This window comes from Megascapheus bottae, chromosome 34, assembly GCF_031878675.1.
Source record: "Megascapheus bottae isolate mThoBot1 chromosome 34, mThoBot2.hap1, whole genome shotgun sequence".
Lineage (NCBI taxonomy): Eukaryota > Metazoa > Chordata > Mammalia > Rodentia > Geomyidae > Megascapheus > Megascapheus bottae.
Genome location: NC_143542.1, coordinates 3919289 through 3970557, shown reverse-complemented (window position 1 = coordinate 3970557; position 51269 = coordinate 3919289). Strand labels below are relative to the sequence as shown.

Here is a 51269-nt window from a genome sequence, read left to right as displayed (position 1 = left end):
GGGAAGCCTTTGCTGGGCTTGGACACCCCGGTGTAGAGAAAGGTCAGAGCGTGCTGGGCACCTAGGAGAGAGAAGAGCCAGGCTCAGCACCAGGCTGGCGGCCACCCCTGGGCTTCTGCACTCTGTGGACGTTTCCAGGCCATTCTAGGTCTTTACTATTCCGGGTCCTCTGCGTGGCAAGGTAGGATAACATTTCCCAGGCCAGGGAGGCTCAGAGCTGGCAGAAGGGGCTGGGAGTGGAGCCATGTCTTCCGTTAGGTCAAGGCTCTATGAGCTCATCGGCCCTGTCTGTCTGTCTGTCTGTCTGTCTATCTGTCTTCCTTTAAGGCTATATGCATTGTCCCAAAGCCTTGGTCTTCATTCTTTTCTTTTCTTTTCTTTTTTTTTTTGCCAGTTCTGGGCTTGAGCTCAGGGCCTGAGCACTGTCCTTGGAGTTTCTCAAGGCTAGAGCTCTACCACTTGAGTATCAGCACCACTTCCAGCTTTTTTTCTATGTATGTGGTACCGAGGAAGTGAACCTGGGTCTTTATGCATGCTAGGCAAGCACTTTAACCACTAGGCCAAACTCCCAGGCCCGCTTGGTCTTCATTCTGTACTGGGATCTTGGCCTGTGTGTGTGTGTGTGTGTGTGTGTGTGTGTGTGTGTGTTCTACCACTTGAGCCATGACCATACTTTTGACTTCTTGGTGGTTACATGGAGATAAGAATCTCTTGGATTTGTCCGCCTGAGCTGGGCTTCCAATAAGATCCTCACACCTCAGTCTTCAGGCTAGTTGGGATTACAGAGTGAGTGACAACCCTGGCCTCTCTCTGTCTGCCTCTGTTTTCTGGCTGCCATGAAGGGAGCACTCTCTCTGCCACGTGCTTCCAGCTGTGGTATACTGCCTGACCCCAGGGCACACAACAGCAAACAATCATGGACCAAAACCATGAGCCCCACAAATCAACCTTTACTCCGTATAAGTTGATTCCTGCTGGAATTTTGGCACAGTGTTGAAAAGCTAAGCCTCAGGTACACTGAGCGTGAAATCTACATTTTCATCAGGTTAAGTCACTGAAAGCTTTCTTGGTTATGGCAGCATTGCCTAAACTCAACCCCCAAATACATATAGGTAGAAAGTATGGGGAAAATATTTCAGTAGAGAGTTCAAGAAATGGTGGCTTGGAAGGTGACTTAGTGGTAGAGTGTTTGCCTGGCATGCATGAAACTCTAAGTTTGATTCCTCAGTACCACTTAAAAAATGCCAGAGTGGTGCTGTGGCTCAAATGGTAGAGTCTTGAGCAAAAGGAAGCTCAGGAACAGTGCCCAGTCCTGAGTTCAAGTCCCAGCACTGGCAAAAAATAAATTCAAGAAATGATCCAGAATTTATCAAAATACGGTAAGACTAGGTTGTAGGTCAGAATTCCTAGGGCTGTACCTTGTTTTTTTTCTTGTTGTTGGTTATGGGGCTTGAACTCAGAGTCTGGGCTCTGTTCTTTATCTTTTTTGCTCAAGGCTAGTGCTCTACCACTTGAGTTACAAATCCACTTCCAGCTTTTTGATGATTAGGGATAAGAATGCCAGACGTTCCTGTCTAGGCTGGCTTTGAACCATGATTCTCAGATCTCAGCCTCCTGGATAGCTGGGGTTGTAGGCAAGAGCCATCAGTGCTTGATTCTTTAAGGTCTTATTTAGCTTGGATCCCAAGGCTGCCTGAATGTTTCTTTTCTTTTCTTTCTTTTTCTTTGCCAGTCCTGGACTTGAACTCAGGGCCTGAGAACTGTCCTTGGGCTTTCTCCAGGCTAGAGCTCTACCACTTGAGCCTCAGCACCACTTGTGGCTTTTTCTATGTATGTGGTCCTGAGGAATCGAACCTGGATCTTCCTGCATGGTAGGCAAGCACTCTATCACTAGGCCAAATCCCGGCCCCCTGACTGTTTTTTAGAAGTATGAAGCTGACAAGAATGTACTGCCATTACTCCATTCCAGCCACTCCACGGGCCTCTTCCAGCCCATCCTTCCTTTGCCTTCCTTCCAGATTTCTCAGAGCCTCCCCGTGCTTTGCTCACTTACCGCCTGGGGTTTCTGGGGGGGCTGCAGTGCCCAAAAGGAGAGGCAGGGACAGGAGGACAGGAACCATGATGATGGTTGTTTCTCTCTCTGAAGGGCTGGGCAGGAACAAGGTGACGCCTCCTGGGGCCTGGCGCTCTGCCCAGGGGAGGAGAATACCTAGCCAATGAAAATGCCAGGAGGCCTCCTCCCCAGACAGGAGAAAAAAAAAAAGCCCCATGGCCGTAGCTGAGCCAAGGTGTGGCCACAGGGTTTCTGAGCTGAGAGCTGGGACATCTGTCTTCTCTGTGCCCCTTAGATACAAGAAGGGTAGTGGGTCTAAGGGGTCGTGTTGAGCAGCAGACAGCTGCCATGTGTGACATTGTATGACACAAATGACTGGGCATCGTCAAAAACCACAGTCTACCCCTCCCCTCCCCTTCTGGGAAAATTCCTTTTTTTCTTTTTTGGCAATATCAGGGATCAAACTCAGGGCTTCACGCTGGTTTGCAGGTTCACCTCCAGCTCACCTTTCCCCCACATACTGGTTATTTTTGAGGACAGGACATATTCCATGCCCGGGTTGCTGTTCTCTCACTTTTGCTTCCTGCTGTCCCCAGGGCTGACAAGTCCACGGCACTGCAACCAGGCATTGAGTTTCTCCTGTAGCTGGGTTAGCAGGTGTGAACCAGCAAGTCCAGCCTTTGGTTGAGAGGCAGTCATGTGGATTTCTGGCCTTAAGCTGTGATTCTTTCAGTGTCTGCTTTCTAAGTAAGTAGGAATACAGTAAGTCAACATTCTCTGCCTAAAAAAAAGAGATTAGCTGCGTGCCAGTGGCGCATGCCTGTAATCCTAGCTAATCTGGAGGCTGAGATCTAAGGATCACGGTTCAAAGCCAGGCTGAGCACTAAAGTCGGTGAGACTCTTACCTCCAGTTAACCACCAGAAAACTGGAAGTGGCTCTCTCTGTGGCTCAAGTGGTAGAGGGCTAGCCTTGAGCTGAAGAGCTCAGGCACAGGGCTCAGGCCCAGAGTTCAAGCCCCACAACCACCAAAAAAAAAAGAGAGAGAGAGAGATTATTAGATTTAATTTCTGAGAAATATGAATGCCTGTATATTAAAAAACACGATTAACAAAATGAAAATGTAAATGAACAAATTAGATTTTTTTTTTTTTGCCAGTTCTGGGGTTGGAACTCAGGGCTTGGGCACTGTCTTCAGGCTTTCTCAAGGCTAGCATTCTATCACTTGAACTACTCCCAGCTTCTTTTGAGTATGTGGTACTGAAGACTTGAACCTGGGGCTTTGTGCATTCTAGGCAAGTATTCTACCACTAGGCCATGCTCCTGGCCCTGACAAGTTAGATTTTTTTTTTTTTTTTTACCAGTACTGGGAATTGAACTCAGGATCCTAGAACTGTCACTGAGTTTTTTTGCTCAAGGTTAGCTCTCTACCACAGTCCACCTCTGGCTTTTTGCTAGTTAACTGGAGATAAGAATCTCATAAACTTTCTTACCCAATCTGGCTTTGAACTGTGATCTTCAGATCTCAGCCTCCTGAATAGTTAGGATGACAGGCGTGAGCCACCAACATCTGACCAGAATTTTATTTTTAAAAATTACTGGGGCAATCGGGCCGGGAGTTTGGCCTAGTGGTAGAGTGCCTGCCTAGCATGCATGAAGACCTGGGTTCAATTCCTTGGTACCACATACATAGAAAAAAGCCAGAAGCGGTGCTGAGGTTCAAGTGGTAGAGCTCTAACCTTGAGAAAGTCCAAGGACAGTGCTCAGGCCCTGAGCTCTGGCAAAAAAAAAAAAAAAAAATTACTGGGGCAAGGCGCCATGGCTCATGCCTGAGTCTGATTGCCTCTGACCCAGTGTTCCACGTCCATGAAGGTGACCAAAGATCTGGCACAATCCAATTCCAACCAATAGAAATAGGTTTTTATCCCGTCCTCACCCTTTAGACAACTGGTCAACCCAGCAGAGACATAGGCAGAGATAATGGCCGTGGGCCCCCTTAATCTTTCCTGTACATCCTTCCTGGGATATGTCAAGAATGCAAAGCACTGTCTGATCTCTACTCAGGCCATTTCTCCAGGTAGAGTTTGCTGTGGGTATTATCAGGGGTAAGGTACTGACCCTCTTGGGAAAAACCAGGGCATGCTTGTATTTCTCTATAAATACCTGACTTGCCCAAGCTGCATATTTCTTTGGTTAGTCATGGGGCTTGAACTCAGGGCCTGGGCTCTGTCCTTGAGCTCTTTTGCTCAAGGCTAGCACTCCACCATTTTGAGCCACAGTGCCACTTCCAAGTCCGGGGACGGCCTTGCCGGCTCGGGGAGCATGCGGTCCCAGGACACACCAGGCGTCCTCAGAGGCTTCTCCTGGGTAGGCTTGGAGCTGACTACCTAGTTTCACTCTTCTGGCCAAGAGCCAGCAGAGGCAGATGGCACATGGCAGAGCCTTTCCAAGCCCAGCATCCGGGGGAGCTCTGCTTCTTCAGACCTGGGACCCACCCTTCACCCCCCACTTCCCCTACCCCTCCCACTGCTGTGTTACACCCCATCTGTCCACACAGAGGCCCCGCTTCTCTGAAGGTGGCTTCTGAAATCCCCAGGCCCTCAGTGTTCATTCAGAGAGGGGCTGGGCCCCCACATTTCAGTTAAGGGGGGCCTTCTTCACCTGCGGGTCCCTGAAGGGTCTCCCCAATTTCTTTAAACTTAACCTTTAACTTACCAGGAATTGCGTTTCAGTAGGGGAGTAAGGTGTGTGTGTGTGTGTGTGTGTGTGTGTGTGTGTGTGTGCATGTGTGTTTTAGTGGGTGCAGACATGAATTTGTATGGATGTTGCTTTGGGTGCATATTTGTGTGCCCATATGTATTTGTGTGTAAATATGGATTTTGGTGTGCATGTATGTGCAGAGTGCTAATAAGAGTCTCCTAAGATGGTGAATCACTCCTGGCTTGAGGGACCTCCCATCCTCTCCTAGGTGTGATTCCACACTCACCTTTCTGAGAGTTCAGGGAGGAGGCGCTCCATCTCCCAATCCTTTCAGGTCTCACAGCCTAGCTTTTGGGGATTCTCACATGCATACATATATGTGTGTTTGTGTGTGTTTATGTGTATGGGCATGTATGCATGTATATGTATGTGTGTCTGAACGTGTGTTTATGGGTATGCATGTGTATGTGTGTATGGATGCACATGTTTATGTGTTTGTATGTGTTTGTGTATATTAGTGTGTATGTTTGTGTATGTGCGCATGTTTATGTATGGGTCTATGTATATACATGTGTGTGTAGGTACTATATAGATATACACAAATGCATGTGTTTTGCATATGTATTATGCATATTTCTGTGTATGCTTGTATGCACATGTGTATATCTCTGTGTATGTGTGTATACATGTGAATGTATGTATCTGTGCATGCATGTGTTTGTGTGTGCATGCATGTGCATGTACATGTGTGTACTATGTGTTTTTATGTGTGTTGGGGGGGGTGTCATGGGGCTTGAACTTGGCTTGGGTGCTGTCCCTGAGCTCTTCAGCTCAAGGCTACTGCCCTAACCTTGATCCAAGCCCCATTTCCTGTTTTCTAGAAGTTAATTGGAGATAAGAGTCTCCATCCTTTTGTGCAGGGGCTGACTTTGAACCTTGATCCTCAGATCTCTGCCTCCTGAGTAGCTAGGATGACAGGTGAGAGCCTCCACGCCCGGCTTTGCACTATGTATTTGTGTGTATTAGTGTGTGTGTGTGTGTGTGTGTGTGTGTGTGTGCAGAAACCTCCCCTACCTTTCTCCATTTCTTTCCATCATTAACTTGAGCTCAGCATCTTGAGCTTTTTCTGTTTGCTCAGCTGGCTCTACATGGCCTGTATACCATGTATCCAGCAGCTCTTTTGTTGCTTATATTTTAGAGATGGAGTTGAGGACTTTTCTGGCCAGGCTGGCTTCAAACCATGGTCCTCACTGGACCTCAGCCTCCTGAATAGCTGAGATTACAGGAGCCACCAGCGCCAGGTTTCATTGCCAGTTATTCTTATGGCAGTGTAATTTGCAATCCAGAGCAAAGAAAGATTTGTGCTCACAAAAATCCTTTGCGTCTGGTTGGGCATTAGTGACTCACACCTATAATCCTAGCTACTCAAGGGACTGAGTTCAAAGCCAGCCTAGGCAGTAAAGTCCATGAGATGCTTCTCTCCAGTAAACCACCAAAAAGCCAGAAGTGGAGCTGTGGCTTAATGTGGTAGAGCGCCAGCCTTTAGCAAAAGAACTCAGTGCCCAGGCTCTGAGTTCAAGCCCCATGACTGACTGACAAAAGGAAAGAAAGAAAGAAAGAAAGAAAGACAGCAAGATCCTTGCTCCCATTTTTCCTGGGCACAGAGTGCCAGGCCATCCTCCTGCCTCCCTTCCTGCCGGGCGGGGTGATGACTGCCCTTTGGCTGCTGCTCTGGGTCCTGGCCCCTGACATCAGCTGGTGGCCGTGGGAGGAGGCTGGCCTCCCTGCGAGGTGCCCTCTCCAGAGCAGAGACAAGGAGTGCGCTGTGGGTGGAATGTAGGAATGGAATGAGCGCCCCTTGTCCTGGGGGCTTTGTTCCTGGCACTGATCTCTCACCGAGAGATTGTGAAAGAGAAGTCTTGTCTTAGAGTTTTACACTCCTGACAACAACTTCGAAATCATTGGGCAGAACTCCCCTCCTTCTAGCCTCTTGGCACAGACCGGAGCCACCCACCCAGACACCCACCCTGCCCCAGGCCATGGACGGGTTATAAATAGAACCATTGCGGAATCAGGAGAAATTCATGCCATTGTGGGGAAAAAAATAATGTCCCTATTGCCTCGGTCTGGGTATCACCCCACTTTCCACCCCCACAGCAGATACTTAGACAAGGCCTCTGGTGGCTCACAGGGGCTTGGAATGGTGAGGACAAAGCTCTTGGTTTCCAAGAATGTAGTCACATGCCATGAGTAAAGATGTACAGAGCAGACCTGACTCAGTTTCTCCTCCATGAGCAGCAGTTTAGGGAGAGGAGGAAAATGTGACTGGATCTGTCCTTGGCTCCCTAGTTCACCTGGCTGTGGAATTTCCTCTCTGTGGGCTTTAGTTTCTTTCCTTCCTTTTTCTTTCCTTCCCTTCTCCCCCCTCCCCACTCCAGAACTAAGGGTTGAATTCAGAGCCCCTCACTTGCATTTTAAAAATCCTATTTTGGGGGGCCAGGAGTTTGGCCTAGTGGTTAAAGTGCTTGCCTAGCATGCATGAAGACCCGGGTTCGATTCCTCGGTACCCCACATACATAGAAAAAAGCCGGAAGTGGTGCTGAGGCTCAAGTGGTAGAGCTCTAGCCTTGAGAAAGTCCAAGGACAGTGCTCAGGCCCTGAGCTCAAGCCCAGGATTGGCAAAATAAATACTATTTTATTTTATTGTAGAGATGACATGCTGAGCAGTGCCAGTTACATAAATAAGGTACTGAGTCTGTTTCTTTTCCAACAGTGTTCCCTCCCTCCCTCATTTTCTCTTTTCCTCCTCACCTCGACTCCCTTTCCCTCCCCCCTTTTTCTTTTTTGAGATAGAGACTGAGCTGGATTTAGAGGAAGATCTGCCTACCCCGCCTCCCGAGCGGCTGGCATTCTGGGCACGTGCCCTCGCGGGCAGCATCCTTACCACTCTGCAGCATGAAGATGCCATCAGTATCTACTCACTGCACTGTGATGACGGTGAGCGGGGAAAGGAGTTCCTGGCCGACAAGCTGGTTAGCAAGTACCATTCTGCTCCTCTTTAGTAGTCCTCCCTGGAGGAGGGGGTTTGCTCTAGAAGACAGCAGCCTGCCCTGGAGTGGGCAGTGCTTGGCCCTCGGGGGCCTGAGGGGCCTGTGTGGGGAGTCAGGCCTTGGGCTGCCCCTGACTGTGCCCTTGCACCACTCTCCAGGAGAGTGACAGCCATCCTGGACTAGCCTAGAACATGGCAGCATGTGCAGCCCTGAGTCATCTGACGAGAGGAGGAAACACCCCAAAGGCAGGGTAGGATCACGATTCCTCTGGCTTTTATTTTTCTACCTCCTTCTCTCCCTTTCCCCCTTCCTGTCTCCTTCCCTCCCTCCACCTCTCTCTCCTACCAGTACTGCGGCTTGAACTCAGGGCTTGGGTGCTGCACCTTAGCTGTGTGTGTGTGTGTGGGGGGGGGTCCTAGGGCTTGAACTCAGCCTGGGTGCTGCCCCTGAAATTCTTTTTCTTAAAGACTAATGCCTTACCACTTGAGCCACAGTGCCACTTCCAGCTTTTTCCAGTTTATTGGGCATAGGAGTTTCACTTTTCTGCCTGGGCTGGCTTTGAACTGCAATCCTCGGTCTCCCCTTAGTCTCCTGAGTAGCTAGGATTATAAATGTGAGCCATCAGTGCCCAGCTCTTAACCTTTTCCCTGAAGGTTGGTACTCTACCACTGGAGCCACAAGTCTAGTTGTGGCTTTTATTTATTTTTATTATAATTAATTAATTACTTTATTTATTACTTTATTTATTGCCAGTCCTGGGGCTTGAACTTTGGGACTGAGCACTGTCCCTGGACTTTCTCAAGGCTAGCACCCTACCACTTGAGCCACAGCACCACTTCCAGCTTTTTCTGTGTTTGTGGTATGGAGGAATCAAACTTGGATCTTTGTGCATGCTAGGCAAGCACTCTACCACTAGGCCAAACTCCCAGCCCCTGTGGCTTTTATTTTTGCTAGTTAATTAAAGGTAAGAATCTCACAATTGGGCCAGGAGTTTAGCCTAGTGGTAGAGTGCACGCCTAGCTTACTGGATTCTGGCATATCTAGATCAGGGTTCGATTCCTTGGTACCTCATACATTAAAAAAAAAGCCAGAAATGGTGCTGTGTTTCAAGTGGTAGAGCTCTAGCCTTGAGAAAGCCCAAGGACAGTGCCCAGGCCCTGAGTTCAAGGCCCAGGACTGGCAAAAAAAAAAAAAAAAGAATCTCACAATCCTTTCTGCCTAGGCTGGTTTTGAACCCTGATTTTCAGATCTCAGCCTCCTGACTAGCTAGGATTACAGATGTGAGTGTCTAGTGCCCAGTGTCCCCCCCCCCTTATTTTGTAGAGTGAAAAACAACCCCCCCCCCCCAAGCTGCTGTAGAAACTATGATGTAACTACGAAAAGCTGTTGGTGGAGGAGTGGAGTTATTCTCTAAAGAGAAGTTGTTCTCTAGAGCGCCTCCAGCCCCACTTATTTTCCTTTCTATTTCTCTGCTGTCCTGAGGCTGTCAAGAATGAACTGGGCTGGGAGGGAGTGGGTGGCAGCGGGAGGCAGGGCCAGGACCCAGGCCATGCTGGAACCCTGCCTGCTCCTGCCCCAGGACTCCCCTCTGCCTCTTTCCCTGCGGTGGGCGCTTCCGTGCAGAGCTACAGGTGGGGCTGGGCTGCAGGTAAGGCGCAGGGCTGGCTCTGGCTCAGGGCCTGCTGCTGGCCAGCATTCTAGGGAAAGACAGCTTCTCCAAGGAGGCATTGAAGTCACTCGAGGATGTTATTAAATGTCAGATACAATCTAGGAATTTGTGGCCTGTGGTTCTACATTCCTCATGGACTGCCTGATAGTTCCACTGGGGATAGAAGCATGGGGAATGTTTTCTAGGCCAGGAGGGCTGAGTTGGGACTGGGCCTTCACTGTTTTTCCTTTTACCATTGAATTCTCTTTTCTCCTCCTCCTCCTCCTCCTCCTCTTTTCCTTTCTTTTGTGCTGGTACTAGGGCTTGAACTCAGGGCTTTGCACTCTCACTTGGCTTTTTTTTGTTGTTCAAGGCTGGCACTCTACCACTTGAGCTACAGATTGACTCCTGGTTTTTTCTTTTTTCTTGCTGGTTAATCAGACATAGGAGTCTTGTGGTCTTTCCTACCTGGGCTGTCTTGGAACCGTGATCATCGGATCTCAGTTTACTGAGTAGCTTGGAGTACAGGTGTGAGCCACCAGTACCTCGAAATGCTTAATTTTTTAGAATGGATTCTGTTACTAATAAAATCCTGATTTTTTAAAAAAAAGAACATGAAATTATTTGACTTTTTTTTTTTTTACCAAATTCATTATGGGATTTAAAAAAAATCTGCTCAGCTTCTAGGATTTCCTTCCTCTCTCAGCTCTTAAAGTTCCTTGGTGTTGCTTTACTGACTAAGATCTCAGATGCTAAGTCACAGGCCAATTTACCTGCAAACTATTCCACCAATAGGCATCTCCTTAATGTCAGTTAATGTCAGTAATTAGAAGCCAGAGGCTTGGGCAGCAGTTTCCTTCCTCCTTCCCTTTCCCCCTCTCCTTCCCTTCCCCCTCTTTCACTTTGCCCTTCCCTTCCCTTCTTCCTTCCTTCCTTCCTTCCTTCCTTCTTTCCTTCCTTCCTTCCTTCCTTCCTTCCGGTGCTATTCCCAGGGCTTGATCTCAAAGCCTCCACCTCTAGTCAGCTTTATTTACTTAAGGCTGGAGCTCTGCTACTTGAGCCCACAACTGCATTGATGGCTTTTTAATGACTAATTGGAGATAAGAGTCTCACAGACTTTTCTGCCTTGGCTGGCTTTCAATCCTCAGATCTCAGCCTTGGGAGTAGCTAGGGGTACAGGTGTGAGCCACCGATGCCCAGTTTACCTGTTGGTTTTTCTTTCCCCTGTCAGTTGTGGGGCTTGAACTCAGGGCCTGGGGTCTGCCCTTGAGCTTTTCTACTCAAGGTTTGAGGCACAGCTCCACTTCTGATTTTCTGGTGGTTAATTGGAGATCATAGTCTCAGGAACTTTCCTGCCTGAGCTGGATTCAAATCACGATCCTCAGATCTCAGCCTCTTGAGCAGCTAGGATGACAGACCTGGTAGCTGGCCACCAGACCTGGCTCACCCTTGCACTTTACTGTTAGTTAACCTTTGGGAAAGGAGGAGAGGAAGGGAGGGAAAGAAAGACAAAGGGTTCCTATTGGAAGAATTCTCCATTCCATCTGGACTAAATTGTGGTGACGGAAACAAGGAGCTGAGCACTGGTGGCTCACGCTGAGATCCGAGCTACTCAGGGGGCTGAGGACTGAGGATCAGGGTTTGAAGCCAGCCAGGGAAGAAAAATCAGTGAGAGTCTTTTTTTTTTTTTTTTTTTGCCAGTCCTGGGGCTTGAGCTCAGGGCCTGGGCACTGTCCTTGAACACTTTTGTTCCAGGCTGTGCCACTTGAGCCGTACATAGTACCACTTCCTGGTTTTTCTGTGGATGTGGTACAGAGGAATCAAACCTGGGGCTTCGTGTGTGGCAGGCAAGCACTCTACCACTAGGCTACACCCCTGGCCTCAGTGAGTCTTATTTCCAATTAACCACCAAAAAGCCAAAAGTGGAGCTGAGGCTTGTGTGGTAGAGCACTGGGCTTAAGCAAAAGTGTGGAGGGGAGCTGGGAGTTTGGCCTAGTGGTGGAGTGGTTGCCTAGCATGCATGAAGACCCTGGCTCAATTCCTCAATCGTGCATATGAAGAAAAAGCCAGAAATTGTGCTGTGGCTCAAGTGGTAGAGCTCTAGCCTTGAGGAAAAAGCTGAAGGACAGTGCTCTGGCCCTGAGTTCAAGGCCTAGGAAGAGTGGAGGGACAGCGCTCAGACTCTGAGTTTTAGCCTCAAGGACCAGCACAAAGAGTGAGAGGGTGAGGGTGTGGGGTGGGGAGTAGAGAGGAAGAGGAGAGAGACAGAGAGAGAGAGAGAGAGAGAGAACAGGCCACCCCTGGACATAGTCACCACAGTATTATCTTTTTTTTTTTTTTTTTTTTTTGCCAGTCCTGGGCTTGAGCTCAGGGCCTGAGCACTGTCCTTGGACTTTCTCAAGGCTAGAGCTCTACCACGTGAGCCTCAGCACCACTTCCGGCTTTTTTCTATGTATGTGGTACCGAGGAATCGAACCCGGGTCTTCATGCATGCTAGGCAAGCACTTTAACCACTAGGCCAAACTCCCAGCCCCCACAGTATTACCTTATACAGATGATTCCATTAACTAATAACACAATGAGTGGCTTGATATTTACTATGCCTTGCATAACTGAATAATCACCCCAGGGATTTCCTAAGTCTGTAGGTAAAAATTTGGCCCACAAGGTGGCCGTGTGGCAGGGTTCTAGAGACCTGTAAGAGGCGGGCCCTCAGGAGAGGACTTTAGGTCATTGGAGACGGGCTCTTGAAAGGGATTGTGGGACTCTTCTCATCCTTGCACCCTTGGGAGAGGTGATGCATTTCCGTGGGTGACCTACACAGAGCCCGTGGGGACTCAGTGCCCATGGCACCTGGAGCTCCTCCATGAGCCAGTGAGCACCACGCCTGTACTGACCGAGGCCTTCTGCCCCTCGCAGGATGTGTGGCAAGCTCCTGTGGCAGCTGTTGGCTGAGGATGGGTGGCATGCCAGCCCTGTGGGACGCCTCGTGCTTCCCGTTCTGCTGGGATTCCGCCTGGTGCTTCTGGCTGTGAGTGGGCCTGGAGTCTACGGCGATGACCAGGGTGGATTTGTGTGCCACACCCAGGAGCCAGGCTGCAAGGAGGCCTGCTATGATGCCTTCCACCCGCTCTCCCCACTGCGCTTTTGGGCCTTCCAGGTCATCCTGGTGGCTGTCCCCAGTGCCCTGTATGCGGCCTTCGCCCTGTATCATGTGCTGGAGCACTGGGAAGAAGCAGGGAAGGCGAAGGAGAAAGTGAGCTGCGAAGGAGAAGGGAGGGAGGCTGGGAGACACAGGCTGCTCTGGGCCTATGTGGCGCAGCTGGGGGCTCGCCTGGTCCTCGAGGGGGCAGCGCTGGGCGGCCAGTACCATCTATATGGGTTCAAGATGCCCAGCTCCTTCTCGTGTCGCCGAGAGCCTTGCCTGGGCATCATCACCTGTCACTCTTCTCGCCCCTCGGAGAAGTCCATCTTCCTCAAGATGACGTTTGGGGTCAGCGGGCTGTGTCTCTTGTTCACGCTTTTGGAGCTTGTCTTTCTGGGCTTGGGGAGATGGTGGAGGACCTGGAAAGACAGATCCGTCTCTACTAGCTGCTTCTCCTCTCCAGAGAGCACCGCAAGACCCAAGGAGCCAGCCGGTCGTCTCCACGGGGTGGAAACCAAAGAGTAGTTTCAAGAAGCAGGTGAGAAGGACTCCCCTGACTTTTTCTCTCTCTGTCCACCCATCCTGATGGCATTTCTCCACCCAGGCCCGGCCCTGCAGCCTTCTGGGAAATCGGAAGGTGGTAAGGAATTTCCAGGCAGATATGTTCTGATTCCTTGCCTGCAATCCATCTCTCAATCAATCAATCAATCAATCAATGTCGATCTATCGATGGATGATTCCTTCTAGTGACCCAGAATGACAATGTCACTCTATTGCATTGCTTACCTTTCCACTTAGGGACTTTTCAGCTCCTGCTTCCTCTCTTATTTTGTAGGGCTGTTGTAAAGATGCCCAGCTTGCCTGAAGGAAAGCCTGTGATTGGATCATCTTCAAAACATCCAGGAATGGAGGCTGATATCCAGGCTGGTGGAAGCATCGCCTTGGAGAATTCCTGACCGGGCCTTCTCACCAGAATTATCTCCTGTTAATATTGTTGTTTTCATGGGCTTGATTTAGGAGGCAGCTATCAGAAGTCTCTGTAAATCCTGCCTCTCCCTTGGCAGGCTCAATAAATATTGATGGCTACGGTTGGCACTTTTTCCCCCCCGCACACTGATATTGAGTCTTAAACTCAGGGCATTGCCCTCTTGCTTGGCTTTTTCACTCAAGGCTGGTACACTATTGCTTGAGCCATAGCTCCACTTCTAACTTTTTCCCTGGTTAGCTGGTGATAGAAGTCTCATAGACTTCTCTGCCTAGACTGACTTTGAACTGTGATTCTTAGATCTTAACCTCCTGAGTAGCTAAGATTATGGGCTACTGGGCTTGGCGCTCTCTCTCCTCCCTCTCCCATTCCCCCCCCTCTTCCCCCCCCTGCCTCTGTCTCTGTCTCTGTCTCTGTCTCTGTCTCTGTCTCTGTCCCTGTCTCTGTCTCTGTCCCTGTCTCTGTCTCTCTTTCTCTCCCCCTCTTTTTTTGTGCCTGTCTTGGAGATTGAACTCAGATCCTGGGCACTGTCTCTGAGTTTTTTTGCTCAAGGCCAGCACTCTACCACTTGAGCCAGAGTTCCACTTCCAGCTTTTTTTTTTCCCGGTGTGTGTGCTTTGTTGGAGATAAGAGTTTTACAGGCTTTCCTGCCCAGGTTAGCTTCAAACTGCCACCCTCAGACCGCCACCTCCTGAATTGCTAAGTTTATGGGTGTGAGCTACTGGTGCACAGCTAGACTTTTTTTTTTTTTTGTCTGTCTTGGAACTTGAATTCTGGGCTAGGCCTGGGCCTGGGCGCTGTCCCTGAGCTTTTCAGCTCAAAGACTACCACCCTACCCCTTGACACTTGGGAAAATGCAGAAGAGGGACCAGTGGTGAAGAAAGGCCCAATCTCTCTCCGTCTTCTCACCGTGCTGGGTGGAGAGGGCAGGAAAGCCTGTGGCGTGGCTTCTCAGCATGCTTAGCTGACCCCCAGAGGGAGGGTCCCCAGGTTCATTCCCTGCAGAGCCAGCCACTTCGCAGCTAACAAACTCCCAGCCAGGCCTCATGGGATGATTATTTCAGTGGAGAGGTTACAGATTAATTGGCGCCTTGGGCAATGGTCCCCAGAACACAGCCAGCAGCATCTCCTGGTTGTGAATCCCTGCGGCCTTCTATTTAATGTCCCCATTTGCCTCAGCTGGCACCCTATGTCCTCTGGGAAAGGGGACCATTTCATTTTTTTTTTTTTGCCAGTCCCGGGCTTGAACTCAGGGCCTGAGCACTGTCCTTGGGCTTTCTCAAGGCTAGAGCGCTACCACTTGAGCCACAGCACCACTTCCAGCTTTTTCCTCTGATTCTAGATTGAATTATGCCTTGAAGAATGCATCCAGGGCCGTGTGCTTTGATTTAAGATGTAAGAAAAGAATCTGGACTATGTGAAGGTCTAGGGGAAATGTGCAGGAAGAAAAACCCAAGGAAGGATAGCATGTGATCGCATGTGATAAGGAGGAACGGAACCCAGGGCTTCGTGCATGCGAGGTGAGCACTCTACCAGGAGGCTACGCTCCAGCCCCATTGCACGATCTTTCTAAGAAGCTCTTCAGCAACCCTTCTCCATTCCCTTGGTTCAAGTTGGTCAAGGGTCCTTATCTAGGGTTGGAGGTGATACACAGTTGGTAGAGTGCTAGCCAATGAGAGACACTGGCAGGCAGTGAGTTCGAGTCCTGGTCAAGAAAAAACAAAAGAAAGAACAGTAGTACCCATGTTGTCTTGGTGGTTCCTGAAGGCTCAAGGAGTTTTACATGAGCTGCCCAAACAGTCTAGACTGTAGACATGCTAGGATTTTTATACTCTCTTTTGTCCCCTTCCCGTCTCTCCCCTCCCTCTCCCTCGCTCCCCCCTTCTCCACACTAAGGGGGTCTTGTTGGAAAGGTTGCGGTTATTTGAGAATGAACGAACCAGCATTTTTTCTTTTCAGCCATTGCTGAAGCTGGAAAGATGCAAATAAAGTTCAATCCCGTTGTAAACTGGTGGAGGTGAGCACAGGGTGTGGGGGGTGGGGAGGTGCGTGGAAGCTTCCCACGTCCACACCAACAGAATGTCCCCGCTCCTTTCACAGAAGTAGAGTGTGGTCACCGTGCTCGGCCTTGGGGCTGGGGAGGCACAGGCTGGGCAGGGCATTGGCTGTGCAGAGTGGTCCAGGCCTGCAGGAAGCAGGGTGTCACGCCCACTGCACAGGTGCCATGGGAGGCGGCCAGCGGCCTGGCTGCCCACATCGGCATTTGCCCCAGCAAGGTGGTGAACGTGGACAAAGACCACGAAGAGGTCCTGGGATGGAAAACCAAGACCTGGCAAATACCAGGGAGAAAACACCGAGGAAATGAGGCACGGAGTCATCTAATATGCAGCGTTCATTGAAAACTTCTTAAATAGGTGGGCACCAGGGCTCACGCCTGTCATCCTCGCTACCCAGGGTGCTGAGGTCTGAGGATTGTGGTTCAAAGCCAGCCCAGGCAGGAAAGCCTGTGAGACTCTTATCGCTAATGAACCTCAAAAGGCCAGAAGTGGCACTGTGGCTCTAGTGGTAGAGTGCTAGCCGTGAGCATGAAGAACAGGGTAGCACCCAGGCCTTGAGATCAAGCCCCAGGACACACGCACACGCACACACACACACACGAATTATATGGCTGCACCTGAGGGGGGAAAAAAAAAATTCAATGTTTGATCTGTCCTCTAGGAGGCGCCCTCAGACAAGGTGGAAGAAATCTAGCCCACCTTTAAAAAGTCCTGAGCTTGTACTTCCATTAAATGAGAAGTGGCCTCATTACACAAGTGACGGGAGCCTGAGATAAGCCGGGGGCACTGGTGACAGGAAACTTTGAGTGAATCAGTGGTTCCCTGGAGCCTGGCATCTGCTAATCAGCGTTATGTGACATTTGACACATTTGAGTTCTGTGCAGGAACCTCGCCAGGGGGTAGTTTTATTTCTCCTTGGGTTTTTGTTTTTTTTTTTTAATTTTTTCTTTAAGATCAAGAAATTGAGAAGTCTCTAAGTAGACAGAGGAAGAAAAATAATCACTAAAAGCAGAATTGGCAGTGCAGACATTACAATTTATCTTGTAATATATATATGATATGTGTTACTAAAAATGATAAAAGGATGCCCTCTCTGGGTGTGGTGAGGCCTGTCTAGAATATTGGTACTTAGAGATCTTAGGCAACAAGTGGTCTCAAAAAATGAGTGCCAGGTGCCAGTGGTTCACACCTGTATCCTAGCTACTCAGGAGGCTGAGATCTGAGGATCACAGTTCAAAGCCAGCCCAGGCATGCAAGTCCATGAGACTCTTATCTCCAATGAACCACCAGAAACCCGGAAGTGGAGCTGCGGCTCAAAGTGGTAGAGCACTAGCCAAACGCCGAAGAACTCAGCGACAGTGCCCAGGCCCAGTTCAAGCCCCAGGACAGGCACAAAAGATTAAGATTCTTCTTGGCTGCAAAGAGAAAGACCTGTGTAGTTGTTTAGAAAATAAATACAACATACAGAAAGAATAAGAATATTCTAGCTGTCCATACGACTGCTTTTCTACTGACATATTTATGCTTTCTGTCTCAGAATTTTACTTTTTTTTTTTTTTCTAGTCCTGGGCTTCAGCTCAGGGCCTGAGCACTGTCCTTGGACTTTCTCAAGGCTAGAGCTCTACCACTTGAGCCACAGCACCACTTCTGGCTTTTTTCTAGGTATGTGGGACTGAGGAATCGAACCTGGGACTTCGTGCATGCTAGGCAAGCACTCTACCACTAGGCCAAACTCCCAGCCCCTGTCTCAGAATTTTAATAATAATCTCTGTGGCAATGATTTAATGGGACTTCTTTTTCCTCCCCCTCCTCCTCCTCCTCTCCCATCCTCTTCCTCCTTTCTCTCTCTTTCTTCTTTCACTTCCTCCTTCGCCACTGGGACTAAAGCATGAGAGAGAGAGGCAGACAAAGGAGAGCAATTATCTGCCTCCATTTCTCAAGTTCTTTTCTCTGGGAAAACTCAAAAGGCCCCAGTGGTGAGATCAGACTCCTCTCAAATCGTCTTCTGGCAAAGCCTGAGACATAATAACAGAGACCTGAATTTCAACATGAAAACAAAACGTAGACCCTAAGGACAGTTTGTCTGCATGGCGTGGTTAATTGGCTGTGGCCTACCCCCAGCCCGGCAAACCCCATGGCAGTAGAGCCACTGGGGATGGGTGTCTTAGTGGAGATGGCCCAAGCTCATTGGTGTCTTGGGTGGTGGTCTCCAGGACTGAGCTGGGATGTATCTTCTGAGACATCTTTTTTAGGGTCCCTGTTGGCCTGACTGGAGTCAGGTTTCTGTGGGTGGAGAGCGGCTTTCATTTCTCTGAGATGATTCTCATCTTCCTCACGGCTGACTCATGCCCAGCCAAGTGTGTGCTCATTCTCATTCCTTGATGATGGTGGAGACAACCTCGGGGTAATCAAGAGGGTGCTTCCTGCCCACAGAAAATCCACCACGAAGAGGGAAATGATAGGAAACGACAGAAAAATACATGCTTCTTCATGCTGATGCACAAACTGGTACTGTGTTTAGTACTGTGTTAAGCCAGTATTGTGATGATTAAGCTAGTACTGGGTTTAGTATCTCAATCAGATAACATCAGTGGGTATTTCTATTGCCCAGATTGGATAATGGAAAATTGGTTCAAAGGTGTGTTTTTTTTTAATTTATTTTTTTTGTACCAGTCCTGAGGCTTGAACTTAGAGCCCGGGCACTGTCCCTGGGTTCTTTTTGCTCAAGGCTAGTGCTCTTACCACTTGAGCGACAGCTTCACTTCAGGCTTTTTGGTGGTTAATTGTTGATAAAAGAGTCTCCCAGACTTTCCTGCCTGGGCTGGCTTTGAACCATGATCTCAGACTCTTGAGTAGTTGGGATTACAGGTGTGAGCCACTGACACCCAGCACAAATGCATATTTAGAATCAGAGCAAACATTTTTCCGTTTCCAAGGACCAGCTAGTAGGGGCTTTCGTGGTTTAGTTGCATAATCTTGCCCAGCTATGGGCTCAACGTGTGAGCACTGATTGTGGGAGTAGTAGAAAGCCGTCTGTCTTGACGCTCTGACATAATTACTGCATACCCTGGTGACTATGGACACTCCACCATGAAGAGAGGATCCAGGGCGAGAGAAGGAAGTCAGCAAAGGATGATTCAGATGACAGAAGTGTAGGTGCTACAGGCTTAGCTCAAGTGATAGCATGCTGGCCTAAGAAGCTCAGAGGCCCTGACTTCAACACCAGTGTATAAATGTTGGGGACCGACTGTGGGGTCAGTGACCGACTGTGGGGTCAGTGACCGTGACTGTGGGGTCAGTGACCGTGACTGTGGGGTCAGTGACCTTGGACCCACACAATTGTGTACACAAGGAAGTAACTCTTACGATTTTGGGCTGTGTCAATAGCTTCTCATTTAACCTGTCTGTGACAATCATCTGGGTATGTGACAATGAGCCACAGGGACCTGGCTTTAACTCCATGTCTTAAAACATTTCTCTCACTATGGGGCTAATAATGTGGTGGTAAAAGGAGATTAAATGTCATCCAAAATTGTGACGGATGGGTGGATAGGAGAAGGAGCATGGCACTGTCTCATGCCATGAGAGCGTGTGAAGCCAGGTGCCGGGCTCCTGCCTGGTACCCTAGCTACTCGTCAGGTTAAGAGCTGATGATGACGAGTTGAAGCCAGCCGAGCAGGGAAGTCCTAGAGACTCGCAACCTCCAATGAACCAGCAAAAAGCCACCAGTGGAGCTGTGGCTCAAGGGGTAGGGTGGTACTCCTGAGCAACACACACGCAGAAATGGCTCCCAGGCCCCGAGTTCAAGTCCCAGGCTCTGCAAATGGACACGATAACGGAGGGGAGCTGACTATGTGACTGGATGGGTGCTGGAGCCCGGGGTTTATGGAGTCGCTCATCTTTCTGCCCACTGCTTCCCAGGGGACGAGAAGGCGGCCATGTGGGAGGGGAATCAGAGCTCCCCGGCTGACTTCCTCCTGGAGGGCCTCTTGGACGACTCCCTACCCCACACCTTCCTCTTCTCCCTGGTCTTGGCTGTCTTTGTCGTGGCAGTGGGCGGCCCCTCCCTCACCACCCATGTACCTGCTGCTCAGCCAGCTGTCCCTCGTGGACCTGATACACGGGGCCACCACCATCCCCAAGATGGTCTGGGAAGAAGTCCATGTGGTTTGCGCGCTACGTGGCCATCTGTCCCCCTCTGCTCATGAGCAGAAGGGTGGTCTTCTCCTATACGACACTCCGATCTCAGCACACCGCACTGCAGGCCAAAGTGGGCTCTGTGTTCTACAGTCTAATCACCCCACCCTGAGCCCCCTCATCTACACGCTCCGCAACAGGGATGTTGCCAAGGCCCTGAGGAAGGTGTTGAGGCGTGACACCCGATGACTCAGTGACTCGTGGGTCCCTGCTCAGAGAAGAGGGTGGAAGAAGAGGGAAGCTCTTTGATTTGATCTGGGTAAATATGTTTTTTTTTTTTTTGTGGGTCCTGGGGCTTGAACTCTGGGCCTGGGCGCTGTCCCTGAGCTCTTCAGCTCAAGGCTACCACCCTACCCCACAGCCCCTCCTGGGAAGGTAGGGTTACAGGTGATTCACCAGCACCTGGCCAATACGGGTTATTTATGTTGCTGTTTGTGTGAACTTTTTTTTTCCCTTTTCTCTATGTGGAAAATGAACTGTGTAGTTTGGAGGCAGGGATAGGAGGAGTCAACTGGGAGAAAGCAAAGGACGGGATAATGTTGTCCAAAAAAGAAGTGTGTCTGTGAGATGGTGGCAGCTCACACCTGGAATCCTAGCTACTCAAGAGGCTGAGATCTGGGGACTGTGGTTCAAAGTCAGCCTGGGAAGGAAGGTCTATGGGACTTTTACCTCCAAAAAAAAAAAAAACAAAACTACCAGCATATGGGCAGTGGAGCTGTGGCTTAAAGTGGTGGAGCACTAGCCTTGAGCAAAAAGAGCTCAGAGACAGAAGCCAGGTCCCGAGTTGAAGCTCCGTGACTGATAACAAAATGTATGCATTACCTGAATTGTGAAATGGTATGGTAACCCTTCAGCATAGTAACTTAATTATAACAATAAAGTTACATTAAAAATTTAAAAAGCAAAAAAAGTTATCAAAGTTTTTTTGTTTTTGTTTTTTCTTTTTAAAAGGGAATTCTAAAAGAGAAATAAAGTAGGGAAATAAGTCCAAGAAAGTGATCAACACAGAGATATTCATCAAGGGACAGTGAGATTTTTTTTTTTTTTTTGCCAATCTTGGGCTTAAGCTCAGGGCCTGAGCACTGTCCTTGGATTTTTCTCAAGACTAGAACTCTACCACTTGAGCCTCAGCACCACTTCTGGCTTTTTCTAAGTATGGGGTACCAAAGAATCAAACCCGGGTCTTCGCGCATGCTAGGCAAGCACTCTACCACTAGGCCAAACTCCTGGCCCAGGACACTGAGATTTTATAAACAAAAACAAAGACAAAATCTTGAATATAAATGTTGGAAATGAGAACCTCTATAAATCGCAAATGAAACAGGAAGTAGAAGGCATCATTAGTAGACTAGAACAAGTACAAGATAAAACATTGAGGTAAGAGGGTGTGGGGGGGGGGAAATGGGGACCAAGACATGAGAAAGGGTACCAATGTTTGTGAAGTAATGCACCTTCTATCTGGTGAATATAATGTAACCCTTCTATTAATTACAATAAAAATATATGAAAAGAAAAAAAACATTGGGGTAAGATTGGAGAAATTCTATACGCAGGCAACAATAAAGGAGAGAGAGAGAGAGGGAGGAAGGGAGAGAGAGAGAGAGGGGGGGGAGAGAGAGAGAGAGAGAGAGAGAGAGGGAATGAGTATGACCACAACCTTTCTGGAACACAAGCAAAAGACCAAACTTCAGAATCCATGGAATAGAAAGAGCTGAGGTTCAAACTAAAGGTATAGAAAACCCATTCAATGAATTGATAACATATTTTACTCAAACTTTGAAAATATATAGAAATCCAAATAAAAACTACTCAATAGGCCTGGCCAGAAAAGGAGCTCCTATACCACATTATATGAAAATGGCAAGACTGGAGAGCAATGAAAAGATACTGAGAGCTATAAATGAACCCCAACTCTCAAACTTGCTTATCAAAGTAAACACAACAGCATCCCCTCACATCTCTCAGGGAAAATACTCCAAGCCCGAAAGGCAGAGAACAACAGATCTCCAATATTGATGAGAAATAAGGACCACTCAAGATATGCCTGAACTAAAGTCGTTGACATCCAGTAAGTCTATTGCAGAACATACTTGAGACCCCATTCAGAAGAGGTAGAAAGCTGCTGGGAATGTGGTAGAGTGCTTGCCCAGCATGCATGAGGCACTGGGTTTGATCCCTGTGTACCACATAAACAACCAATAATTAAAAAAAATAAAATTAGGGCCGGGTATGGTGGCTCATGCCTCTAATTCTAGCTACTCAGGAGGCTGAGATCCAAGGATCATGATTCAGAGCCAGCTTGGGCACTAAAGTCTGTGAGGTTCTGTCCAATTAACCACCAGAAAACTGGAAGTGGTGATGTGGTTCAAGAGTGGTGGCCTTGAGCTGAAGAGCTCAAGGACCGTGTCCAGGCCCAGAGGTCCAGTCTCACAACTGACAAAAAAAAAAAAATTAGGGCCGGGAGTTTGGCCTAGTGGTAGAGTGCTAAGAATCGACCAGGGTTCGATTTATCAGTACAGTTTGATTTCACATATGTACAAAAAGCTGGAAGTGGTTCTGTGGCTCAGCTGGTAGAGTGCTAGCCTTGAGAAAACACAAAATAAATAAGGAAAAGAAAAGAAAAAGAAAAAAGAAAGAAAGATAGTCACAAAGGAGAGCTCAGGAAAAAAAAACCCTCAACTCCTTGAGAATAATAGATGAAGCATAAGCATGCAGCAAGAACCAGAGGTTTCCTACTCAGCAGACTGAGGATGAGTAAGAGAAAGACAATGGTCAATGTTCAATTCCTCAACTTGGGGGAATCAAAGAAGATGCAGGAAGGAAACATATTTCCACCATAACCTTAGATTATTTTCTTTCTTTATTTTTTGGCCAGTCCTGGGCTTGAGTCCAGGGCCTGAGCACTGTCCTTGGGTTTTCTCAAGGCTAGAGCTCTACCACCTGAGCCACAGCACCACTTCCATACAAGTACAGAAGCTTGGCTTCTCCATGAGTTTTCCTGGGTTCTGAATGATTTCTCTCTCCCTTACTAGTTAATAAAGTTGCCGGAGCCAGCCAGCAGCAAACCGGGATTCCTGACCTTGGGGGTGAAGACTGGGAAAAAATAGACAAGTGGCAAACAGATGGGGTCGGGAGGACGACAGTCCAAGTGAGCAACCCAAGAAGGCTGTGAGCTTAAGACTGTAGCACCGTTTATTTCCAAATCAAGTCTTATATACTTTCTTGAAACCAGGGAACTGCCAGGGGTTACATTCTTACAAAGCAGTAAATCTCAGATCAGTTAAGCCGGACAAAGCCATAAAACAATAAAGCAATAAAGCAATAAATCGATAAGGTCAGGGAGCTCACAATACAGACAATGTAGCTCAAAAGTTTCCAGGCACGGGCGCCATACATGACAGCTTATATCTTAGTGTGGTTATCTTACTGAGTTCTGGAGATTCATGGGTCAGTCTGACTCCACACTCTGGCTCCCAACATAAAGTCACCAAGCCTCACGGGAGGAGGGGCGTCTGCAGGGGGAGAATATTGTTGAGTTTGGGTGGCGATTAATTTGGTTGTTTACTTGATGGTATTGAGATGTGCCTAGGGGATTACTAAGTAAGCCTGTGGGTGCAGCTGTGAGGATGTTGATGTGTTTGCTGAGGGAGGGAAAGGTCACTCTGAATTGTGCCAGTGAAAACATCCTTTCTCTCTATCTCCTTCCTGGCTGTCATGACGTAAGAAGGTTTTCTCCATCCTACTCTTCCTGGCATAACTGTTCTGCCTCACTATTGACACCAGAAACAGTGGAGCCAAGGAAAGGAATATGGACTGAAAAATTCTGCAACCATCAGTCCCAATCAAAATGTTTCCTCCTTTAAATCATTTTTTTTCCCCTCCTATGTATTTTATTTGGTGACATTGATGAAGATCTGGCTAAGAAAAGGAAAGTTTGCCACTAGGTCTGTAAACATTCTAGCAGTCTCTCCATTTCCAAATCCAGTTGAGCAAACAGAAACCACTGGTTAGGCTATGTGCTCCTATGTACATTTACTTTGGGATTAACCATTACTTGTTGATTTTTCCCATCCCACGGAGGGCTGTTGCTTTTATGTTCGTCTTGTTTTGTATTGTGACGACTTTCATGTTGTCACAACACTGTGCCCCAAGGTAGCAAGTTCATGCATGCATGAAGTCAAACTCTGGTTATGGCCCCAGGAATTTGGATAAACAGAAGATGGGTTATACCCATATGCTTCTCACATTCTGATGGTTGTTGGCTTTTAAAGGGATGTACAAAGGTGACATGATGATGATGATGATGATGATGATGATGATGATGATGATGACGAATGTTGCTACGCAAAAGCCAATACTCAAGAAGTGAGTTAGTGATGAGGAGAATGGCCAGATCATGGCAGTAAATATCATTTTCTGAGAAGGTGGGGAGGATAGTGAGAGGAACCATATGCTGAGCCATACCACCAGCTACTTTGTGGACACCATTGCCATGTGAGAGATGCTTTCCTTTCTCTTTAGGACATTCCTAGCCAGGTGCTGGTAGCTCATACCTATTATCCTAGCTACTCAGGAGGCTGAGATCTAGAGGACTGAGGTTCAAAGCCAGCCTGGGAAGAACAATTGATGCTCCATCTTTAATTAACCAGTCGAATGCTGGAGTCAGGCAAGGCTCAAGTGGTAGAGTGCCAGTTGGGGGCAAGAAAACTGAGTGAGTATGTGAGGTGCTGTGTTCAAGCCCTGGTACTAGCATTAAAAATATTAAAAAAGAACATTCCTGTAATGACAAATGACCTCCATGGAATGTGCCAGTTTTTTACCCCTTTATATAGAGGATTTCCATGAGAAGTAAACTTTTTTTTTTTCAATTCAAGAACAAGATTAGCATGTCCTTGGCCCATATTTTTAAATTTTTAAGAATTTTTATTGAAATGGTGGTGAGTAGAGGGTTTGTAGTTATATAGTAAAGGTAATGCATATATTTGTTTTTGTTCAGTGTTACTTAATCCCTCATTTTCAACTATTTACCCCTCTCTCTTCTTCTGATCCTCAAGTTGTCTTTTTTTTTTTCCAGTCCTGGGGCATGAATTCAGGGCCTGGGCACTGTCCTTGGGCTTTCTCAATGCTAGTGCTCTACCACTTGAGCCTCAATACTACTTCTGGCTTTTTCTATGTATGTGGTACCAAGGAGTTGGACCCAGAGTTTTGTGCATGCTAGGCAAGCACTCTACCACTAGGCCACACTCCCAGCACCCCTGTCCCTCAAGTTGTAAGGTTCATATCCAACAGAGTTAAGAGAATCTGTCTATTTATCAATATATTTGGCGCCAGTACTATGTCTTGAACCTAGGTTCTGGACCTTGTCCCTTAGTTTTTTCACTCAAGGTTAATACGCTACAATGGAGCCATGGCTCCATTTCTAGCTTTTAAGTGGTGAATTGGAGATAAAAGTGTCTGGACTTTCTTGCTAGGGCTGAACCGCAATCCTCAGATCTCAGACCCCTGAGTAGCTAGGATTTCAGGTGTGAGCCACTTGGGCCTATATTCTATTTTAAGCTATCAGAAAACATGGCAACAAAGAAATGTCCTTATGAATGATCCTCCAGCAGCCAGTGAGTTATCCAACGGTCATATCCAGCCTCACGCTTTTTGCTGGCTAGTCTAGAGCTCATTCATTTAGGATCAACCCCCCTTAGGAGGCCAAGATCTAAAGATTTGGATTTAAAGTCAAACCAGGAAAATCCATAAGACTCTGTTGTTGTTGGATATAGGGCTTTGACTCTGGGCCTGGGCGCTGTCCTTGGGCTCTTCAGCTCAAGGCTACTGCTCTACCACTTGAGCCTCAGCACCACTTCCTGTTTTCTGGTGGTTAATTGGAGAGAAGAGTCTCATGGACTTTAGTGCCGGACTGGTTTTGAACTGTGATCCTCAGATCTCAGCCTCCTGAGTAGCTAGGATTACAGGTGTGAACCCACTAGCTCAAAGCGCATGAGACTTTTAATCTCCTTGGGCAAAAGGAGCTCGGGGACAGTGTCTGGGCTCTGAGTTCAAGCTACAGGACTAGCAAAAGAAAATTGCTGGGAAATGCTTATACTTCCATCAGAAGAGGTATTGGGGGTGCCAGGGGGTGCATGGAGTATGCCCAGAATCAAAGAGAAGCAGTCTATGTGTAACTGGTTCATTTATTCCTTTCTATGACATTCCATTGCATGACACTGGATGGGGCATGAGGACTCCATTGTGCATAATTCATCATTCTTCATGTGTGGTTGATTTAGCCCATCTCCTCACAAACAGAACTGCATTCTGGGACACAGATTTCTTGAAGCAAAAGATACCATTCCTCCTGGAGCAAATCCTTCAGGCTTCATTTGCAGTCCCATCTCTTAATCTAACACTTAAAACGATGGGCTTTTGTGGCCTAAGCAGGGATTGCTTGCCTAACTTCAAGGGGACCTGTAATAGACAAACAAAAGCATATGGAGAAATCTGTTGGAGAAATGTCCCCACTGACAGGAACAAAGTAGAAAAAAATACATTAGAGAAGCCCATCCCTTATGAAACATATAAAACTAGCTTCTAGCATTGTGTAGCGGGTGTCCTCTCCATGTATTCCTCAAAGGATATGAAGATTAGAGAGGAAATCCAGTCATCCATCTATATCTTTTACAAAACGTTCATCACACCCCTTCTACAATAGTCTGAGACAAAAACCACATTGTCCTTTGAAAGGTGAATTTTATGTAAAAAGGGATAAATGTTACAAATAAAATAAAGGGCAGATTATTGGGCATTACTTTTTTTTTTTTTTTTGCCAGTCCTGGGCTTGAGCTCAGGGCCTGAGCACTGTCCTTGGACTTTCTTAAGGCTAGATAGAACCCTACCACTTGAACCTCAGCACCACTTCCAGCTTTTTTCTATGTATGTGGTACCAAGGAATTGAACCCAAGTCTTCGTGCATGCTAGGCAAGCACTTTAACCACTAGGCCAAACTTCCAGCCTCTCTGTTTTTTTGTTTTTTGTTTTTTTGTTTGTTTTTGTTCCAGTCCTGGGACTTGAGCTTAAGGTGCTGTCCCTGATCTTCTTTATGCATAAAACTATCCCTACTTCTGGCTTTTTGTGGTAGTTTATTGGAGATAAGAGTCTCCTGGAGTTTTCCTGCCCAGGCTGGACTTTTTTTTTTTTTTTTTTTGGTATTTATCAGAGCTTCTTGGCAAGATCACAAAAGATAACCAGAGGGAAGTTTTGTCGTTGTTGTTGGCCATGGCGTTTGAAATCTGGGCTATGACACTGTCCTTGAGCTCTTTAGCTCAAGTCTATTGCCCTACCCGTTGAGCCACAGCCCCATTTCTGGTTTTCTAGTGGTTAATTTCTAGTGATTTTCATGTTCTTTAGTACCAGGGCTGGCTTCGATCTGCAGCTTCCTGAGTAGCTAGGATTACAGGTATGAGCCACTGTGCCTGGCCAGAGGGAATATTTTAAAGCCACATTCTGTGTGAATGATTTTAGAATTCTTGGGAAAGCTCAGCTTTCATGATAGTTCATGATAAAAATAGAGTGTCAGTGGTTGAGAAATAACATTCACAAGAGCACATTCGTGACCATGGCATTAAACCACTAACTGTGACGATGAAGCAATTGTTGCCTTTCAAGATTTTTGCACAAACCATTCCCCACTTGGCATAAAAGGCAAGTCCAAGCTGTGGGCAAATTCCTTGAGACTCCACTTAATCTTGTTTTGCAAGTCTTTATAATCATCTTATTTATCTAAGGCCACAAATGTAGAAATTCTAGAAACGAAGAACGCAGGCAGGGTTGACCAACATAAAATTATTAACATATGAATGAATACAGCTTTTTGGTAAAAACAACTCTACAAAGAACATCTTCTAGGCGGAAAGTTTGCTGTTTTACCTGTGTTTCTTCACAGGCTTCAAAGGAGAAGTTCTGCAGTGCTCTGACAATACCAAGTTTCATGGTCACGAGAGCAAATCGCATCCCAATGCAGTTTCTGGGTCCAGCTCCAAAAGGTAAGTAGATGCAAGAATCAGTGCTGTCCTTGTTTTTCTTGCTGAACCTTGTAGGTGGAAACAAGTTAGGAAAATAGAAATCTCCAGGGCTCCTTGTCTGCAATTCTTATTGGAACCCATCCAAAAGTCACGCAGAAGCCAGGTATCAGTGGCTCACACCTGTAATTCTAAGTACTCAGGAGCTTTGAGACCTAAGAGTTGTGGTTCAAAGCCATCCAGGGCAGGAAAGTCCATCCGACTCTTATTTCCTGGGCTCAAGTGGTAAAGCTCTCAGCCTTGAGCAAAAAAGCTCAGGGACAGCACCCAGGCTCTGAGTTCAAGCTCCAGAACATGAACACACACACACACATGAACACACACACACACATACACACACACACACACACACACAATTGTATAGAGAATTTTTTTGTGCATTAATTATTGGAGTTCTTCTGTGATTATTTAATCATGAGAATTGTAAGCTAAAAAAAATCCTTCCTAGAGCTTTTAACTTACAAGAAAGTTGGGTCTTTTGAGATAAGATGAACACTGTGTAGAAAACATAAAGAAGGGGGGAGGGAGATGGGGACCATGACATGAGCAAGGGTATCAATATTTGTGAAGTAATGTACCTTCTATCTGGTGAATATAATGTAACCCTTCTATTAATTGCAATAAAAATATATGAATAAAAGAAAACATAAAGAACTATTTCTTTGTCTTGAGTTATAATGTGTTATGGAGAAGTTCAATCCTGGCCTGGTGTGTTCAGTATTCTAAAATCTTTTCTATCTGAATGGGGTTATTGAAATAACCCAGATGTCCTACAATGAATGGATTAAAATATGTGTAACACTGAGCTCTCTATACAATGTGTATATACATCTGTTTATAATCTCTATATGTATATGAAATGGAAATTTATGCAGACATCAGGAAGAATAAAATCACATCATTTTGCAGGGATGTGGTTTGCCCCTAGTGAGCAAAGTAAGCCAAGTCCAGAAAGACACCAGGATTCTGTTTCCTCTCCTATATGGTTCTTAGATCCAAAATACAAGATCACATATAACTCCACCTGGACACATATGCTTCTCTACGTGGTATAGTATGTACAGGAGTGACATTCCGTGGACTAAGCCTTTCCAACTGTTAACGGACAGCTGTGCAAAACAAATACCAGGGAGATGAAACGAGATTGTAAGTAGAGGGGAGTGAGAGAAGGAATGGATGAATGGAAATGGGAACAAGACACAAACACAGCAAGAACACTCAATGTCCATGTGTGATAAGGGAAGTGGGAAATAGAAAGGAGTCTAGGGGAGGGGTCAGGTGGGGTAGGGAAAATGCTTGATGGAGTGTATATCTTCAACATGAAGCAACAGACCCTTACATAGACACAGTGAATTATAACTCCTGTATATAACCTTTTGAATTTCAGGTAAAAAGTGAAATAAATGTAACAATAAAAAACAAAATGGATGGAACCAGGAGTTTGGCCTAGTGGTAGAGTGCTTGCCTAGCATGCATGAAGACCTGGGTTCAATTTCTCAGTACCAAATACATAGAAAAAACTGAAAGTGGTGCTGTGACTCAAGTGGTAGAGCTTTAGCTTTGAGAAAGTCCAAGGACAGTGCTCAGACCCTGGAGTCAGGCCCCAGGACTGGCAAAAAAAATTGATACATAGTGATATATTCTCAGAGAAATGAAACCAACTGAAGGAAAAGAAGGTTCCAGACTCCACTTCATGTTTGTTGGCTGTTTTTCATTAAAAATGCTTGTATTTATGTTGATTTTCCCCCCTTTTTTATTTCCTCTGTAGTTTACTCCCCCCCCTCTTTGTTATTTGTTATGGGGCTTAAACTTGGGGTCTGGGCTCTGTTCCTGAGAGCTCTTTTGTTCAAGGCTAGCGCTCTACCACGTTGAGCCACTGCTCCACTTCTGGTTTTCTGGTCGATAACGAGGTAAGAGCCTCACAAACTTTCCTTCCCCGGCTGGCTGTTACCACAGTCCTCACATCTCAGCCTCCTGAGGTGTAGGGTTACAGATGTGAGCTATAGGTGCCATGTTTTCTTTTTTTTTTCCCTCTTATTCTTTCTCCTTTTCTTTCTCATCTCCCTATTTCTTCTTCAACAATTTCTTTTTCTTCTCTATCTGTGATCCTCAGACCTCAGTATTATAGATATGAGCCACCAGCACCTGGCATTAAAAGCCCACTTGTTTTTTTTCATAGAAAAATGTCCATAAGAATACACAGCAGGGGCCTGGAGTTTGGCCTAGTGGTTAAAGTGCTTGCCTAGCATACACAAAGACCCGGGTTCGATTCCTCGGTACCACATACATAGAAAAAAGCCGGAAGTGGTGCTGAGGCTCAAGTGGTAGAGCTCTAGCCTTGAGAAAGCCCAAGGACAGTACTCAGGCCCTGAGCTCAAGCCAGGACTGACAAAAAAAAAAAAAAAAAGAATACCCAGCATATGCCGGATGTGGTGGCTCATGTCTGTCATCCTGGCTACTCAGGAAGCTGAGGTCTGAGGATCATGGTTCAAAGCCAGCCTGGGCATTAAAGTCTGTGAGACTCTTATCTACAATTAACCACTAGAAAGTCAGAAGTGGGGCTGTGGCTTAAGGGGTAGGGTGGTAGTCTTGAGCTGAAGAGCTCAGGGACAACACCCAGGCCCAGAGTTCAAGCCCCATGACCAACAAAAAAATATACAACATATTAATAATATGCTTATGTTAAGCTGCCATTTGATGAAAAGCAACCTTTAACCCTAGAGTATGGCTCATAATGTTTCCAAATGAACACTTGTAATGAAGGAGCATCTGAAAGTGAGGAGAAAATTGAGAATCACTTCTCCCCTCTTCACTAAGAATCATGGGTATCTGTGTGAGATGTCTCACTGGAGGGGGGGAACTCTTTCCCATGGTCCCCGTACCTTTCTGGACGGAATTCTTCAGGATCTGTCCAGCACTGTGGATCGTGGTGAAGGGCGTAGGCTGGAATCGTCACCATCATTCCCTTGGGAATGACAATCTCATTGACTTTAATATCTTTCTTACACAGCCTCTCAATTCTACTACTAACTGGAAAGTATCTGAATGTCTCATTTATAACCATGTCCAGATACTTCATCTCTATCAGCGTATCATAGGTGGCAGGTGCCTGGAAACGAAGAATAATTATATATATCATGATCTATGGTTTGTGCAACGGTATAGATATGGTACATATAATAATATATATGTAAGGTGGGCATGGTGGCTCATGCCTGTAATTCTAGCAACCCAAGAGGTTGAGATCTGAGGATCACGGTTCAAAGCCAGCCTGGGTACTAAAGTCGGTGAGACTCTTATCTCCAATTAACCACTAGAAAATGGAAAGTGGTGCTGTGGCTCTAGGATAGCCTGGAGCTGGAGAGCTCAGGGACAATCTGTTCTGATATTTCTTTCTTTGGTGAACAGGAATGATGAACAGACTAGAAACATTCCTCTCAAGCTGTGTGTGTGTGTGTGTGTGTGTGTGTGTGTGTGTGTGTGTGTGTGTTACTCTCCTTAGTCAAAGTAGAAGACACTTTTGTTCCTACCAAGCTACAACAGCCAGCCTAGCCCAAGAGGACTGAGCTGAGGCAGGAACGGAAGGCCAGTGTAGCCAGTGTTTGCTTAGCCCTGTTGGGAAATGGGAGATCCTGGGATACAGAAGTTAAGAGTTGGCCTGGGGCTCCTGACTTCACCTCTATCCACACGACTGGCCAGTGAGGATGGCGGGCAGAGCTGAGACAGCTGCACAGTCCAGCAGAGACTAGCTCACATGCAGCAACTCCAGCAGAAAAACTGTCCCAACGCCTGAAGTGAAACATGCTGATTATCATGCTATGGATGGTTTGTGGCTTATCTTATCGTGGTGAATAGCAAATGGATAAAACAGTGCTATATTATAAAGATCTTTCCCTCCCTCCCTCCCTCCCTTCCTTCCTTCCTTCCTTCCTTCCTTCCTTCCTTCCTTCCTTCCTCCCTTCCTTCGTTCCTCTCTCTCCCTCCTTTATCTTCTTTTCTTTCCTTCCAGTACTGGGACTTGAACTCAGGAACTCTTGCTTTGGGTCAGTTTTTTCCTCTCTCAATGTTGGCACCCTACCACTTGAGCTATAGCTCCGCTTTTGTCTTTTTAGTGGTTTCACAGACTTTCCTGCCCAGTTTGGCTTTGAACTACCCTTGCAAGTAACTAGGATTATGGGTATGAACCACCACCAGTGCCTCCCTAAAGATTTTGTATTTCTTTAAATTAGCATCCATTACCTCTCGCTCTCTCATTTAAAAAAATTCTTTCTACAAGGTCATAGTGAAAGAAGCAACACGTATTCTAATTGCAAAGTGACAAGGTATTCCTGTTAAGTCTTTGCCACTTCCTCCCTCTTCACGTGCTATCCACTTACCTTATTGGGCAGAACTCTATCAATCTCTTCCTGTACCTTCTTTTGGACACGTGGATGAGTGGCCAGGCAGTACATAACAAAGGAAAGAGCGTTGCTAGTGGTCTCATAGCCAGCCATAATAAAAGTAATGGACTGGGCTATCACTTCCAGGTCAGATAGAGCTAAGATGAGAGGAGAGACGTTGCAAGGAAAGCAAGTCAAATGTAGAACATAAGAAAGACAAACACAAACAATCCCCTCAAATTCCTCCATGAAAAATGATGTGCAGGGCCAGGAGTTTGGCCTAGTGGTAGAGCGCTTGCCTAGCATGCATGAAGACCCAGGTTGGATTCCTTGGTACCACATACATAGAAAAAGCTGGAAGTGGTGCTGTTACTCAACTGCTAGAGCTCTGGCCTTGAGAAAGTCCAAGGACAGTGCTCAGGCCCTGAGTTCAAGACTGGCAAAAAAATGATGTGCAATTCAGAGTTGCAAAATTATTTATTTTGATTACTAATTATGATGGTTATTCATTATTTTGTGCCAATCCTGGGGTTTGAACTCAGAGCCTGGGCTCTGACTCTGAGTTTTTGGGTTGAAGGATGGCACTCCACCACTTGAGCTACCGCCCTACTTCTGTTTTTGTAATGGTTAGTTGACAGCAGAGCTTCATAGACTTTCTTGCTCAGGCTGACTTTGAAACAAAATCCTCAGCTCTTAACCTCCTGAGTGGCTCAGATTATAGGCAGGAGCCCAGCACCCAGACAGTATACTTAACAACAAAAATGAGGAGGAGGAGGAGGAGGAAGAGAAGAAGGGGAAGAGGGAAAGGAGGAAGAAGGAAGGGAAGAGATGGACCCTCTGAGTCATTTTGATCAGTCATTTTTCCAAAAGGCCTGGTACCAAAAAAAGTAATAATGTAACATCCCACTGAAATAAATAAGAAACATGAAATAATCTCCAGTGCAATCTAGACCCAAACATACATATATGAGCAGTTAATGGAACAAGAAAATCTTTATTCCCAGTCATCTTAGTAATAATGATTTCTGTCAAAAATCATTAATGTGTTCATTAATGATTAAAAAAATTCGTATTTTTTTTTGGGGGGTGAACCTTGAGGGTTAAACTCAGGGCCTGGATACTGTTCTTGGGTTTTCCTCAAGGGTAGCACTCTACCACATGAGCCACAGCCCCACATCTGGCTTTTGTGTTTTTTCGGTGTATGTGGTACTGAAGAATTGAACCCAGGGCTTCATGTATGCTAGGCAAGCACTTTACCTCTAAGCCACACTCCCAGCCTTCAACATTTGTTTTTAATATTAGTGATCCATACTGATAGACTTCCATGGTAGGAAATACTGGCTTATACTGTGTCCTTTTTGACACAGTACTTTTTGACAAAGGTACTTTAGAAAGTACCTTTGGCTGCCACTTATAGTGTGCAATTATGTTTCTTCTTTTTTTTTTTCTGCCAATCCTGGGTCACTGTCCTTGGGCTTTCTCAAGGCTAGAGCTCTACCGCTCGAGCCACAGCACCATTTCTTTTTTTCTCTGTATGTGGTACTAAGGAATCAAATCCGGGTCCTCGTGCATGCTAGGCAAGCATTTGGCCAAATTCTTCCCAGCCCCTAACTATGTTTCTTAATTTTTTATTTTCCCCTGGAAAACCTCTTGCACACTCTCAGAATCAACTCCCTTATTGATTTCCCATTTGTAGACCACGACATAACCTTCAGTTACCTTTATGAAATTCTGTATCTTTGGGATTCTGTGAGTTAATCATTAGCTGAAGAAAATCCATTTGATTCTGGAACCAGGAAGGGAAATACAGAGAGTCAATCAGGAGTGTATTGCTGAGCCTCACATCTGAGAATAGGATCCTTCCTTCCTTCCTTCCTTCCTTTCTTCCTTCCTTCCTTCCTTCCTTCCTTCCTTCCTTCTCTGGTCATTTGAACTCAAGGTCTGGACACTGTCCCTGAGCTCTTTTGCTCAAGGCTCTACCACTTTGAGCCACAGTGCTACTTCTGGCTTCCTGGTGGTACTGGAGATAAGACTCTCAGGGGCTTTCCTGCCTGGGCTGGCTTTGAACCATGAGCCTCTTATCTCAGACTCCTGAGTAGCCAGGATTATAGGCATGAGCCACCAGTGCCGCCCCCCCTCCTTTTTTTTAAAAAAATAAAGTTATAAATTCTAGCTGGAGTTGCAGGATATACCAATGAACAAAACCATCTATGAAAGTGGTTTATGTGAAGTCATTCAAAGACTCTTACATTTGGGGAATCTGATCTAACTTTCACTGACACCTCAGGGTCCCCAGTCCTGCCTCCATTGTCTAGGCAAAATGGCTCCAACGGGGTTAGCCCTCTGGCAACCTTGATGCACAGAGAACATTTGCCCACTAAAGAGAGAGAGAGAGACAGAATCCAAATTTTACCATTTACTGGAGATGAGTACCCATTGAGCAAGCTTGTCAAACAAGGGAGGAGAGGTTTCGGATTGTAATGATTTGTTTTCAGAATTGTATCAGGGGAATTTATAGCAACAAATGAGGTAATTATGAAACAAGATTAAAAAAAATCCTTGACAATTTGTTGAAATAAGGGAAGTGGTAACTTATTATGTGGGTTACACAACGGTCAATGCCCTCTCTCTGATTCATTCTCAGTGGCTGTTCTCAAAACTTCACCTTATTCACTCATTCAAAGATGCAAAATGACTTTTGCTCTGCATCCTGGACCTTAAAATAGAGCCTGACCAAGAATGAGAAAGTAAATGTGTTCCTTTTTTTTTGCCACATCAATTTACCTCTTGTTTCTCGTGGAGGTGGTTTTCTTTAATCCTGTTTATGGACTTCATAAAAAAAGCAATCTCCTCTTTTGGAAACCTGGAGATATTTAATGCTTCAAAAATTGGGGTAAGGAATGGAAAGAGCACTAGATAAAAAGAAAGACAAGGAGACAATGATGAAAAATGCTGAATGTTTACAGGAAATAATCGTTTTCTAAAAGAAAATACCTGGAGAATCATCTGGCTCTCAAACAAGGGTCATTTTCTGTTCAGCCTTGAGGACAATGGCTGAGCCAGAGCACTTTGGTATCAGCAGTGAGTAGAAACAGGACTAAATTCCCTGACCCACTTTATCCTGTTTTGGTATCATTACTGGACTGGTACTGTGCATTCAGAGAGGGCCTGGGTGTTGTGTCTTAGCCTTTTAACTCGAGGCTAGTGCTCTACCACTTGAGCCACTCTATTTCTGGCTTTTTGGTAGTTCATTGGAGATACGACTCTCCCGGACTTTTGTGCCTGGGCTGGCTTGGAACTGTGATCCTCACAACTCAGCCTCTTGAGTACTAGGATGACAGGTGTGGGTCTTGGGTATTTTGCCCCTTTTCCTTTTATTTGTTGGAATCAAATCTCTGGATAAAGAAATGCCTGTTCTGTTGCTGTAATTAATCATGCATTTCAAGAACCAGTGTCAGAATAAAAATAACAGAAGTTCTTCAACTCTCATGAAATGAAACTAGAAAAGCAATTGATAATTTGGTGAACTTCCAGATAGGTGCTAAGTTTGAAGCCAGGTTGAGCAGAAAAGTCTGTGAGACTCCCATCTCCAATTAATCACCAAAAATGAAAAACCTGGAAATGGAGGTGTGGGTTAAGTGGTAGAACACCAGCCTTGAGTAAAAAAGCTTAGGTCCAGGGGCCGGGAGTTTGGCCTAGTGGTTAAAGTGCTTGCCTAGCATGCACGAAGACCTGGGTTCGATTCCTTGGTACCACATACATAGAAAAAAGCCGGAAGTGGTGCTGAGGCTCAAGTGGTAGAGCTCTAGCCTTGAGAAAGTCCAAGGACAGTGCTCAGGCCCTGAGCTCAAGCCCAGGACTGGCAAAAAAAAAAAAAAAAAAAAAAAAGCTTAGGTCCAGCACCTAGGCCCCAAGACCAAGCCCCAGGATTGGCATGTGTGTGCGTGCATGCACAGGCATGCACACACACATATACCTTCACACACACATACCCACTGCAAGTCAAAACTGCAGTGAAATGCCTGGCCACATTCACTGTGATGGATATAACAAAAGATATGAACATATATATCAAATTGTAGAAATGATGGAAATAGCTGGCACTCGTGTATTTGTTGAGAATGCATATGGCGCAGCAATTATTTTTAAAAGTTTCTTGCTTCCTTAACAAGAACAGAATTACTAATAACCCAGTTGTATGCAGAAGAGCTTGTGCAGAAATGTTTATAACAACACTCTTTTCACAATTGTCAAAGAAGCTGTCTACCATCTGATGGGTCAGTTGCCAAGTAATGGTGTATCTTGGGAGGGTAGAAGTTAAAAGAGATTAAACTTTCTGAATTTTGGCAAAATCATCATATTGAAAATAATATCACACAGGCATATATCTATCTGTATCTGTGTGTGTGTGTGTGTGTGTGTGTGTGTACTGGGCATAAAATCAAGGCCTTGAACTCCTGGCTTTCTTTCCCCCCCTCAAAGCTAGCACTCTTTTACTTGAACCACACATCCACTACTGGCTTTTTGGTGGTTAATTTGAAAGAAGAGTTTCACAGGCTTTACTGCCTGGCTTGGCTTCAAATCATGATCCTCAGATCTCAGCTTCTTAAGTAGCTAGGCTTACAGGAGGGAACCACCAGCACACTGAACTACACGCGTCATCTTTTTTTTTTTTTTTTTGTCAGTCCTGGGCTTGAGCTCAGGGCCTCAGCACTGTCCTTGGACTTTCTCAAGGCTAGAGCTCTACCACTTGAGCCTCAGCACCACTTCCGGCTTTTTTCTATATGTGGTACCAAGGAATCGAACCCGGGTCTTCATGCATGCTAGGCAAGCACTTGAACCACTAGGCCAAACTCCCGGCCCCCACGCGTCATCTTTTAATGTACTAAAGCCTATGTATTTTAGATTTTAAATGGGTGATGTATATAGTGGGTGACTTAGACCTTCACCGGATGGCCATTTGAAAAGAGAGACAGAAACAGTGGTGTCCATACTTATTGCGAGAGCGAATGGATGGAAGAAGTCCAGTTGTGAGATGGCCTTCACTTTTCTCACGAAGGGGTTGTGTGGATTGTTGAGGGAATCAATGCTCACGCCAAAGGACGTGCCAATAATCACATCCATGCTGTAGGCCCCGAAGATGCTGTGCAGAGAGAAGAGACATGGGAATTGAACAGCTCCAGCTCCTCCTAATCCCCTGGGTCTCGCGTTTGAGTGCAGGAGGCCAAGGCGGCTCTTATGCCTGGGTGAGGGCAGTGAGAGTCTTTCTCTCCAGGTGCGGCAAATGCTTCTGGGAAGAGCCCCTTCTTGGTTGATCCATTGAAGTTGAAATGTCAGATCTGTCTGCTCAGTGGAGGAATTTACTAGGGCAATTGCTGTTCCCTTGCAAACAGCATTTTCTATGTATGTGGTATTAAGGAATCGAACCCTGGTCTTTATGTGTGTTAGGCAAGCACTCTACCACTAGGCCAAACTCCCGGTCCCCAGCCTTTTCTATTGATGTGGTACTGAGAAATCAAACCCAGGGCTTCATGCATGCTAGGCAAGTATTCTGCCACTAAGTCACATTCCAGCCCAAGCTGGAGAGGCTTGAGCTGTTCACTGGAGACTGAGGGCACGCCGTCCTCAAACTCAGAACCCAATGCCCACACCAGCACTCACTCTTTCATGGTGACACGCTTGTCTTTCTCCGCCTTTTGTCTCAGGTTCTTCACCAGTGTGTCTCCATTCTGGTCCATGATGGGGAACATCTAGACACAACATAAGGTTTGGGGAGATGGGGGGAGACTCGGGCCCCAAGAGCATGCATGTTTCCCAAGGATGGAATATAGGTTATCTATCATAGCACCTAGAGACTAAGCGTCATTTTGAGGAATTTAAGACTCGAATAATATTCTATTTCTTGCAACTATTATTTCTTCCTCTAGGCATTTCCTAAATCCTTTAAATTGTTTTTTTTTTTAATTTATGGGATAGGGTTTGAACTCAAGCTAGGCATGTGGCTCTAACCACTGAAATAAGCCTCAGCCCTCCCTTCCTTGGTCTTCCTTCTTCGTACTTCCCCTCGTAGCTGAGATAGCTGATCTGTATCACCACACTCAGCTTCTGTTGAGCTAGGGTCTTGTAGCAAGTTTTGGTCCAGCATGGCCTGGAACTACGATCCTCTCCCGGCTCTCAGCCCCCCATGCAACCAAAATGACAGGTCCAGCTATGGGTTGAAAAGGGTCTTATAACTTTTAGAACAGGCTGGCCTTCTTGAATAGTTAGGAGTACAGGTGCAAACTACCATGCCCTGCTTCCTTAAGCTACACACAGACACAGACACAGACACAGACACACAGACACACACACACACACACACACACACACACACACACACACACACACACACACACATGTATGTATATTCCCCAATTCTGAAGTCATTACCAGAGTGTCATTACCAGGGCCTCTTGCATCTTAGACAAATTAACCAGCGAGCTACATCCCAGCCCATCATTCTGGACATTTCCAATCAACCATCTTTGTTACCTCTTTGAGTTTTCCGCTGGAAAATGCTGGCGTTAGCAAGGCTCGTATTCTTTTCCATTCATCATCCTTAGCTATGAAGACAGCCTTTTTCATGAATCCCAGCGGCCCCAAAGACTGCAAAGCAAAAATCACTTTTACATAACTTACCCTTCCGAGGTCTTTGGAGCTGTTGAGTTTTTTGTTAAACAGGCATGTATGCTTGCTTGCTCGCTGGCTCGCTCCCTCCCTCCCTTCCTCCCTTCTTCCCTCCCTCCCCCTCTCCCTTCCTCCGTCCCCCCTCTTTCTCCCCCATCCCTGTCATGGGTCTTAAACTTAAACTCAGGGCATGGGCACTGTCCCTGAGCTTTTTTCACTCAAGGCTAGCACTCTACCATTTTGAGGCACAGTGCTACTTCTAGTTTTCTGTTGGTTAATTGGACCTCAGTCTCTTGGACTTTCCTGTCCAGGCTGCCTTTGTAACATGATCCTCAGATATCAGCCTCCTGAGTAGCTAAGATTACAGGCTTGAGCCACCAAAGCAGTCTTTTTTTAAATTTTAAATCTATGTTAGATCTCATGGATGATTACATTTGGGATCTTCTCAAAAAATGAAAAACTTTTCACTATACATTGAGGCGTATCGGAAACAATCAGATCTGTAAAGGACACATACTGAAATCTTGTTTAAAGAAGACATATATCAAAAAGTAAAATAATAGTTGGGTGACAAATGTTACTTGTTCTGGTATAAAGGAAAGCCAAAATGTACAAGTACATGCAAAGAATCGACAATATAAGCCAAATAGGAAAAGATCAACAACTACAAAAACCACTTATTTCCAATGATATGTTGACCACAATTATAAAGCTACCATAAAGTTCCGTCAACTACATACATATGATATATAGGTATATATGTATATAGGTATATGGATGCCTACCCGGCGGTTTGTGAAGGTAGTGTGGCATTCTTTCACTAGCACTGTTTTGATTATGTCTGGATCTGTGGTCATCAGTATTGGCTGGGCACCATCATACAACCTGGATTGGGAGAACAGAGAGGCTGGAGGCATGGTTCAGCTGGTAGAGGGCCAGCCAATGAGTCAACCAAAAAAACAAAAAAAGGGAATAGGAAAAATAGAGCTGGTTACATCTAACAAGTTAGAGTCTCCAGTTAGAGGCATTCCCAAGAATTCAGACCTGGGTGTTAAAAATATTCCATATGCAGTACAAGTTACACGAACTCTAGGGTCAAGTGAAGGTCCTAACGATTGGGCCACTTGAGTTTCATAATGTAAATGTGGCATAACAGATTTTGTAGGATCTGATGAAAGTCGTGGTGAGATCCAAGCTTGTAAATATCCATGCTTACCTTAGAAACAGTGCCATTTCGTCAGCAACCTAATGATGTGCCTTAGTGTACTCAATTAACAAGAGGAAAATGATAATGGTGAAATTAGTGGAAGGAAACAAATAAGATCAAAAGGGAAATTAACCAAATGTGAGCGTATATCACAATACAAAGCATTAATGAAACAATGCTGGTCCTCTGAGAGATAAAAGATTGAAAAAAAAAGACTTTAATTAACCTAAACACAAAAGAGGAGAAAGATGTATAAATAACATTAGAGACAAATCCAGGTGCTGGTGGCTCATATGTGTAATCCTAGCTACTCAGGAGGCTGAGATTTGAGGATCCCGATGTCTGGCTCAAAGCCAGCCTGGGTACTAAAGTCTGTGAGACTCTTATCTCCAATTAACCACTAGAAAACCAGAAGAGGCAGTAGCCTTGAGCTAAAGAGCTCAGGGACAGTGCCCAGGCCCAGAGTTCAAGCCCCATGACCAGAGGAAAAAAGAAAAACTGAAAGAAAAAGAAAGAAAGAAAATAACAAGAAAAAAAAGCCAAATATTTTCTTCAAAGTCAGTAGGATAAGGTAGACAAAGAGAATCTTGTCAAACTTGTACTGAAGAGTCTTTGTGGAAGACAGGAAGCGAATGAATGAATGCAAACCTCTCTCAAACCTCTGCTTGCAAAGAAAGTTGAACCTCAGCCTGAGAGATTTTTCCCCAGATATTGACTTCTGTCTCCCAGCCTTTCTGCCAAAAGCATGCAATCACCTCCAAAATGCCTAGGAAGTATTTTTTCAAACTTAATAAAAATTGACTCTAGGGCTGGGAGTTTGGCCTAGTGGTTAAAGTGCTTGCCTTGCATGCATGAAGACCTGGGTTCGATTCCTTGGTACCACATACATAAGAAAAAAAAGCTGGAAGTGGTGCTCAAGTCCAGGACTGGCAAAAAAAAAAAGAATAAACATTGAATATATTTAAAAAAATAAATAAATAAAAATAAAAATTGACTCTATAACTGAAGGACATCCGTCATGTCTTATATAGTTTTATAAATATGTATTAGAACAATCTATATTAGCAATGACATATACACATACACATTGACACATAATTGACACCTAATACACAATCCATGCATCTTATGCATTAAGAAGGAAAAGAAAAATGGAAAAGAGAAGAATAAGAAGATTCTTTCTAGTGAGTCCCGAAATTCCTGGTCCATCAATGTTTTGAGAAACGTCATACTCTATAAACATCTTCCACCTGATTCTGACCCTTGACCTTGACACCCAGGGGACCCTCAGGACCCTGGGGAATTGAGGGCTCAGCTTCTTGCCAATGTCACTGTGTGCTGCGGGCTCTGGGCTGGCCCGTCCTCCTTGCAGCGAGCAGCTGCATGCTAACTAGTCAAGGGAAGTTTGCTGAATACTCACCCCCACAGTCTCCCATACTTCTTATAACATTTTGTGTCAAAATCCCACACACCCTGGGAAGAGAGAGAGAAAGAGAGGGAGGAACTCCCCTGTAAATCCAGTTTCTTTGTGGCTCAAGTGGTAGCGTGCCAGCCTTGAGCAAAAAAAAAAAAAAGATCAGAGACAGCACCCAGGCCTTGAGTTCAAGTCCCAGCACTGGTATAACGAAACCAAAACAAAGCAGAACAAAAAAACAAGGGTTGGTGACGTTGATCGGGACACATTACACCTATCACCTAACTTAAGGAATTGTAGCCTCTCTGTACAGCTACTCAATACTAAAATGAATGAAAAGAACCCAGGGTCTCAGACACTGCAGGCACAGAATGGGTAACAACACTGGCAGCTTCTAGGAACCAGGACCCTTGGGACTTGAGCCTGACAGCGGTGACGCTGCTGTGGCTCACTGGGGCCTGAAGCCCGATATCACATTATCTGCCAATCGATTCCAAGTCCACAACAACCCCCTCCCCCCTGAGCGTCTACAGCCTGGAGCAGCACACCTCAGGCTCCTAGGGCTGGGGGCTGTGAGCCTCCGTGTCCCCCCAGTCCCTGGACCTTAGGCATGGCAGGTCTTGTGACTGCCTCAAAGATTCTCACCTCACTTGAGTGACCCTAACCCCCCGCCCCCCCAAACCAAATGAAGCAAAGGAGAGATGTCAGCAGTCTCACCTGGCGGTAGTGCAGAAGCGTTCCTAAAAATGGTAGAGGCCTGGGGCCAGGAACCCCAAGCTTCTTAAATACTCCGTATGAATAGACTCCATATCTATTAACGAGAGGGGTGGAAAAAGAGGGCAGGTGACAACAATGTGACGTTATGCAAAAAGGAAGGTCACTGACTAAGATGGAGCAGTGAGGAAACTCCACGGAGCAAGATCATTTCATCTACTCTCTCTCAAAGGCATGAAGATTGACTGGAGAGTTCCAGTCTGTTTCCAGGCCTGCAGAGAATGCCGCAGTGGCATTCTTCCATGGCTTGAACTCAAGGCCTGGGTGCTGTCCCTAAGCTTTTGTTTTGGCTCAAGGTTAAAGCTGTACCACTTGAGCCGCAGCTCTACTTCCACATTTTTGGGGGTAGTTAATTGGAAATAAGAGTCCCACAGATTTGTTTTTTGGCCCTGGTTTGTTCCGTCTAGTAATCCTGAGTAGCTGGGATTAGAGACATGAGCCCCAGTGCCTGGCTCCCTTCCAGACTATTTTATTTATTGCTCCTCTGACTACCTAGTTAGGTGACCCTTGCATAATGTGGAGCTTCTCACGCTAGCCATATACAAAGGCATGAATTGTTAAGGAAATCACTTTCAGTCATGGAAGTTGAGCATTCGATTGGAGATAGTCACCTGGCATTCTCATGTTTATCAACTGGTAAGACACAAAGTAGTTGGTTTATTGCCTGTGACTCCCTTGGGTAGGGTTTTTTTTTTGTTTTTTGAGAGACATCTCTGATTTATCATATCTGGATTTTCACAGCTTGGAGGGGGGTTGTAGATATTGCTAAAATGTTCCCTCCAGGCATGGCAGATATGGAGAAGGAAAGAGGCTGCCAGCTGGCCAATGTCATTTTTTTGGCCAGTCCTGGGGTTAGAACTCAGGGCCTGGGTTCTGTCCTTGAGCACTTTTTGCTCAAAACCAGCAGTCTGCCACTTGTGCCAGAGCACATTTCTGGCTTTTTCTGTGTATGTGGTACCTAGAAACTGAACCCAGGACTTTGTGCATCTAGGCAAGCACTCTACCACTAGGCCATACTCTAGGCCCCCTCTTTTTTTTTTAATTCACAAATGGAATCCAAGGTTGTAGTGTGCCCTCAGGAAGCACCAGTCGTGGGCTTGTTGTACCTGTGAATGCCCTCCATACTGCAGTCCTGGAAACCTGCAGGCACTGTAATCTTACAGCTTCTAGTAGTTCCTTCCTTCTGAAAGCAGCAGAAACATTATACAGCATCAAACAAGGAGCCACATAAGAGCTCCTAAACGTGGAGCCACATAAGAGCTGCTAAGTGTTTGACCCAAGATCGGATCCTTTTCCTTTGAGTTTTACCTTTAAGGCGATAGACATTCCACATAGTCGATACAAATATCCAAATCGTCTTAATAATGGGGTAAAATGAGCTCTGAGTTCTTTCTGTAAGAACAGTCTTGGGTACCAGTTGTCAGAGTCAAAGTGGTCTCAGTGATTCCCAGCCCAGCCCTTTAAGATTGTAGTGTGGGGGCTGGGAGTTTGGCCTAGTGGTTAAAGTGCTTGCCTAGCATGCACGAAGGCCTGGGTTCGATTCCTTGGGACCACATACATAGAAAATAAGCCAGAAGTGGTGCTGAGGCTCAAGTGGTAGAGCTCTAACCTTGAGAAAGTCCAAGGACAGTGCTCAGGCCCTGAGCTCAAGCCCAGGACTGGCAAAAAAAAAAAAAAAGATTGTAGTGTGGCAGATCAATTAGATGAATCAGTCTCTCTCTCTCTCTCTCTCTCTCTCTCTCTCTCTCTTTTCTTCTCTCTCTCTCCACATTCCTATGAACTCTTCTATGAGGACAAGCAATGGGTTAATGTAGGACCAGTGAAAGATCTCTTCAGATATGCCACATGGTACCATATAAAGGCAGAGGGCAGGCAGGGGGAGTTCTCCAGTTTCTACCCAGCTCCTAGCTTCTTTTGGGATATTGATGCAACTTCTATGTGTGTCCCTGGACATGAATTCAGGGCCTTGACCCTTCCCCTAAGCTCTTGTGCACAAAGCTAGTACTCCATCATTAAGGCCCAGCTTCATTTTCTAGTGGTTAAATGGAGATGAGTCTCACAGACTTACCTGCCTGGGCTGGCTTTGAACCATGATCCACAGATCTCAGTCCCCTAAGTAGCTAGGATTACTGGTGTGAGCCAGCAGCTCTATGCTAGCATCTTTGTTTTTCTTTTGTCGGTTGGGGGGGCACTCAGTGTCTCGGCATTATTCCTGAGTCTCTTTGTGCTCAAGGCCAGTGCTCTACCACTTTGAGCCACAATGCCACTTCCAGTTTTTAAGTAATTAACTACTCAGCTACTCAGCCTCCTGAATAGCTAGGATTATGGGTGTGAACCACTGGCGCCCAGCTCTGCTAGACACTTTTGATATAAAGAAAGAGTCTCATCATTTTCATTGCATTCGCATTGTATTGGCATGGAGACAGACACTGTTTCAAGTGGACAGTGTGCATAGCCCTGGGTTGCCCTCTTTGTCGTAGGAGTTTGCAGTGTTCTTTGCCCAGCTGCCAGAAACTTTGTCACAGCTGCCATGCTGATGGATTTGCACCAGGAACGATTTAGGCGCTGTCTCTACTTCAGCTTCAAGGGTTTGGAACATGCACACACTTGCTCTGGTATGCTTCTAATGAAACACAAGTCTAAGCCCTTTCCTTCTGGTCTGGGCACCAGAGCTTTTGTGTAGCATCTGTTCCTGGGGGTGGGGGGATGGAGGGCTGTTGCTTACAATTTGCTTCTGGTGAATTCTGACTGATTAGGCCAAATCAATGGGAAGATAAGTGTGAGGACCGAACACTCTCAGTAGAACCTCAGGTAGACATAGATGGATGGTTGTCACTGGTGGAAGACAATGCTTTATTTTCCTTCAAGGCTTTCATGTAAGGTCAGCATTGATCATACTTTACTGCTTAATCAATTTCTTCTCCCTATTTTCCCCTTGGATGAAGTAAAAAGAGATAGTGAAGAGGAGTCTGATCGACCTCCCAAGTCCTGGATTAAAGGAGTGCAGACAGTTACTCACAGGTAGAGAAGCAGCAGGGTGATGGACAGAAGCACCCACATTTCCACAGGAAAGCTTGGGGTCGGGCCGTTGCCAGGCTTCCTCTGTGAGCCTCCTCTGAGATCTTTCAGCTGAGTGCCTGTTTCCGTTCAGAGACGTGCCTTCCAGGGTTCTCTTCCCTGTCCAGTGATGAATGGACAATCTGGGCGGGAATTTTATTTGCTAGGAAGGGGGTGGAACCAGAGATGCAGCCAGAAGAAGAGCCTCCCCTGTGCCTACTGCAGTAGAGGAACTCAGATGAGCTGGTCTACTCTTACATCGGGTAAATGATTATTAATGTCCTTTGAGTTACCTCTTAAATTCTCTCCTGATGTGAACTCTGGGCTATTTTAGGAGAAAAAATAAACAAGCACAACCCAGATACTTAGTAACTCTGGGTCATGATCAAAAGCAGAATGTTGTCTCATGCTTCCCCTACCCCCTGAGTTGGTGCCTGGGCTGTGATCCTAATATTTATGTCTTCCACATAGCTGGAATGATAGGCATATGCTCCCATACCCAGTAACTGATTGAGATGGGTTATGTTAATTTCTTTTTTTTTTGTCTAAGATGGCCTTGGATTGTGATTTTCCCAGTTTCCATCTCCTGAGGAGCTGGGATTACAGGTATGAGCCACTATACCTAGGACCGGTTTCATAAAGCACTGCTATCCATAAAGGGACAAATTAAGAATCACTAATACATATGAGAGTCCTCAATACCTCATCTGTATTAATAGATGGATAATCCAGGCAAAACAACAATGAAATAGCGGAATTAAACTTCACTACCCAATGAATAGACTTAATACTTATACAGCACATTCCATGTAGTTCACATGCAATGCACATTATCCTCAGAAGCCTAGGAATTAAAACATAGACTATGGGGCCTGGAGTTTGGCCTAATGGTAGAGTGTTTGCCTAGCATGCACGAAGACCCAGGTTTGATTCCTCATACATAGAAAAACTGGAAGAGGTGCTGTGGCTCAAGTGATAGAGCTCTTGCCTTGAGGAAAGCCCAAGGACAGTACTCAGGCCCTGAGTTCAAGCTCCAGGATTGGCAAAAAAAAATACATAGATCATATGTTGATCCACAGAGCAAGTCTTAATACACAAAAAATGGAATGTCTTGTATCTTATTGAATGACAATGGGATAAAAATTAGATATTAGCATCAAGAGAAACTACAAAACTACAGAAACACATGGAGATTGAACAATGCATTCATCCCTCATCACTGGCACATTGAAGAAACCAGGGAAAAAAATTCCTAGAATCAAGTGAAAATCAAAATATAGCATTCAAAAACCTCATGAGTTAAAGAAAAGGCATTTCTAAAAGGGATGTTGCTAAAAGCAAGAAACTTAACAAGTCAGAGAAGTTGGGCACTGGTGGCTCATTTCTGTAATTCTAGATACTCAGGAGTCTGAGATCTGAGGATCATGGATCAAAGCCAACCTGGCAGGAAAGTCCATGACACCCTTATCTATGATTAACCAGAAAAAAAGCCAGAAGTAAAGCTGTAGCTGAAGTGGTAGGTGTGTGAAACTTGAGCACCCCCCCAAAAAAAAAGCTCAGTTCTTGGGTTCTTAGTTCATGCCCCAGTACTGGTGCGTGTGTACACACACACACACACACACACACACACACACACACACACACACACAAACAAAGTATCATTAAAATAAAATCTAGAAAGTAGGGTGCTGATGGCTTACATTTGTAGTCCTACTTACTCAGGAGGCTGAGATCTGAGGGTCACAACCTAGGCAGGAAAGTCCCCATAAGAATTACCATCAGAAAACCAGAAATGGAGCTGTGGCACAAGTGGTAGAGCTAGCCTTGAGCAAAAGAGTTCAGGGACAGCAACCAGGTCCTGAGTTCAATCCCCACGACCGACAACCCTTCCCCCCCAAACTGGGAATAAACTTACCTAAGTAAAAGACCTCTAAAACAAAAACTGTAATACTGAGGAAAGACATTGAAGAAAACCCTAAAATCTGGAATGACCTCCCAGGTTCAGATAAGCAGAATTAAATTGAGAAAATGACCGTATTACTGAAAGAAATCTACAGAGTCAATGCAATCCCCATTAAAATCTTAATGACATTCTTCATGCAAATAGGAAAAAAGAAGCCATCTTGGAATAGAGCAGTCAGGCTGGTGGCTCATGCCTGAAATCCTAGCTACTCAGGAATCTGAGAGCTGAGGATCGTAGTTCAAAGCCAGCTGCTGCAGAAAAGTCCCCATGAGACTCTTATCACTAATTAGCTACTCCAAAACCAGAGTGGAGCTGTGGCTCAAAGTAGTAGAGTGCTAGCCTTGAGCAAAAACAGCTCAGGGACAGCATCCAGTCCCTGAGTTCAAGCCCTGTTGCTGACAATATAAATTAGTAGACATAAAAGTCCCTGAATGAATGCAACCTGAGCAAAGTCAGAAGTGCTAGAGGTACTATAATATTTTCTTCCAAACTATATAAGAGTCATAATAACTAAAGCAGCAGCGTATGGGCATGAAGTTAGACATGTAACCCAATGGAATATGGAACAGACTCGTGTAAGTGCGGCCATGATTCTTAGCAAAGCAGTCAGTGCATGTGTAGGAGAGAGACAGCCTCTCTAACAGGTGATGTTGAAAACTTACAGCATATACACACAAAGGAGTGCTCCGCTGTCCTAAAGAACAAAACAATGTCATTTTCCAGGAAAATAGGTGGAACAGGAGATCACAGCGTAAGGTAAACACAAACGAGTCCTTAAAATAAAGAAAACACATTTCTTTTTGTATGCAAAATCTAGATTGCAAAAATTAAGCCAGGCACAATGATCACACCTGAAATCTCAGATACTCTGAGAAAGAGACTAAGGTAATCGTGTTTTGAGGGCAACCGAGGCAAAGAATTAGTGAGACTCCAATTCAAACAACAGCTGGTTGGAGAGTAACACCCCTGGTTCTTCTCAGCTACATGGGAAATGTGTATATGAGGATCATGGTCCAGGTTTCTTGGGGGGAAATCATGAGACCCTACTTGAAAAATAATTAACACAAAAGAGACTGGGAGAAGTCTCAAGTGGTTCAAGTGGTAAAACATCTGTCTAATAAGAACAAGGTCCCGAGTGCTGCCTAAATAAACAAATTGGTAAATCAGTAAATAAAAGGACATGTGGATTATTTGAGGGAGAACCAAAAGGAGTTGTGGAGAAATATGCAGTGTGATGAATATGATAAAAAATAAGGCAATAAAGGTAAATAAGATCAAAATATGGCATGTATGTATGAAAATGCTACAATGAAATAAACTAAAACTTATCAAAGTAGAGTTCATGTGACAAACTTCAAAATATGACCAAATAGAAGCAAATATATTGATAATTTTGTAATTGATAATTTTTATAATCTCTTGTTTACTATGCAATTATGAGATAATCTGCTCTCTGTCCTTTCCACAGCAATCTGTTTAATAGGTTTGTTTCTAAACGAGCTGTTTAACAGACAAAACAATGAATAAGCTCTTCAACCTGAGAAAGTTAATTTATTCACAGTGTCATCCACCCAAGGGACATTTAACTGTTGAAACTGAGCCCAGAGAGCGGGGGTCAAGCCAGGCAAATGGTTACCATTTTCTAAGAGAAACAAAATGACTAACGAGTGACTATGGACCCCCAGGTTGAGCCACGATTCAGAACACTGCAACTTCCCAGGCAAAGGTGCCTCATGGCTGCAATCTTAGCTACTCAGTGTTAGAAATGCAGCAAGCTCTGGTGTCAGAAATGAATAGTCACACAGCAGGTAGAAGAGGTTTCATCAAGCAATTTACTTTTGTTCGGAAGGGCACAATACCTTTACTCTACCCAGAGCTAGGCAGGCACACTGTGTCGGGGCAATTTGCTAGGTTTTTATCCCAATCCAAACTGTCCCACCTTCTTGTCAAGGCTCACAGTCTAATTGACTAGCAGGGTTTGAAAGGGGCCATTCCTTAATTCCTATCAAAAGTTTATTTTTTCTCACTTAGCAATTACAGGTGTTTTTTTTTTACCTTTACCTTCTTCAAAACAGCATGGCAGTCCCTAACATGGCCGGCTGATAACAAGCAGTACAGATAGTAGTTATAATTGAAGTAAATAAAGCAAATGATTCCAGGGACTAGCCATGCACTTTGGTTTGACAGAAAAGAATACCTTTTCTCACAGTATGAGGCTAAGATCTGTGGATCATGGTTTTTAGTCAGACTGGGTAAGAAAGGCAGAGAGACTCAACTGATCAAAAATCAATAAATAAAGCCAGAAGTAGAGGTGAGACTCAGTGGTAGAACACTAGCCTTGAGCAGAAAAAGCTGAGGGACAGTGGCCAGGCTCTAGGTTCAAGCGTCAGTACTGTCACAAAGAAGGAGGAGAAAGAGCAGGAGGAAGATCAGGAGGAGGTCCTGGGGCTTGAACTCAGGGCCTAAGAGCTGTCTCTGAGCTTTTTCTGCTCAAGGCTAGCACACTACCACTTTGAGCCACAGCTCCACTTCTAGTTTTCTGGTGGTTTCTTGGAGATAAGAGTCTCCCACTTTTCTGCTTGGGCTGTTTTGATCTTTGATCCTCAGATCTCAGCCTTCTGAGTAGGTGGGATTACAGGCACAAGCCACCAGTGCCTGGCTTCTTATATTCTTATAAATGACAATATTCCCTGACGTGACTATGACACATCCTTCAACTCCAGGATGTGAACACTGCCACAGCACTGCCACCTGGTGCTCAGATCTCAATCACCTGGGGATAGGGGCGCTGGGAGGGTGTGTGTGGGTAAAGCCCTGAGCTTAAACTCAAGGCCTGGGAGCTGTCCCTGAGCTTCTTTTGCTTAAGGCTAACACTCTACCACTTGAGCCACAGTACCACTTCAGGCTTGTTGCCTGAGCTGGCTGAGAGTGGCTGTATGTGTACCATCTTGGGCCTTGAACTGGGGGCCTGGGCTCTGTACCCAAGCTTCTCTTGCTCCAGGCTGGCACTCTACCACTGAGCCACAGTGCTACTTCTGGCTTTTTGCCTGAGCTGGCTTCTAACAGTGATTCTCAGATCTCAGCCTCCTGAGAAGTCAGGATTACAAGTGTGAGCCCCATGGGCCTGCCTTCCAGTGCGTTCTTTACAGCAGAAGTAAACAGCCCAAATTTGATTTTTTTCCCCCAGTCTTCCTTAGGGTCCTGAGAATTTCTTTATTCTGCTGTCAACTTTCTAAACATTGACTGTTTTGAATATTATGAACTCTGTAAGAAGCCAGGATTGGACTTTTCTTTTCAGTTTGGGTATGTAGGAGAATTTCTTGTGGTTTATGATGATGATTCCCTTCTTGGTAGGAGAATCCCCAAACGATGTATAATGTTCCTGTGTTCTTCAAGTGTCCCAAGCTTGATGAATTCCATTCTGAGAGACTCCTTACTATTCGATTTTTTTTGTACCCATCCTCTGGCTTAATTTCAGGGCCTGGGGGCTGTTCTAGGGTTGGTTTTTTTTTTTTTTTTACTGAAAGCTAGTGCTTTACCACTTGAGCCACAGCTCCACTTTGGGCATTTTGAAGATTAACTGGAGATAAGAGTCTCACCGACTTTCCTGCTCCGGATGGCTTTGAACCTTAATCCTCAGTTCTCAGCTAGGATTACAAGTGTGATTTAGCAGTGCCCAGTTTATATTCTGTATTCTTGATAATGACCATTTGATTATAGTTTTGCTTTACATTCCTTTATTGAGTAAAGATGTTGTATAGTTTTTCATACAATCATCAGCCATTTGTGTTTTTTCCTTTTGAGTGTCTATGTAGTTTATTGACTCAATATTTATTAGATTTCATGCTCTTACAGAGTTAAAACTGTCAATAGATAGCTAATGCATGCATGCTTGGTTATAAAACATATG

At 45.6% G+C, this 51269-nt stretch overlaps 3 protein-coding genes across 3 annotated transcripts in view; 1 reads left to right on the top strand and 2 right to left on the bottom strand.

Annotated features, from left to right (window-relative positions):
• The window catches only part of Azgp1 (alpha-2-glycoprotein 1, zinc-binding), a 5133-nt gene extending 2993 nt beyond the window's left edge, over positions 1–2140 (bottom strand). The window contains exons 1-2 of the mRNA XM_090324317.1: positions 2054–2140; positions 1–61 (exon numbers count right to left, since the gene is read on the bottom strand). The exon at positions 1–61 is cut by the window's left edge and continues 203 nt beyond it. Of these exons, the coding sequence (XP_090180443.1) occupies positions 1–61; positions 2054–2120 (128 nt within the window). The 5' untranslated portion in view covers positions 2121–2140. The remainder of the gene's footprint in view (positions 62–2053) is intronic.
• Positions 2141–12369: 10229 nt separating this feature from the next.
• Gjc3 (gap junction protein gamma 3) lies at positions 12370–13119 on the top strand. Its single transcript, XM_090324298.1, has one exon. The coding sequence runs from the start codon at positions 12370–12372 to the stop codon at positions 13117–13119; it is 750 nt and encodes a 249-aa protein (XP_090180424.1).
• A 12882-nt stretch (positions 13120–26001) lies between these two features.
• LOC150042664 (cytochrome P450 3A5-like) lies at positions 26002–45513 on the bottom strand. Its single transcript, XM_090324266.1, has 13 exons — positions 45359–45513; positions 42283–42376; positions 41572–41624; positions 39730–39829; positions 38810–38923; positions 37940–38028; positions 37273–37421; positions 35063–35190; positions 33998–34064; positions 32276–32436; positions 30782–31008; positions 27748–27910; positions 26002–26289 (listed from the first exon to the last, which is right to left on the bottom strand). Exons 1-13 carry the CDS (start codon positions 45397–45399, stop codon positions 26194–26196), a joined length of 1482 nt encoding a protein of 493 aa, XP_090180392.1. The 5' UTR covers positions 45400–45513; the 3' UTR covers positions 26002–26193.
• Positions 45514–51269: the final 5756 nt, after the last annotated feature.

Bases quoted from the DNA above. Each gene is read 5' to 3' on its own strand.
- Gjc3 (XM_090324298.1), top strand. From the start codon at position 12,370: ATGTGTGGCAAGCTCCTGTGGCAGCTGTTGGCTGAGGATGGGTGGCAT.
- LOC150042664 (XM_090324266.1), bottom strand. From the start codon at position 45,399: ATGTGGGTGCTTCTGTCCATCACCCTGCTGCTTCTCTACCT. The intron at 39,830-41,571 runs GTGAGTATTCAG...CTCCCAATCCAG, and splicing joins AAGTATGGGAGACTGTGGGG to GTTGTATGATGGTGCCCAGC. The intron at 38,029-38,809 runs GTAACAAAGATG...TGTTGTGTCTAG, and splicing joins CCAGCGGAAAACTCAAAGAG to ATGTTCCCCATCATGGACCA.